This window comes from Notechis scutatus, chromosome 8 (assembly GCF_049901735.1).
Source record: "Notechis scutatus isolate UNSWTSFEM ecotype Mainland chromosome 8, rNotScu1.2, whole genome shotgun sequence".
In the NCBI taxonomy this organism is placed as follows: domain Eukaryota; kingdom Metazoa; phylum Chordata; class Lepidosauria; order Squamata; family Elapidae; genus Notechis; species Notechis scutatus.
The window spans coordinates 11,168,654-11,240,742 of record NC_142016.1 but is presented as its reverse complement, the minus strand read 5'-3'; the positions used below and the strand labels follow the sequence as shown (position 1 = coordinate 11,240,742).

At 42.2% G+C, this 72,089-nt stretch overlaps 1 protein-coding gene across 1 annotated transcript; it reads left to right on the top strand.

Moving 5' to 3' along the window:
• The first annotated feature begins 35,769 nt into the window (after window positions 1–35,769).
• CRYBG2 (crystallin beta-gamma domain containing 2) lies at window positions 35,770–71,702 on the top strand. The gene is made up of 19 exons (XM_026676012.2): window positions 35,770–38,422; window positions 42,032–42,076; window positions 42,205–42,323; window positions 45,884–46,040; window positions 47,841–47,980; window positions 49,480–49,606; window positions 52,958–52,993; window positions 54,806–54,942; window positions 55,815–55,941; window positions 58,817–58,959; window positions 60,532–60,658; window positions 61,142–61,174; window positions 61,888–62,000; window positions 63,117–63,246; window positions 64,167–64,306; window positions 65,353–65,476; window positions 66,223–66,381; window positions 67,266–67,425; window positions 70,980–71,702. The coding sequence occupies exons 1-19, from the start codon at window positions 35,795–35,797 to the stop codon at window positions 71,066–71,068; spliced, it is 4,734 nt and encodes a 1,577-aa protein (XP_026531797.2). The 5' UTR covers window positions 35,770–35,794; the 3' UTR covers window positions 71,069–71,702.
• The last annotated feature ends 387 nt before the right edge of the window (window positions 71,703–72,089 follow it).

Genomic DNA, 72,089 nt, shown 5'->3' with positions numbered 1-72,089 from the left:
AAATACCCTTCTGGGTTCAGCTCCAAGTGGGGGAAAAGACACTGGATTCATGGAAGTTGCTTGCAAAGAAGGTTTATTGACGAACAGGATCACATGCCTTAGAGATCCTGGGCGAAGCAAAGGGAAGAGATGCTGGGAGTCCCTGGGTTTTATGCCCTCTGTTGGGATTTGAACTTCCTGAGGCACAGGAAGAGTACCCTGATTGGTTGTCAGACTCCCATGGGGCGATGCTGGGGTACCTTGGTTGAATCCTGCCGGGTGATGTAATCTTCCCAGGTGTCATGTGGTGAGATGGGTAGAGGGCTAATCCTATCATGTCCTGAGGGCCAGGTCTTAATCCCATCACCCTGGACCTGAAGGGAGGAGGGGCAGGGAGCTGCTCTTTGTCCTTAAAACATGTTTCTCCTTTTCTCATCCAAGGAAATATAATATTCTACCTTTTTAAATATTTCCTAGAATATTTCATTCTTCTTGGAGAGGGGTGGATGCTGACCTTCTACACCAGCTTAGGGGAGAATCACCTGAGCCAAGTGAAGTCTACCTCAGAGCTCAGCGGAGGGGCATGTGCAGGAGGAAATTGGCCCTGGGAAGGGCTGAGGAAACATTCCTGTGTAAAACGTGGGAGAGGCAGCGACACTCGGGGCAGATCACATGAGCTCGGTCTATAAATATGTGTCTGTGTCGTATCTGACTCAACACTCCCCGAGGAAGGTGGGTCCTCCCGAGAGAAGACTTGGCAAGGATTTTTAGATAGTGAGCCGGTCCTCCTGCTTTGCATACAGCCTGTTGCACGTTCAATTTTCTGCATCCTCTGGAAAGAACTTTGTTTCCTAGACAGTTTGGATCAGCCTTTTTAGATCGGAGATAATCGGTGCTCTACAGTGGTGGGATTCAAAAATTTTTTACTATCAGTTCTGTGGGCGTGGCTTGGTGGGCGTGGCAGGAGAAGGATACTGCAAAATCCCCATTCCTTCCCCACCCCCTTAACCTGCTTTCCAGCTCCGTTCTCCTGTGCAGGGCAACCAAAGAAGACCCAGCCGATCAGCTGGGACTCGGGAGGCAGAGAAGAAATGGGGGCGGGGGCAGTCAGAGGTGGTTTTCCAAACTACGCAAAATTTCCGCTACCGGTTCTCCAGAACTGGTCAGAACTTGCTGAACACCACCTCTGATGCTCTAGCAAAGTAGGGGGAACTTGGGGTCCTCCAATAGATTATATTGTAGCCCATAACTGCTTGGCTACAGTGCCTCCAGAAAAACTGGGGTCCATGCCAACAAGGCCTCCGTGGCTTCTGATTATGGCAAGTGAAGTCCGACATACTTTTGAAAGGAACTAGGCTACAGACGGTTGGCTCCAGGCAGCTTCCCACGGTTATTTTACACCACATACTTTATCCAACGAGATCTGCCACACATATTATTGGCTGTCCAAACCAAGGGACAGTTCCTTGCTCCCAACGTCATCTTTACCTAGCTTCTCTTTTCCAATTTTTCTGTCCCTTTTTCCCCCTGCAAATCTTTTTCACTTGTATTTCTGAGATTATGTAATATTTTGAGCGATAAACTAAACTGATTATTTGGGTTCACCCAACACAGTCATGCACAAAATGGGTAAAATCAGATTAAATGTATATTAAATGTATGCCTATATTCTTAGTCATCCAGGTCATGACCTGATGACTGAGAATCTCCATAGACCAGGGGTGGGCAAACTTTTTGGCTCGGGGGGGTGGGCTTCATTGACTTTTAAAATTTGACAGACGGGCCTCCACCTGGTGTCGAAATGCCTGTCATTACAAGTCAAAATCAAATGAATGCAATTATTCAATCATTCACATCAAACCTTAATTCTGTACCAATCTTCGGCGGGCCGGATTAAAAAGTCCAACGGGCCGGATGTGGCCCGAAGGCCGTAGTTTGCCCACCCCTGCCATAGACATTTAGCTATGCAGGACAAGAACAGGTTAAATGTAGCATGTGTGAATGTTTGTTAAGTATTCTGGTTTGTAAGTATTCTGGTTAAGTGTGTTGAATTAGGTACAGCCTCAGTTTCCACAAATTTCTTTGGGCTGCTTTATTTTCCAAACTTTAATCTTCTATGCTTCTCTTGAAGGTATCTGAAATATTTATGACCTTTTATCCTCCATCCATATTTCTTCTTCATTTTTAAATTCTCTGGTCTATTCCACTGCTCTGTGGGATTCTGAACTTTTCAACCAGAGGTAGCAGAAACTCTCTTCCAAATGTCACTCAATTCCACGTCATCCTTGACTTATGACCATAAATGAACCCAAAATTATGGTCGAGTTGACAATAGTAGTTGTACAGTGGATCACCACATGACCTTGCCATCTGATTTTATGGTTTTTTTTTGTAGTGGTCATTAAGTGAATCCATTTTTACCAATGGGTGATTTTGCCAGAAATTGGAAGCAAATGCAGGAAACTGGCAAAAACCACTGAAAATCAGGGTGGTCGTAAGTCGAAGCACCATGTAACCAGACCTGATTTTTCAATCATTTGTATAGCGGTCGTTAAACAAACCTCAGGGTCATAAATCTGAATCCACTCTCCCAAATGGGTGGTTGTTTTTTTTTGCCAAAAACTGGCCAAAAAATACACCATAAATTGTGGTCACATGAAGATGGGATGACTCAACTATTTTATTTTATTTGTTTGTCAAACATGTACAAGATAACAAGTATAGGTATGAATATAAACATGAACAAAGGAAGTAAATACATATAAATGTATAAAACTAGTTGCAAATGTAGTATTTCAATGCACTTTCAATACAGTCAAGTTTACATAATATTTAAAAATATTAGCATCCTATTATTTAAATAAATGAAGTATTGAAAATAAGAAAGAAGTAAATAATTGACACCATGTTACCTGGGAGGACTCAACCTCCATTCCAGACCTTCCAGTCCTGCCATCACTTTCTCTTCCCCAATCCAGGAAAACAAAAAAAAACAAAAAAGGAACAGAGAAATGCAGGAGTGAGCTAACGAGAGAGAGTCTCATTTAGCTCCTTCTTAATAGACAGATTTCCTGCTGGATTTTCTCCTCTCTGCCCTCTGCCAGCTGTCTGACTGACACCCAAAGTGGCCCTGCAATGCATTGACATGCCCCACGAGCAAAATCCCACCTGCTTTTTCTGCAGTGGGCAAGAGGTATCCCCCAGCACGATGGTATGGCCAAGGGCTCATAATCCAGTCCTTGCCATGTTTGGGAGGCAGCTGGCTCACCTGGGGGCAGAGGCAGGAATGTGTGGCAGCTGAACTCCCCAAAAGGTGTGTATGGAATTGGAACAAGAGGATGCTTATTATTCAGTGGTTTCCTGCTACCTCAGCAGCTCCTCTGCACCGAGCTGTTTTTCAGTCACTGGAGTTGGCCCTGAGGGTAGGCATGGCTGCTATCCAGGCATGCTTCTTCTCCTGCAGGAGAAACCACCCCCTTCCTGGCCTGGCAAAGGGGCCAAGGAGGTTTATATAAAAGGAAGCAGAATCAAATTAGGGCTGCTATACATAACGATAAATTCAGCTGCACAATAGCAGGCCTGCCCCAGGAACATTTTTATGTAATTGGAGTTTTTAGGGCCATAGAACTTGAATTCCTGACAACTCTGGCTTCAGCGTTAAGGCCCAGAAGCTAAGCTGTCAGTCCTCATGATTGGAATGTAACTTAAATAGGAAGGCAGCCAGAGTGTTTACAAGAGGTGGGGTTCCTGGGCCCAGGATAGGAGCTTGACCTTGACCTCTTTTTTTTTTTTTGCCTTCCCAAATTTTCTATGCCCACTCAACCCATTTTATAATTCGTTTATGGTTTAATTAAAATCCATTGTTGTTTCATTACAAGATGGGCGGCAAATAAATTCAACAAACAAACAAATAAAATAAAAACTGGGCCAGTTTACAAACTAGTGTAAAAATACAGCAACAACCTATAAAATCATTTTTAGGTCTGAGAAGCCACTCATGAAATTTTATGTCCAAATTTTAGGGAGGAAGAGAATGCCAAGTGGATGGGTGCTTGTAGGGGTGTGTATGCTTGAGTAAGGAGAAGTAGTTGTTTGAGAACTGCCAGGTTTAGCTTACCTTGTTGGGTAAACCTAGAAAATTATAGATTGTGAAAGAAACTTTGATTCAAATTTCAACCAATCCTGGCTTAGTGTGGTCTGTGTAGCCACATAACTCATCTCATCTGTCTTAACAATTTGCTTGTTCATACATACTTATCTCAGTGGCCCACTGAAAGTAGCTTATCACATGTATTAAATAACCCTATGAGGCCAAGGGATATTAGTGACCTACGAATTTCATTGCTGGGTACAGTGGTGTGCTGATAAATGTACAGGTAATCCTCACTTAGTGATGGCAGTTGGGACTGGCAACCTGATCCTGAAGTGAAGCAGCCACTAAATGAAATTGTGACTCTGCTTATAAGCTTAATTCAGCTTTTCTTTGCTTAACAGATCCGTGAAGCTCATAAATGTGACAATTGGTCACAGAGTTATTTTTTAAGCATTGTTGTAACTGCAAATGGTCACTAAACAAGGCAATTGTAAAGGAGGGCTACCTGTATAATATATGGCTCCACTGCTGCATGAGCCACCAAACAGCTTAGCTCTGCTCTCAACCATCCTGCAAAACCCCTGAACATTTCACAACTGGCTCTCACAAGCTGGTACGAATCTGTTCTAGAACACCCTTGGATGGGTAAGATGCTGTCCAGGTCCCCTCAAACTATTTTCCTGTTACTCAGCTCCTCTAGTCGCACCTGCCACAATTTCCCAGAAGGACGTGACACACAGAAAAAAGGCTAGGGCTTCAAGTACATGGCTGTGACTACCAGTCAACCCTTCAAGCAGAGCAGAATAGGAAACTAAAGTCATGCTAGCCAATATTATTTTTAGTGTAAAGTTATAGTGACAGAATCTTGCAAGTTGAAAAAGCTTCTCTTTCCCCCATCCCAAACGTATCTTTGTGAGACCTAGGGAGGGCCTTGTCCAGTGGTGGGATTCAAATATTTTTACCACCGGTTCAGTGGGCGTGGCTTGGTGGACGCGCTTTGCGCGCCTGCACACACTTTGCTTGCGTGCACCAAATGCGCACTTTGCACGGGCACAGAGGTGTTCTAACTCACCTCTTGCAGGCCTGCATTATCCCAATTGCTTCAGCAGCTGCTGTGCACCACTCTTCTGTGCCGCGCAAAGCAGCTGCGCTTCAAATTCAGAGGATAAAGGGCAGGGATGGGATTCAAATTTTTTAACAACCGGTTCTGTGGGCGTGGCTTAATTGGTGGGCGTGGTTTGGTGGTCCTGTGACTGGGTGGAGGTGGCTTGGTGGTCATGTTATTAGTTGAGCGTGGCCAACTCAATATCATTCACATCGAGGCACGCATCTCCTCGCCTGGCCTCTCATTACTGTAGGGATGCTGCAACAGTTGTAAGTGTGAAAAACGGTCATAAGTCACTTTTTTCAATGGTCACTCCACACAAGCAAAGTATAAGCAAAGGAAGGGGAAAAAACTCCAGAGACTTTCCTGAGGCAGGAAGTCTAGTCCTGCCAAGAATGTAATAAGGGTCAATGGAGAGGCAGTTTCTGTAAGCAACACCAGAATGTTTCCTTCCTGCCTTCCTTACAGGATTAGGCCAGTAATTTCTTCTAACAACCGGTTCTCCAAACTGCTTAGAATGTTAACAACCGGTTCTAGCGAACAGGTGCGAACTGGTAGAATCCCATCCCTGATAAAGGGGAGTATGGGAGCCCGGCAGAGATGGTATTCAGCAGGTACTGACCAGTTCTGGAGAACCGGCAAATACCGCCTCTGACTGGAGATTTTGCGGTATTCTTCCCCTGCCACGCCTACCAAGCCACGCCCACAGAACCGGTAGTAAAAAAAATTGCATCCCACCACTGGAGCCTGGGCAGGCGGGTGGGCCCAACAGCAGAGTGGCACAAGAACCGGTTTGGTCTCCGCTGCTCATTGCTGCTACTGGCTGGGCAGAACCGGGCCAAACTGGTAGAATACCACCACTGGTCTTGTCTGAGACGCTAGTTGGGTTACACTTCTATCCCAGACTCAGATTTATCTGACAATTGTATTGGTTGTGGCTTTTCCTCCTGTACCTCAAGGTTATTCCTTCTTCCCACTAAATCTCCATCTGGCCTGTAAGATCCTACTCCCCTGGCCCTAGAAACAGGCCTTGGAAGCGTTCGAATGGCACTTCCCTTCTCAACATTCTCCTTTCCATTCTACAGACCCGCTTGCTTAGCTCCTCGGAGCCCAGTCTCTGGAAGAACAGCCTCTTCAAGAAGTTCAGAACTTTTTCTTGGCACAAGCGCAGCAGCTGTCTTGAGCTCTCCAATTGTGCTGATAATAGAGCATGTGATCCTTGGTCTTTGGGGCGTCTTCAGAGGCCGGCTGTTGGCAGCTGTGTGGATATGAAGAGTAGACCCGACGTCTGCCCTCAACCCCAAGAGCCTGAGAAGGAGAAATTCCCATCTCAATCAAGTGAAATGGATTCTGTATGGTCAGACTTTGTCCTATCCACATCCTTAGACACTCTGCATTGCTGGGTAGATAAGTCCTTCTCCATCAGCCATTCTTCTCTGGACTGTACAAAAGAATCCAAAATAGAAGAAGAAGAAGACCTGGGGGAAACTCCCAAGTCCCCCTCTGATTCGGTTGAAAATATATTAGAAGAGCATTTAACTTCAGAAACTTCCCTGCTTTCTATTGTGAGGAATTCGGAAAACCTGAGCGACCACATTGGGCCTAGAAAGTTTGGACATTTGGGCAAAGGAACAAGACTTAAGAGTGTTATGGCAAGGCCACACCTCCAGTGGTCTCCAGGAGTAGCGGAAGATGCAAAAGCCGCCCCAACCAAGAATCCTTCAATAATTCAATACGAGATTATGATCACAATGACTAAGTCAGAAGAAGAAGACGTGGAAGCCAAACCCACAGCCGGCTGCGGTGAGCAAAGCTCGCCTTGCCACTCATCTGGGAAGGCAGCACTTTCTCTGGGGGTTGCTGAATTAGAGAAAACAGAGGGACAACGTCACCAGAAACCAGCCAGACCGGCTTCTCGGTTGTCAGCGTGCAAGGAATTCCAAGACTTCAACAGGTTGCATGAGGTGGAAACCTGTCAGGTGTGCAGTTTGATAGCAACTCCTGCCACGGAGAGCCCTGCAGTTCCGCGGGGACTGGAGAGCAGCCCAAGGGAAGGAGCGCAGCGGAACGGAGCCGATCCCGGGCATTCGCAGAATGGCACCTCGGTGGAAGGGAAAGGCAATATAGCATTGGAGACCTCGGCCAATAGGTACGTGGGGAACAGGGCTGGGAAGCCAGGCATCACAGCAGGTGTGTTCTCCGAACCAGCCCTGAACTGAGGCATGTCTCAGCAAAGAAAAAGAGAAAGCTGGAGGGTCATTTTTCTCCTCCTCAATCCACTAAACCTTGGGAGGTCCCGGATGGCTGTTGAGATAGTTTATCCCACAACTGCTCAGGTGGGGGCATTTTAACTCTTAACCTGCCAGCCATCGTTGGTTGGGCACTGAAGGAAGCAGTTGTCGGAGAAAAGAAAAGATGGAGAAGGGAGGGGTGAACAGCTTTGGGGGCAAAGTTCCAGCTGGTCCAGGGTTCAGGAGTTGTGCAGAATGGAGAGAGAGAGAGAGAGAGAGAGAGAGACAGACAGATAGACAGACAGACAGACACACACACATACACACACACACACACACACACACAGGGACAGAGACGGAGGGAGGGAGGGAGAGGGAGAGGGAGAGACAGACAGACAGAGAGACAGAGAAACAAAGTAAGGAATCAAGATCCTCCCCAATTCTCATCCTATTTGCTGCAGTCGTTGTGACATGGTTTTTGTGAGGAAAGTCTGGGATCGATTGGAAGGGGATTATGGAAACTGTACTTCAGCATCACCGGAGGTGTTAGGGGATAGACAGCTGGCCAGCATCGTTGCCAGTTATTTCAATGGCTGAATAGCTGAAGGAAGAGGAAGGAATGCCATTGAACCAGTGGCTTTTTCTCTATAAAAAGTCTGAACCCAGCTTCCTTCCATAAAGCTGAGTGGCAAAGGAAGTCCCATCGAGTCTGGAGAAGATTATTCCTTTGCAAGATTGCACAGGATTATAATTAGTGGGTCTGCAAATGACAGATGCATTTCCTCATTTTTCCAGAGCCTTTGGATATTGCAAAGGGCTGGGAAAGAAACCAATGACTTGGGCTGTTGATGAGGACTGGGTTTTTTTTTATTCAGCAATCGCCTGACCTTCCTGAGTTGGGACCCACTTATGCATTGCTCAAAAAAAAGGAGAAAAGGGAACAGCAGTTTGCAAGATGGTTGCACAAGCTAATTTATAGGTAGAGATGTACATTTGGAAATAAGGACTATAATTTATATAGAAATTAAAGGTATTTCAACCTACTGGAGAAAGACTTTGGCCAGGTGACAATTCCTGCCTGCAGTTGTGGATAGGTGATTTCAAAACCCGTCTGCATCTATCTCCCCCCTTCTTTAAGATGGATGCAGGATGGGCAGTACTTTAAAATTTATTAGCTGTTTGGGAGCCTGAAAAGGCCATCTTGTGAGTGATGCTAAGCTGCCTTTTAAAACAGAACTAATTATTGAACAATGTTGGTCTTTTGCTTAAGTGGGTTTCTAATTCTCTATGTGTGTACTATGTGTGAAACTTTTATATGTGGGAGGTTTCCTATTGTTAACCACCTTGAGCTTGGAAGTGGGTGGCACATAAATAATAAGTAGACTCCCATAAATAAGGAACACCTTCAAATAGGTGTCTTTTGTAGAGCAAGACACATGACTCCTTATTTCCTCTTCAAAAGACATCTGTAAATAGCAGTAGTTAGTGGGCAAAAATACATCATTGAAGACTGGGTTCCAAATATTAACAAATATTGAATCACTTCTATTGGACTGAGTAGAACTTGCTTCTGAGTGAATGTAGATTGAATTGCGTTATGATCAGATAAAAGGTGAGTGCTTTATCAGCTGATGTACCTTCAGATAGATCCAGCATAGACATCTAGCTCTGTAATAAGACAGATCCATATTATGTCCTGTTTCGTTGTACTCTTGATCTTCTTGTTCACATTACTGGGGTTACTCTATAAAGCACAGAGGAAAGAGGGATGTATGATGCATGCTTATTTTAGGAGGGCACGTGTTGTAGCATAGGATCATTGCCAAAAGAAGTTGAATGCTTCTTTCTCAGCAACTCCTAAAGGAGAATTCCACAGCTTTTGCATTTGTTGGTGGGAATACATCCTTAGGTGAATTCTAGTTTAAAAGTTCAAAAATATTGGCTGCTATGGTGATCAACAATGGAGCTGTAGGATTAAAAGTTTGCCTTGGGATGTTGTCTTGGGAGAAAGAGAATAAACAAAAAACAAACAAAGTTAAATATGAATGTAGTTTTGAATAGAGCTTTATTATTTTTAGAGCTAAAGCATCTGTGTGAACTGAAGGTTCATTTGTCTACTCATTCTCAAAGGTAGCAGTTAAAGGATAGAATCCTGCTTAGGCGACAATAGCAGATAGAGTCACATCCTCTGTCCACTATTGGCCAGACAGCGTTAAAGAAAGAGGATTTGGGAGAAGGAAGCCCGTGTCATTCCTGTGGTCTATTTCTTCTGCCTTCTGGCCATTTCTTCCTTTGCTGGAATGGAGATCCGAAGCTTCATTCTGAGTGAAGGTCATGAGAGCCAGTAATGGCAGACAAGTAGCAGATCCCCAATATTTGTTTGTTGTCATGTGTTTCATCCTTGGGAAAGATTCAAGGTTTGGGATGCGAATCTGGAGCTTGCAAGCACCAGTAGGGGCAAGCCGGCTCTTAATGGGAGAGAGAGCAGGGGAGGCAAAGTTGGGATGGAGGAGCATTGGGGAGCAGGAAGGGCCTTTCTTGGGCCCCCTAGGCCAGATAGAATGCTCTAGAAGAGCTATATTGATCCTTGTGTTGTAGGCTTTCATGTTAGAATTATGGTGTAAATAAGGACATGGGTGGGTGTGTTATAGTGGCTGCCACTTCTATAACTTTCTCTTTCAAAAACCAGCCATCAAATTAGTGTCTCCTTTGAAAAGTAATGTGAGAATGCCTGACAAGCCCAAATAGCTGGTCAAGAACAAGGAGGCAACAACAACCTAGAGTCCAGTAAGATGGCTTTAATGCTACTATTAGTGGTAAACGCAGAATCTTGGAAAATGCAAGAAGAATGTATTAGTGAGTGAATTTAGGTGGAGTCTCTTGGAATGTTTTGAATACTTTCTACCCAGTTTTGTTGTCACCTGAAGTGCGTTGCTATTTATGAGATATGCTACCAATGGGCACTCTTGTCTCTTGTTTGTTTACGTCTAATGCACTTTCCATTGCTGCCATAGTTTTACCATACTGTCTCCCAGGGCCTTTTGGTATCATTCCATCAATATCCTGCAAAGATATGGTTGGCGGGCAGTGAAGGATTGGCTGGTAGTGCTGAAAACAGTAAAAGTGTTCTCCTTTAGAATACCAGAAACCCTTTCCCCTTGGAAGTTGCCTAAAACTTCTATGCCCAACTCTAGTTGGTCCATATCAGTATTAAAGGCACTGGACTAAATAAAGATGGCAGCAGATTCATGTCTCTCACCAACACTTTTCACTTCACAATGCTGGCCTATAAAATAATGCTAGGTTGCACTTTGTTCGCAACTTTGGGAAAACTAGCTGAAATTCCAAATGTTTCTCTCCTTAATTGGTTATCAAGATGTTACTGTTAGTCATAAAGCTAATTAAACAGTCCACACATTTAAAGAGATGAAGCTATGATAATTCCACTTTAGTGTCTGCAGAAGCGAACTTCTAGGCAAACCACCTCAGGAGAATAGAAAACAAAGGCACATTATGCATTTTTAAGAACTAAAAACTTCAGCCAGTGCCAATATAACCTGAACATTCCTTTCCTTGGATATTTAGTGCAAATATACCTAACCCCAAACATAAATGAATCAAAATGGTCTGAGAATTGAGCATGAGTGTTCAGTTGTGTCAAATGAGTTTCTTATTATTTGTCATTTATTGGGAACCTAAGCGTTTAGATAACCTTGCTGCTCTCTTGTGTTTGCCATAATGTATTTATTGATTTGGACAGAATAAAGATTGGTGCTATTCAGTAGCTGGACTGAGTAGGAATATCTAATCCTTAAGGTTGTCCTTCTAAGGTTAGGACACACTTTTAAAAAGAAATCCAGGATTCCTCTTAGCTTTCAGAAATACTTTGGATTTCGGTCCTATTTATAGAGCACCATTCCTGTTTTAAAAAGATTTTAAAAGATTGTTAGAAGCTTCCCTTTCTTTGCAGGGAAATAATAGTCAGTCCTTCCTCTGAAGCTCTTCATTTGAAGAACTATTATGTATAGATCCAATTAAGTGTTTCTCTTTTACATGAAGTTCAATTTAGTAGAGCTCTTGGGGTACATTGCTAGCAAAAAAACCAACAACACCCAAGAATGGTTGCTGGAATTGGCTATGATTAGTTTAATGAAAAGAAAGACTAGGGGTGACATATATCTCAGGGGCTGCCACAAATATCTCAGGGGCTGCCACAAAGAAGGAGTCAAGCTATTCTCCAAAGCACCTAAAGGCAGGACAAGAAGAATGGATGGAAACTAACCAAGGAGAGAAGCAACTTAGAATTAAGGAGAAATTCCCCGACAGTTAGAACAATTAATCAGTGGAACAACTTGCCTCCAGAAGTTGTGGGTACTTCAACACTGGGAGTTTTTAGGAAGGGATTGCACAACCATTTGTCTGAAATGGCTTAGGGTTTCCTGCCTGAGCAAGGGGGTTGGACTAGACGATCTCCAAGATCCCTTCCAATTCTGTTATTCAGTGTGACAAGGGGCTTAGCCATATAATCTTCCCACAACAGGTACTTTCACAAGTCTCAAGGTTGCTCACTTCTGGAATAAGGAGACTTAAGATCTGTATGTTTTTTGGATTTTGAAGCATCTTAGGATGGATGCCTGGATAAAAACTTCAACTTTTCATTATTTTAACATGGTTTTCGTATGCTACAATAATGGCTATGCTACTTTGCATAAGGTGAAGAACTTTTAGTATTTCAGTTGCGATTGCTTTGCCACTGTGTTAATATTTTGAATTTTTAAGTACCCATAGTATATATTTTATTTTCTTATGTTTCTTTTTTTGTATAGATAAAATTTTTATTTGGGTTTTCACAAAACATAATACAAGTAAAATTTTCTTTTTTTGAGAATAGCAGGGTCCCGGGTTATCACTTCTCCATACAGACACAAATTCAATTTCATATTCATCTTTGTGTTCTATTCCATATCTTATTACTATGTTAACCTTTTCTCAATAATTTTTCCCTTCCCTTAGTTTTCTCAATCTTACTTTTAATTATTAAGTTTCAATACCTTTCTAGCCATCATATTTATACTTTTGTCTGTCCTGTTTCAATTTCATATTTTCTTTCTCATTAAACAAAATTTTCCCCTGTAGTTACTAAATGGAGTATGACACCTTTGCATCTTTTAATTTTTATCCATTCAACTCTTATTTGAACTTCAATTTATGCCTTTACAATTATACCATTCAATGTAGCACATAACTTCCAGTCGAATTCTGCTTGGTACATTTTTAAAATACGCACTAAGTTGTTAAAGAGAAAAAATATATATAACAATAATAAATAAAATACTTATTCTATTCCAATTCAACTCTATCATTAATGTTAGTTATAATCTTATGTTTCTTATTGGTTCCAGAGAAATAACCATTCAGTCTGTGGTAGCCCAACTGAATATAATACTTCAAGATAATAAACCTGTATGGTGCAAGATTATTTTGACACTCTGTTATCTTTAGAATCAGAATAGAGCTGGTAGGGACCTTGGAGGTCTTCTAGTCCAGCCCCCTGCGTAAGCAGGAGATCCTATACCATTTCAGACAAGTGACTGTCTAGTCTTTAAAACCTCCGGTGATGAAACACCCACAGTTTCTGAAGGAAGCTGTTCCACTGGTTAATTGTCCTCACTATTATCAATTCCAGGTTGCTTCTCTCCTTGATTAGTTTCCATCCATTGTTTCTTGTCCTGCCCTCTGGTGCTTTGGAAAATAAATTGACCCCCTCTTCTTTGTGGCAGCCCCTGAGATATTGGAACACTGCTATCATGTCCCCCCTATTATTTTATATAATATGTCTAGAGAAAAGTGTTGACAATTTTAACATATATTCTGTTTATTGCATACAGATTCCCAAGTATTTCATTTTAGTAACACCTCTAAATAATAGATCCAGGTTTAGTGTTTCTAATGCAAAATGGAAGTTCATGTTGATTTCACATATTCCCATGGTCCACATATTGTGTGCATATCATAAAGATCCCAGATAATATCTAAAAGCTGATGACCGTCCTCACCACTCACCTCAATCATTTTAGGTCGTAGAGGAAATCAACATGCTCTGTCCTACTTGTTGAGTAGAATTCCTTCCTGTGTTGTAGTTCATTTATTAGTTTATATGAATATATATTAGTCTGCTTTCAGCCAGACAGCCTCCAACAGCATACAAAAAATCAATAAGAGTCCACTGGAGTTGGGCGACCAATACATTTAAACCAAGCATGGCAACTTTAAGACTTGTGGACTTCATCTCCCAGAATTCCCCAGTCAGCATGGGAGCTGAAGCCCACAAATCTTAAAGTTGCCAAGTCTGGAGACCTCTGGTTTAAATAAATAATAAGCTGTTCCTATTCTAATTTAACGTAGCTTTTCTGAATGTGATGGTCTTGAAATATGTACATTGCACTATAATTATCAGACTTTTATCCTTATAGAAATATCCATCGGTCTTGTTTCCTGTGGGATCCCTTAATTGGCTTTTTCCTTCTTAAATACCTGGTCACAGAGATGTCTTTCTTTTTCTCCTTCCCTTTCTTCTGCTCACACCCAGCCCTGTGAAATATACGTGCTTGTTCTGGCACATACAGTATATTGTAGCCTTTGTTTATGTAAAATCAGTACATTATCATGGGCTTTGCTGCATGGCACAGTAGGGCATTTTAATATTGCTGGAAAGCAACAAGGAAAACAGATACTAGAGAATATTACAGGACTTCATTAAAAGGTGGCTGGTTTATGAAGCACATTCCTCTCTAAGAGCTTTTGCTCAAGCAGTGACTTTCAAGTGATGTTGTAGAGAGTCCCTCAAAAGTTTGCCCAGGTTGCTCCCTGATGAGAAGATCAATGAACAGCCCAAAGGCTTCCTGAAGGGTGAGTTGCCTGTTTCTGTCGCTCTTTTCCAGCATCCACAAGAGGATGTTGATTCAGCATATTCTAATTCCCTCTCCCACTTTATGTAGGACTCTGATGATGCACAATCTGAATCAGACACTCCCAGTGGGTGGTGGAAATGATGGGTGTGGTAATTTAACATATTCAGGGCTTAACATGTATCAGATATGTCTGCTGAAACATCTACCAGAGTCCCCTAAGCATGTTAGGCGTCATGAAAATCTTAAAGGATTCTTGGGTTAGGAAGCTAAAACAAGACTGTTTTTCACGAATGAAGGCAAATATATGTGTCCCTGGATAATGTTGCGGGATCTAATCTGGGTCAGTCACCTGGACCAGAGCAGAAGTGGTATATTCAGCAAGTTCTGACCAGTTCTGGAGAATTGGTAGCTGAAATTTTGAGTAATTCGGAGAACCGACAAATACCGCCTCTGACTGGCCCCGCCCCCATCCCTTCTCTGCCTCCCATTGAGACCCAGCTGATTGGCTGGGTCTCCTTTGGTTGCCCTGCACAGGAGAACGGAGCTGCAAAGCAGGTTAGTGGGGTGGGGAGGGAATGGAGATTTTACAGTATTCTTCCCCTGCCACGCCCACCAAGCCGCCCACCAAGCCATGTCACACCCACCAAGCCATGCCCACAGAACCAGTTGTAAAAAGTTTTGAATCCCATCATTGGACCAGAGGTTTAGTCTTATGAGTTTTTGGATTCATGCTGGAGCTCAACCTGAAGGAACTTCTCTCTAGCAGAGTGTGTTAGAGAGACGTTCTTACGAAGATGGGCTCCAACATGAGTTCAAAAGCTCAGAAGACTAAATAAACCTCTGGTCCTGGTGACAAACCCAGATTGGATCCTATAAAATTGTTTTTGTCTTTCTTCCAGAAAAAAACAACAGGCTAGAGAAATTATTGACTTCCCCAAGTCACAACTAAATCCATTAGAGACCACACATAATAATGATTCTATCCCTGTGGTGATATTCAACTGATCCCTAAAGATACAATTTCTCAAAGGCCATTTCCTCACTAGAAATGTACAGCATCTTCATAGCATCATCTGGCAATAAAGTGACACAAAGCTCATCCTTATTACTGTTATTTACACACAACAAAGTCGGAATAACTCTAGTAAACACCATAAGTTATTACCGGAAGTAGACACAGCCTAAAAGACTCTGATAGATTATTACACTTAATCCCCAATGTTTACATTTGTCATTTTGAGGGGTGCTTCTTGTGCTCTCTCTGAGCTTGGTTGTTTTCCAACAGACATTTCATTATCAAAACATCACCAGTTTGAGTAATGAAATGTCTGCAAGAAAACCACCCAGCTCAGAGACCACCAAGGACCCCTCATTTCAACCCTAAACTACAAATATTCTTCTTTTTTGGTATATGTCATTTTCTTTCCCTTCCCCATTTTATATTAGCAGCCATGTTTTGATGAAGGGAAATGCACCGATCTGCTCCACAATTGCACAGCCAATGCAGTCCTAAGGTATAACAGGGCAATTGGTTAGTTGCCAAAAATCATATAGAATTTTTGGCATAGACCAGAAGTCTCTTGGTCAATTACAGTTTCTTTGTCCATGATTGGCATTCACTCAATGGATGTTAAACTTTACTCGTGATGATTTGTTTTTTCCAATATCTCCCTTTTAGGTTGCTAACTCAAAAGTAGTCAGATGGTGACTGCAGACTTAGATAAGAAATGTTTTTGTAAGATTTGACTGGGCAGGTAGAAAAATGGTTTTAAAACACTGCTTTTCCGTCTATCTCCATAATGGGTTTAAATGGGTGTAACCACTTAAATCCCAAACAGTCTAGATTTGATACCTCTGCTTTTAACATGTTTATTCCCTCCCCCTTCCCCCAGAAATTAACCTCCTTAGCAGCAGATGTGCTAAAGGCCTCTGGTTATTTCTGTAATAAACAACATTTTGTGACAATGCTGCCTTCCTTTCCCTCAGGCTTTAGACGGTAATTTAGGTGACATTTTCATTCAATAACTAAGTCAGAAAGAAAGTCAGATTAAAAAAACAATAATCAGGACAAACAGTCCTATATTTTATGATTTACTGGATATTGCTTTGATCCAGTAACAAGGTGCTGAACTGCCTGTAATTTAGCATTTCTTACTTATAGCTAAAAGACCCTCCCCCCAAAAAAAACCTTCAAACCTATCAAACCGATATGATGCACAGCCAAACCACCTATATCTCAGGGAGGCCATCAAAATATGATGTTATCTGTTTTTATAGACTCAAGAACAGCAACCTTGAATGGGAACTCTGGGAGTAGTAATCCTCAAACACTACAGATTGGAGAAGTATACTGCCTGTTCTATAAACACAAGGGATAAACCAAATCTTTGAGTTCCTCCTACTTCTTCCATCCTTCTGTTGTTTGTATACTGCCTGTTCTATAAACACAAGGGATAAACCAAATCTTTTGAGTTCCTCCTACTTCTTCCATCCTTCTGTTGTTTGTATACTGCCTGTTCTATAAACACAAGGGATAAACCAAATCTTTTGAGTTCCTCCTACTTCTTCCATCCTTCTGTTGTTTGATTTTGAAAGTGTCATAAATACATGTTGCTGTGCAGCATTAAAGGAGTTCCAGAAACAAAAGGTGTAAACCTCAGGTGTAAGCACTCATACTTGATCTACCTATTAGCAAGGTTAGCATAGCTAGAAGGAAAATTACTTAATGTTTACAGGAAGAAAGCTTGGACATTGATTAGGAAATTTACTGTTTCAATCTCAAGGGCATGTTTGTTTGTTTGTTTCGACTGAGAGTCCTTGCATCCACTAACAGGGCTATGTCCAAGACAGAGGAATGTTGTTTCCCTGTCATTGTTAAAAAGCCAGGGACCAAGGATCCATTTTGATCTGAGGAGGGCTTTACCTTATTGTGAATTGAAAACGGCCAGTTGGATAAAGGAGGGAGACAGCAAGCACAAACTTTTCATGCCCAAGATTTCTGGATAAAGTAATGAGAACTGTGGTTTTAATTAAAAGAACAAATACATTCAGTAGGCCTCAGGGTAAGTAGCACACCTGGTTGTATTGTACATCTTAACAAGAAAAATGAAAAGAAAAAAGCCAGTGAGGTGTGTAGTGGTTACTCTTTGAATCCTAAAACCCAGTCTTGGACTAGTCCCTGTTTTTTCAGTTTCACCTTCTTTACATAAAACCAGAGGTGGGGAGACCTGAATGTACTGTTTGAGCTTCTGGAAGAAAAGATAGGGTAGATGTTAAATGAATGGGTGCCTGATCCTTCTAACCGGAGTAATTGTAATAATTTAACCCTGACAAGCAAAAGAAATAAAAATCTGTGCAAAGAATGTCTTTATTCTCTGAATTTTGCATACACTTTTTTTTTTTCAGAAAGATGAATTTAATCCAAAATGTGTTGGCTATAGAATAAAAACACGTTTTTCTTTCCTTTCCCCACACATGCTGTCCAGTTTGAACACTTCTAAAGACCTACAATTTTCTAAGATAATGGAAGAGTAAAGAAGGTACAGTCTAATAATCACAGTACAAAATGAAAAGGGAAAAGGGAGATTAGAGGATAGGAAGCCTTAGAGCAGCTGCTACCTGGTGACTTCCTGGTGTCTATAGAGACTGTGCGGTGGAGTGATGGTCTCTTTGGAAGAAAAAGCAGGCAGATATCTGTGTGTTTTGGCAGTTTCCCATCTATCCAATCACATGCCAGTTCTTCCTGCAGGTAGGATCAGTCAATCATTTCAGCTAGCGTCCCAAATGCTTCTTCCACACTGTCCAGTTGAGGATCCAAGATTGAGTTTTGACAAAACCTCTGAGACCAAACTGGAGGACTTATCATACGCCTATAGGTACTCCTATAGGAGCATCTTTGCATTCACATGATTTCTACTTGCACCCTTCCCAGCCAGCTTCCAACAAGCAGTCAATTAGGAAACTGGATTCGCTTAACAACTCTTGATTCACTTAACAACTGGGGGTGTCATAAAATAAGGATCGGTCATGTGATCACTGGCATAATGATCACATCACTTAGCAACCAAAATTCTGATCCCAATTGTGGCTATAAGTTGAAGTCCACCTGTGCAGCCTTTTTCCTTTTCAAGCCACTTAAGAAGAAATACCTTATTTTAAAATCAGTTGTTATGACTCCTTTTCCTGTTTCAGTACGGTTGCCATTAATAATTAGCCTCTTTTGTTGTTGTTGTTGTTGTTGTATCCAAAAGATTAATGGATTAAGCATGCATTTTAAAGGCAGTATAGGACTTAATTGCAAGGGTGGAATCCAAAGCTCCAGCTGCTGTTTTGTTCTGATGGAGAAAAATGTTATGTGAACATAGCAATTATTTTAGTAACCTGGATTTAGTGTTTCGTGCTAATCTAGCTACTGTGTGACAACCTTCTCCAACCTGGTGTTGTCTTTTATTTTTTGTTAATAACTTCTGGGAGTTATGGAACTGCGTTCAGGATGAACCTGGGAGAGATTATGGGGTGTCTGGGAAAGGAATGGAAAAGGCTTCCATGGGTGGGTCAGCTTACCTCATCAATAATAATTCTGCCAAGGTTGAAGCAAGACACTTTTCAATTTGCTCAGAGACTCTGCCTTAATTAACGCCCTATAAATGAGTCTAGGACAGGGGTGCCAAACTCAAGGCCCAGGGGGCTGGATCCGGACTGCGGGGTACTTAGATCTGGCCTGCAGGGCCACCCTGGAAACAGCGAAGGACTGGCCTGCAGTGCCTCAACCGGTGAAAACAGAGCTTGGGAAGGCCTCATGAGGCCCATCCAAGCTCCATTTTTGGCTGTGACGGCCTCCTGCAGCCCTCTGCCAGCGAAAACAGAGCTCGGGAGGGCCACGCATAGCCCTCCCAAGCTCTGTTTTCGCTGGCAGAGTAGTCGGACCACTACAGGTGCCCCCGGCATGAGTGACATTGAGCTGGCCATGCCCACCCTGTCGTCATCCACCTGTCCCCCTGAGGTTAAACACAACCCTGATACAGTCCTCAATGAAACCGAGTTTGACGTTCCTGGTCTAGGAGAGGTTGCTTACCGTTTCCAAAATTCTGTATTTACCCCAGAGATAAATTAAAGAGGCATTAAAGGCATTAAAGACACTTTCCTGAAATGTATGTACGTCTCATCTCCTTAGACTTGCCCAGGCATGAGGCATGGCAGATGCTGGTGATATTGAAGATGATCATACCTCCTTTTTTTTTTTTTTTTTTGAGCTAGGCAGCTCAAAATATCTGCGTTCATTGGGCTTTAGGTTGGCAGGACACACAAACATGTGCCCTCTTTGAACTAATGCTTTATGTAATGTGGATGAGGCCATAAATTTGAAATTATAAATGGTGAATTAAGCAGAATAAAGGAAACGGACAAGGAATGCATACGCCCATCATTCTTTCATTAACTTAGCTTTAACATTGGATTATTGAAACTCTGGAGGGATCATTGGCCTAATCTCTTGTGTTTATTTTTGTAGCACTACTGTTCATGAGAAAATCAGTTTGATTTTGTTGTTAAAAGCTCTGGGCTAGAAAGCAGAATATGGTGAGCTTTAGCTCTGCTTTAAGCATGAAACCACTTGGTGATTTGAGGCTAGTCACTGTCCTAGAAAAAAGACAACTCACCCCTTTGAAAAGTATTGCCAAGAAAACTGCATGGGCTTGTCTAGGCAGCCAGGCGTCAAGATGGACTCAATGGCACAAATCACCATTGGAGTCACTACAGAATGACAAGAACTTAATAATAGATGGGCAACCCTTTAAGTAGCTTAGGGGCTATATTTAAAAATAAATAATGCATTTGGCAGCTTTGTGGTACAATGATCACACATGAAAGGGGTTTTTAGGGATACTAGGCCAATCTGGTGCTTTATACTTTTTTTTTTTTTTGCAGCTGGAGCTACAGGAACTGTTCTTGAACATTAATGGGAAATTTAGATAGCACCTTCCCATCATTTTAAGTCCGTCTTCTCCGATCTTCTATCTTCTAGATGTTAAGAAGGTCAACTCCCATAATTCCTACTTAATGCTAAGTCTGTTGGCTAATAATTATGGGAATTAAACTCAAATGTAGCTTGGAGAACAGAGGGATGGGTAAGAAGTGTGTAAATCAGTCTTTAGATTTTGTTTTCAGATGTTTGGATATTAATTCCCCCAATTTTTCTTGTTGATGATTCTGGGAATTAAATCCCATATATCCAGATTTGGGAAGGCTGTTATACAGTAGTGAGTAAACTAAAGTGTTTAGTGGGCAGCTGCCTTGCCCTCCTTCAATAACTGTTCAAATTAGGAGGTTGCCTTATACCACATCAAACTATTTGATCAGCAAGCTTAGCACTTTCTTCTCTGGTTCTACTGGAAGTGCCACTTTAGTGTATCTGGATGGGAGAGGAGAATCACAGATCCCTGCTACTATCAGATCTGTTTTGATCTGAATATAGAGCAGTTGTGTCTTTTTCCGTGCAAGGTATGTTCTATTGAGTGATGGTTCCTCCCTTAAGAAAAACTGGTGAAAGGATGCAATCTAGCCATTTAACTCCTGTTAAATTCAGTGGCTAGGTTTGCATAGCACTTTAAGCTATGATTTAACCATGTTTTATTGAATAAGCTATACTTGGTTGCATTTGCACTATACAATAGCAATAGCACATAGACTTGTATACTGCTTCACACTGCTTTACAGACCTCTCTAAGTGATTTACAGGGTCAGCCTATTTGCCCCCAACAATCTAGGCCCTCATTTTACCGACCTCGGAAGGACGGAAGGCTGAGTCAACCTTGAGACTGGAGAGATTTGAACTGCCAAACTGCAGGCAGCCGACAGGCAGCAGAAGGAGCCAGCAGTGCTGCATTCACAATTGTTGGGTTCTGACACAATAAGTCAGAACCCAACAAAACACCCTGTACCTTAGTATGATGTGTGAACCAGAAGCTAGAATTGCCATGTTATTTCACTGCTCTTACTATTGTGGGTGCTTTTGACCAGGTTCTGATGAACAAAAAATGATTAATTAAACTTGGGAACGGTTATTTTGTCCTATTTCTATCACATCAACAGTGACTCCCTCAGCTGTTTTCATGATTTCAAATGCCATAAGTTGAGAGCCGCAAGAAAAACAAAGCCTCTTCTATTAGTTATTCTCCGTCAATGGAATTACGTTTCTGGAGACATTCACTTGGCATTAGTGTTACAGATACATTTTCAGTATTTATATAACTTTTTATTTTGCTCTTGGCTTTATTAATTTAGGGTGCTGTTTCCATCATGTTCCACTAGGTTTATCTCTTGTTTAAAACTTATACTATTTTTATTCGTTTTATTCTGCGCATGGTATTTTTATTTATTTGCACTCCCTCCACATACTAGTAGTCTGAAAATGCAGTCAATCCATCATCTCCTTCTGTCTTCTACAGCACGGGTCTCCAACAGGGGTGGGATTCTACCAGTTCGCACCTATTCGCTAGAACCGGTTGTTAACATTCTAAGCAGTTCAGAGAACCGGTTGTTAGAAGAAATTACCTGTAAGGAAGGCAGGAAGGAAACATTCTGGTGTTGCTGACAGAAACTACCTCTCCGTTAACCCTTATTACATTCTTGGCAGGAATAGACTTCCTGTCTCAGGAACTTCTCTGGAGTTTTTTCCCCCTCCTTTGCTGGTACTTTGCTTGTGTGGAGTGACCATTCAAAGTTACAATGGCACTGAAAAAAGTGACTTATGATCATTTTTCACACTTATGACTGTTGCAGGATCCCCACAGTCATGAGAGGCCAGGCGGGGAGATGCGTGCCTCAATGTGAGTGATATTGAGTTGGCCACACCCAGCCAATAGCATGACCACCAAGCCACGCGCACCACCTAACCCACGCCCACAGAACCGGTTGTTAAAAAAAATTGAATCCTACCCCTAGTCTCCAACCTTGGCAACTTTAAGACTTGTGGACTTCAACTCCCAGAGTTCCTCAGCCAGCTTTGCTGAGGAATTCTGGGAGTTGAAGTCCACAAGTCTCAAAGTTGCCAAGGTTGGAGATCCCTGTTCTACAGTACAAACAATTGATGCCACAAATGGTCTTTTTTGTTGCAATTGTGATGGTGCAGTGGTTAGACTGCAGTATTACAGGAAGACTCTGCCCACAGTCAGGAGTTTGATCCTGAACCGGTTCGAGGTTGACTCAGTCTTCCATCCTTCTGAGATTGGTAAAAAGAGACTCCAGATTGTCGGGGGCAATATACTGACGCTTAAATCGCTGAGAGCACGAATATCAAACTTGATCACATCATGTGATGTATTGCCTTTGGTGGAGCCAGGTTGGGCATAGGCTGCGCTTGATGTATCTGGCCCATGGGCTGCCAGTTTAACAGGCTTGGCTTAGAGGGTGATGTAAAGCACTGTGGAGTGATATATAAGTCTAAGTACTATTGCTATTGTAATTCTTGTACTCAAGCTTCCTCCATAGGGCATAAGAGCAGGACCAGTGGAAAAAAAGCGGTAAACTTGGGTCTTTTCAGAATGAAAGAAGCATCTTCTCATATAGAAAGTCAGTGTTGTCTAGTGGTTAAGGCACCAGGCTAGAAAGTAGGAGACCATAAATTCAAGTCCTGTCTTAGGCATGAAAACCTGCTGGGTGACCTTGAGCCAGACACTTGCTCACAGCCCAACCCACCTCACATGGTTGTTGTTGTGGGCATAATAGGAGGAGGAATAGTATGGGATATATTCACCACCTTGAGTTATTTGTAAAAATAATGCACATCAGATACAAACAAACAAACAAATAGATGCTTCCTCCTGATTTTAGCGTGTCCAATACAGAGACTGCTGCTGTGTTGAATCTCATAGTCTCATGATTGCTTCTGCTAAACCACAATTTTAACATCAGTTGTGATTTTATTTTATTTCTCACCTTCATGCTGTGAACAAGATACTTATCGGAAATACTCCCACATATTTTAAACGTAAGTATAAAATGATGGATCCTGGATGGTATTATTATTTTTAAAACATCTTGTAATTTTCCAAGATGACTTGATTGAGAATTCTTGTTGCGGCTCCTATAAAAAGGTGTGTGATAGCTTACATACTGGATAAAATTCGGCAGCCCTGTTTAAATGATATCTTTGACTCGGCTATTGGAGGGCGGATTGTATGTGTGCTGTGTAAATATTAATCCAGAAAATTGTTCCAAACAATTAGCCCAAATGTAGTTAATCTTAGCCTACAACAGCCCCAGGGCCATTCAGGCTAAAGTAATTTCCCTGAATCAGCTGTATTGTCTTAAAACTTACTGGAGTGAGGGGTATCTGGTTTACACATCTTTAGCAACAAGACAGTGTGTTTCCACAAAAGTCCTTGACTTACAACTTTCTTTTAGTGACCATTCAAAGTTACAACGGCACTGAACCATTTTTTCACACTTACAACCATTGCAGGATCTCCATAGTCACATGATCAAAATTCAGACACTTGGCAACTGACTCATATTTATGACGGTTGCATGTCCCCAGGTCATGTGATCCCCTTTTGCGACTTTCTGAGAAGCAAAGTCAATGGGGAAGCCAGATTCACTTAACGACCATGTTACTAACTTAACAACTGAAGTGATTCACTTAACAGCTGTGGCAAGAAAGGTCTTAAAATGCGGCAAAACTCAATAACCGTCTCATTTAACAACAGAAATTTGGGGCTCAGTTGTGGTCAAAAATCAAGGATTTTTGCAGCATTTACAGTGCAGTGATTTTGGTCTTCTTATTTGTTATTCTTATCCAAGGCAAGCAGGTTTGAAATACCTTCATTCCAGGGAATTTAATAACATATTTTCAAGCGAAAACAGAAAAAATATCATCCTCTGTTCACCCGTCCTTTGAGAAAAAGAGATTGGGGGCTGCAGATGTATTATTAGTAGTGTCTCAGTCATATTTTCCTAATGCTAAAGTTGTGATCCCTTAAGAAGCATTCTTGTGCTGAGAGAAATTTTGTGGAATTTTCCCCCTCCTGATTATATAAGCTGCGTACACATTTTTCTAGCAGCAAATCACAAGTACGTTGACAATAATGGAGAGCACCCATTATAGTGAACAGTGGTGGGATTCAATTTTTTTTTACTACTGGTTCTGTGGCTGTGGCTTGGTGGGCATGGCAGGGGAAGGATACTGCAAAATCCCCATTCCCTCCCCACCCCACTAACCTGCTTTCCAGCTCCGTTCTCCTGTGCAGGGCAACCAAAGGAGACCCAGCCGATCAGCTGGGACTCGGGAGGTGGAGAATAGATGGGGTTGGCGGGGCCAATCAGAGGAGGGATTGGCCGGTTCTCTGAACGACTCAAAATTTCCGCTACCGGTTCTCCAGAACTGGTCAGAACCTGCTGAATATCACCTCTGCATGTGTTCTACGAAGCATCACATATAATAGCATTCATAGTTAGTTCATGGTTGGAAAATAAAATGAATTCAGAGATTAAAAAAAAAAAAGATTGGTAAAAACTAGTCATTACAACATGAATAAATCTCTTAAAATCTGTTTCTCTCCATTTCCTATTTCTCTGATATTAATTTCAATTCCCCATGTTTGGGGAGGGGACTGAACAATTATTTTTAACCACCATTAGTCCCAGAAAACTATATCAACTGACCAGAATTTGAATAACTATGCTTTTTTAAAAATAAATCATTTACAGCCTATTCAAGCTTAAGGCAGGGTGTCAATTGTTTAGACGGATAACTCAGATTCTCAGCCAGCAAAGCTGGCTTAAGATGGCTACACAGTCCCACCTTTGGGCCGGTTCCGACATCAGCCCCGCGGCGAACGATCTTTTATTCCGTGCGCCGGGCGTCAGCCAGCTTCAGCTGGCTGAGAGATCTTTATGAAACACTGGGAGTTGAAAAGTCACAGAAGCGCAAAAAAAGATGGCTTAAACCAGTAAGGGTTGCCAAGGTCCGGGACACCCCTGCTCTAAGGGATAAAGTTTCCTGAAAATGAATTAGCCTTCTGTCTGATTCTGCTAATGTATATTCCATCTGCAAGTGCTTATGCTAAACAGCAGGTGGTAGTAGTAAGGCACTCTTGATAAGAAAGCCACTGAGAAGAATCAACCCTTTCTAATGCCTAAATGGGCAGGAAATTCCAGAGATGTAGAATAGAATAGACTAGGGCAGGAGCAGACAACTATGGCTTCTTTATGACCTGTAGACTTCAACTCCCAGAATTCCTGAGCCAGCATGCCTTGCTTAGGAATACTGGGAGTTGAAGTCCACAGGTTGTAAAGTTGTCATTGTTTGCCCATCTCTGGATTAGGGAATCATGAAACCTGAATAGCTTGTAGGATTCAATGGCCAGATTTAGCATAGGGTAATTTAAGCAGAGATGAACAACTGGCTGCTGAAAGGCCATATGTGGGGTTAAACCTCAGGGTAAGGACCCCAGGCCCTTCCCTGAATGAAATTCAAAACATTGATGCTGCCATTTTTATTCAGCCCTATCAACTCTGCTGTTTTTAAGTGGAAAACCTTACAAAGCCCTCACAAAACCCTCAAAACATTTTAAAAACTTACTAACATTTAAAAACCAAGTTAGAGAAAACATGCAAAGTATGGCTTGTGGAATTCCTTCCAACCTTTTGACCAGCAGAGGTTGCAGGAGGAGGTATATGCATTGTATTTCTGTATAAAAAGCTGAGTGTTGAGTGTCTCTGTGTGTATGTGTGTTTTCTTCTGCTTCCCCTTCGTTTTACAGATGTACCTTGGTGTGAGTGGGAAGCCAGGGCAGGCTGCATGCGCTCAGCTCACATCACCACAAGGAGGCTGGGAATAAATTGTTTCCATAAGGGAAGTATTGGGATCCAACATGGATGAAATAGGTTGTAACCTTGAAAGCCTAGGTCTTGTTGTACAGGTTTAAGAAAAAAGGTTCAGTTCTTTTTTAGAAGTAGAGAGGAAGTGGCTCCTTTGGTGGAGGCTGGAGAGATGTGGAATGCTGCCACCCAGCATCTCATACACAGCCATAAGGTTGACTCATCCTGGAAATTAACAATGCTTCCTGCTAAGTAGGTCAAGACATCTTAAACTGAATGGTGTAACCTGCTTCTTGGATGCTAGAAATGAAGGGCTGTGTCAATCTGGCTCAGCTGGATTTTAAGAAAGTCATTCAACCGTTCTGGATGAAACTACAGCAAGCGCTCTGTGGCTTTGGTTGTTGCCTTTGTTTTGGTTTTTTGGTTTTTTTGTTTGTTTTACTTGGCAGGTTCTGAAGCAGGTGAATTTCCTGCTAGGAGAAATGTGTGTTTGTCAGAATTCAGAGTGCAGACCAGCAATAATAATAGCACTTAGACCGGGGATCTTCAAACTTGACACTTTTAAGACTTGTGGACTTCAACTCCCAGAATTCCTCCTCCGGTCATCTTAGTTCAGGGATTCTGGGAGTTGAAGTCCACAAGTCTTAAACTTGCCAAGTTTGAAGACCCTTGACTTAGACTTGTATCACACTGCTTTACAGCCCTTTCTAAGTGGTTTACAGAGTCAGCATCCTGACCACAACAATCTGGGTCCTCATTTTACCAACCTTGGAAGGATGGAAGGCTGAGTCAACCTTGAGTGGCTCAGAGTCAAACTCCTGGAGTGAGTAGTAAGCTATCCTACACTACTGCATTTTAACCACTGTGCCACCACAGTGGTCTAGGATCTCCTGTAGATGGGAATTTGGACATTAGGACAGTGTTTCTCAACTTTGGCAACTCTAACATGTGTGGACTTCAACTCCCAGAATTCCCCAGCCAGCATGCCGGCATGCCAGAACACTGCATGAGAGATTTCCCTAAGAAACCCTGCTTGTGTGCTACCAGCAAAAGAGGAATTGCATTGAAAATCCAGACCCTCCTCTTTATGTGAAATAGAACAAAAGAAAATAGAAATAGAACAGTTGCATTATTGCTGAGGTGGAGAAATAGAGGCCCTTCAGGTCTTGCTAAACATTTGATAGCAATCTTGATTTTCAGGCTGGTCATTTCAGGACTTGGTTTACACAACATAATAAATCTATTGAATATGTATGGGATACACAAGGTTGGGTAAACACTATTTAGCATGTTTTCATCCTGCTTTGCAGCAAAGTTTCCATTTTTATAAAGCTAATGCTAGCTCGGGGATTCTGGGAGTTGAAGTCCACAGATCGTAAAGAGCCCATAGTCGCCAACTCCTCAGAGGATTCGATCATCTATGGAGAGCAAATGTAAAATGCATACTTGATGGCAGCCATTTTCAGCATGGAGTATTCTGCGTACTTGATGAGATTTCGAAGTCCACGAAAGCATTCTTTATTTTTGTAAATGCCCCAATGGGTAAACTCACAAACATGGTTCTCTTTGTATTGTTTTCTCAAAAGTGCTTTTTCAAAAGGCAACTGGACTTTGTTTTTCCTTGAAGATGTTTCGCTTCTCATCCAAGAGGCCTCTTCAGTTCTTTTTATTATTTGTTAAGGAAGTATGAACATTTAGCTCTATTCAATCAAAAATAAAGCTGGAAGTTGCTGTAAACAAGGATATCTTCAGGAGGGTAAAATAAAAGGTCAAAATGGTATTAATGACAATAGATGCTCTCTGCCCTTTTTGAGTATCTTGGATTTTTTTGAACCTGCCCCTGCCTAGATGCCTCTGCTTCTATTGATGACCTGGGGCATGGCACAAAGGTAACACAGTCAAATAAGCAAGAAATGTCCCTTTAATACCTCCAACTTTGCCCCCAATGTCCAGGTTACTTTTAGCTGGAGAAAAAACTCTCCCAAGAGCAGTCTTTAAGTGGAGGAAACTCAGTTTGAAACAAAGTACATACAAACTGTAAATAAAAATCCACACAAACCACACTGCAGCAATTAACTGGACAGGGCAGGATAAGGAATTGCAGACTTGAAAACCCAACAAAACACACACAATTGGGAAGACACCAGGAAGCCAGATAAGCCTCGACGATACCAGATAATTCACAATTTGCTCCCAACAACTTTGCTGTGCGCAGCATCCCTTTTTAAACACTGTGTTCCCAGCTGCAGCTAATGAAGGGAATCAGGGCCCTTTCCTCCCCCATAAGCCACGCAACTCACATTGCTCCCTTCTCTGTTCCTCCCTGCGTGCCCTAGGGTGGGCCTGGGTAAACCGCACCAAACTCAAATCAAATAAATAAATAAAATAAATAAATAAATAAATAAATTCCCTCTACCTCTCCTCTGCTCTGCCCAGCCAGCCTTTGCCCTTCCCCAGTTTCTTCCCCAGCCAACGGAGCCACACTCCCACTCCCTGTCAGCTGCTTGGCCTCCCCCTCTGATTCCAACAGAGGCATGACATTCTAAATGATTTGTAATCTGTATGACAGAGACCCAGTTTGTTAGAACAACAAAAATATGTTGGCAATGTCAATTTTCTAGGGGGAGCTCCTTGAGCTATAGAGAGAAAGAGATTAGACTGATCTCTTCTCTGTTGTAATTTAGCTAGGGAACAACCTACAACCTACTTCATGGAGTTATTTATGACATTTCCTGTTCTTTTATTTTATTCCATTCTGTCATGCTCTGGTTTTATTATGCTGAACTTTTTAAATGTCTTTTTTAAATGAACAGATTTATCAGCTTCTTTCTCATCGTTTGTTTTTATATAGTCATGGTTAGGTCATTCACAGGGCTTATGTAAGTTAAATAGAAAGCAATTCATTATGTTATTATTAGATGTATAAAAGGCAAAGGCAAAGGCAAATGTTTCCTTGTCCATTTGTGTCCGACTAAGGCGCAGTGCTCCTCTCTGTTTCTTGGCCAAGGGAGCCAGGGTTGTCCCAAAGACGTTTTCCATGGTCGTCTGGCCAGCATGACTATACGCCGAGGCTCACGGAAAACTATTATCTTCCCTCTGAAATGGTACCTATTTATCTACTCGAATTTGCATGCTTTCGAAGTGCTAGATGGGCAGGAGCTGGGGCAAGGCACAAGGGCTCACCCCATTGCACGGTGCTCAGATCTCGAACCCAGTCTGTCACTCTACAGCCTGGGTTCTTTTTGATTTATACCCTGTCTTTATTCCATATATATCGCGAGGCGGCATGCATCATGCCCCCTTCTCCTATTTTTCTCCACAACAATATCCCTGTGAGGTGAGTTGGATAGAAATCTCTTAGCAATCTGAGCCAATGAGAAGCATTTTGAAATTACTGACCTACCTCTCAATCCCTTTTTGTGTTTTATGGGGTGACTATTTAGTGAGGAAAATGTACTCTGCATGTATTCAGATGCCTTCTTTTTCCCCTTCTTGCTTTCTATAGTCTTGTGAAAAATATAAGAAATGAGTTCGATACTTATTTCAGATGTTTCCTTCTAATTTAGAAAAACTGTCTGGTTTTTAAGCTTTGCTTCTAATCTGAGCTCTTGAAGAAAAAGTGGACTATAAAATAAACAAATACATATATTGTGTAGATTGACAGAGTAGGCACTATTCTCTCTCACTTTTGCTGTGTTGTACCCCAAATTATCTTCCATGGCTATTTCTTTATTGGTTTCTGATAGAGGATAATATTTGTAGCTCGGTTCCTACTGTAGCACTGATGATGTTATTTAATTTGGATAATGAAACATCTGCAAGAAAACAACCAAGCTCCGGGGGCATCGAGGACCCCTTATTGGTTTTTGTTTTGTAACTTGTTTTCCAAATTGGGATCTTTTTGTTTTTACCACTATGTCTTTGTAAGCAGTACGTCATGATTTTTGCAGCTGAGAACAGCTTGGATAGGAAAATGACTCATAAGGAGGTTTTTTTCTTCTAAAGACAAAATGGAATTCCAGTGGTGACAATTCAGATGACCCACGCCATGCCACAATGAGCAAAGTAGGCAAAACAAAATGTGTTTGTCTACAAGGTTGTTTACAATCAAACATTAACAAGTGTTAATGTGCATTGCTTTAATTGAGCTAAGCTTTACTCAGTTTCTTTATGCTTAAAACATGGACATCTCAACCTCGGACCAGTTTAGCAAACTATCCAGCGATTTCATGGCCCTTCAGTCTGGCACCTTCTAGATCAGGGGTGTCAAACTCTGTTTCCTTGAGGGCTGTATCAGGGTTGTGTTTGACTTGGGTGGGCCGGGGGGATGGGCGTGGCTAGGTGGGCATGGCCAGCTTGATGTCACTCGTGTTGGGGGTGCCTGTGGTGGCCCGAGCTCTCTGCCAGTGAAAACAGGCTCCCAGCTCCGTTTCGGCTGCGACAGCCTCCTTCAACCCTCTGCCAGTGAAAACAAGAGTTGGGAGTGCTGCTTGTGGCACTCACGAGCTCCATTTTCAGCTGTGATGGTCTCCTGCAACCCTCTGCCAGCGAAAACAGAGCTCGGGAGAGCCACACGCAGCCCTCCCTAGCTCCGTTTTTTTCTGGCAGAAGTACTGTGGGCTGGTCCTTCACTGTTTCCAGGGCAGCTCCGTGGGCCAGATCTAAGTACTCTGTGGGCCTGATTTGGCCCCTGGGCCTTGAGTTTGACACCCCTGTTCTAGATGTCTTAGGACTTTGAAATGATAGGTATCATTCTGGGAGGTGGTGGTGGTGAGACCTTTCTATCTATCTATCTATCTATCTATCTATCTATCTATCTATCTATCTATCTATCTATCTATCATCTAGCTATCTAGCTATCTAGCTATCTATCAGATTTAGAAGCTGCCCATTTTGCCCACAGAGTGATGTTTTACAGGTAAAACAAAACGATATAAAAGCTGAATTATTTTATCCCAGAAGTTGGTCCTAACTGTCGTTGATTCTTCTTTAAAAAAAAACTATATCCAATTGGATTGACCCTGACTCAAGAGCAACACAAAAGCTTTGAGCCCTGCCCAGGTGTTTTCTTTATATTTCCCCATCAGTTAAATATAAATATGGGGAGATGTTTTATTTACATATAAACGTGATAAGAAAGTGCTTTCTATATTCTATTTACTTCATTTGTTCCCCACCTTTATTATTTTTACAAATAACTCAAGGCGGGGAACATATCCAAAACACCTTCCTCCACTTATTTTCCCCACAACAACAACCTTGTGAGGTGGGTTGGGCTGAGAGAGAGTGACTGGCCCAAAGGCATTCAACTGGGTTCCATGGTTAAGGCAGGACTTGAACTTAGGGTCTCCTAGCGATTGACCTAAAGTCACCAAGCTGGGATTAGAACTCACTGTCTCCTGGTTTCTAACCTGATGCCTTAACCACTAGTCCAAACTGACCCCTCTGTTCCAGAAATGGCAACTTTCACAATGTTAAAGACTTATAGACTTCAACTCCCAGAATTCCTTAGCCACTCATCATGGTATCCAACCTACAGTATGCTGGCTGAGGAATTCTGGGAGTTGAAGTCCATAAGTCTTAAAGTCGCCAAGGTTGAGGATCCCTGCTCTGTTCTATTCTCTGTTCTAACTCTATTTTTATTCTATTCTTTGTTCTAATTCTGTTGTATTTTTATGCTATTCTCTGTCTAATTATTCTTCAATTGCTATCTCTGTACTATCAATATGATTATTAATATGATATAATATGATAACTTTATTATTGTAAGCCAGCCGGAGTCACTGAAAGTGGCTGGACAGCCATATACATTTTCTTAAATAAATAAATACTATTACAATTACTATGCTATCATTATGCAATTACTATTTATTTTATTTATTTACTTAATTTCTATGGCTATCCATCTCAACCAAATGGTTTCGGATGGCTTACAATTACACTATTAATATAACAATGTTTATACTGTACTATATGCTATTAATATTCAATAACTATACTTTATCACTCTACTACAATTACCTATAATACGTACTATGCTCTATATTATTACTTATATGCATCATAGTTTCGTTCTTAAGCCCAGTCTATCTTAAGTGCCCTCTTGCTGAAATTTCTTCTCCTTTTTTTCTGACCAGCGTGTAAATCTCTTGCACCTTTTCATTTTTACACTGGGCTTTGTCTTCCTGGGTAGTCCTCAACTTACAGCCACAGTTGAACCCCAAATTTATGTTGTTAAGTGAGAAATTTGCTAAGTGAGTTTTGACACATTTTACAAATTTTTTGGCCACGTTTATTAAGTGAATCACTGCAATTGTTGAGTTAGAAACATGGTCGCTAAGTGAATCTGGCTTCCCCATTGACTTCCCCATTGTCAGAAGGTGGCAAAAAGGGATCCCATGACCCCCCTGGGACACCGCAACCATCATAAACATGAATCAGTTGCCAGGCATCCTACTTTTATGCACCTGACCAGGGGGATGCTGCAATGGTCGTAAGTGTGAAAAACAGCCACAAGTCCTTTTTTTTTAGTGCCGTTGTAACTTTGAATGGTCACTAAAACAACTGTCATAAGTCAAGGACTGCCTGTACTTCTTTTCCTCTCTTTCAGACTGTTCACCTTCTTTTATTTAAATGCTGTACAGGTAGTCCTTGACTTACAACCACAATTGAGCCCAAAATTTCCATGGCTAAGCAAGACAGTTTTTAATTTAGTTTAGTTTTCTTTATTGTCATTGCACCTCGTACAACGAAATCAAACACCATCTTCAGTGCGCATCATGACCATGAAAATAAACACAAACACATATCCTTCACACTCCACACATTGAATTGAAAACCCCTGATATCGCATTAATATTGCACTATACAGTAGAATTCAAAAGAGCTACTGCCCTGGGATAGAAGCTGTTTTTCAGCCTATTTGTCCTTGTTTTTATTGTCCTGTACCATCTGCCAGATGGTAATAGTTCAAAAAAAAAAAAGGGTGCCCAGGATGAGATGGATCTTTGAGGATGTTTTGAACTTTCTTAAGGCAGCAGGAGCTCTAAAGCTCTTCCAAAGAGGGGAGAGGGCAACCCATGATCCTCTGGGCAATGACGTTCATCCTCTGGATTATTTATATATTTGTAAATAAATAAATAAAATTTATTTACAAAATTAATATTATATATATATATTTGTAAATAAATAAAAATTATTTACAAAATTAATATTATTTATATATTTGTAAATAAATAAATAAAAATATTTGCAAAACTCAAGTGAGTTTTGCCCTGTTTTGCGACCTTTCTTGCCACAGTTGCTAAGTGAATCACTGCAGGGGTCAAGTTACTAACATGGTTGTTAAGTGAATCTGGCTTTCCCCTATTAAGTTTGCTTGTCACAAGGTCACAAAAGGGGATCACAAATGACCCCGGAATCACCGCAACCATCATAAATTACACGCTGCATGCCAAGCGGGCGAATTTTGATCACGTGACTACGGGGATGCTTGCAACGGTCATAAGTGTGAAAAACGGTCATAAGTCATTTTTTTAAGTACCGTTGTAACTTTGAACGGTCACTAAACAAGCTATTATAAGTCGAGGATTATCTGTTCTTTTAAGAACCTGGGGCAAAAGCGAGCAAATCCACATTAAAGCAGAAACTGACTTTTCAGGTGTATCTCTGGGCTTCTGGACCAGTTGTGATCCAGTCACTTCAAAATCACAGAGAACAGGAAGACACCCTGACTACAGGTAGTCCTCGATTTACAACAGTTCAATGGCACTGAAAAAAGTGACTTATGACCATTTTTCACACTTATGACCATTGCAGCACCCCCATGGTGATTTACATTCAGATACTTGACAATTGATTCACATTTATGACGGTTGCAGTGTCCCAGGGTCACTCAATCTCCTTTTGTGTGTGAAGCTCCCACCACTTCTGAAAGCAACTTCTGTTCCATTGGTTGATTGTTCTCACCATCAGAAAATTTCTCCTTATTTCCAGGTTGAATCTCTCTCCTTGTTTCAGTTTCCATCCATTATTCCTTGTCTGGCCTTTGGGTGCTTGACCCCTTCCTGTCTGTCCCTCCTCCTCTCTTGTTAATTCAGCCTATTTTGTTTTTTTCCTGACCCTTCCACACAAGGCATTAGATTTGTTGTTTTTTTTAGAAGAGACCCAGAAGCATCTTTGGTAAAGATAACTTTTAAAGCTGCCCCCTTATTTTGCAGTGTCCCTTCTTTGGTGTTGCTGCTGCTGTTGTGTTTAAGTAAAAGTTCCAGGAAATCAGAGGGAGGGAGGAAAGTGCCAGGCTCCAAGGAAAATGACAGTTAAATAACAGATAATCAGAGTTGGAAGGGACCTTGTAGGTCATCTAGTCCAACCCCCCGCCCATGCAGGAGACCCTACCATTTCTGACAAATGGCAGTCCAATCTCTTCTTGAAAGTCTGAAGTGATGGTGCTCCCACAACTTCCGAGGGCAAGCTGTTCCATTGGTTGATTGTTCTCACTGTCAGAAAGTTTCTCCTTATTTCTAGGTTGAATCTCTCCTTGTTCAGTTTCCATCCATTATTCCTTGTCTGGCCTTCAGGTGTTTTAGAAAATAGCTTGACCCCTTCCCTCCTCTCTGTGGCAGCCCCTCAAATATTGGAAGACGGCTCTCATGTCTCCCCTGGTCCTTCTCTTCCCTAGACTAGCCAAGCCCAGTTCCTGCAACCGTTCTTCGTATGTTTTAGCCTCTAGTCCCCTAATCACCCTGGTTGCTTTTGCCTGGCCTAAGCTTTTGCTTTCCTTGTCTCCCATCCTATCCCATCCCTCCCCACTCCAGCAAAACCGGAGAAGCCTCTCAGGAAGGCAACGATAACCAACTTCAGCCTCAAAGTGGGGCTGCCCCTGAAAGAGACCTGCCTTGTCCTAATTCCAGCATGGAGAAAGTTGCCAGCAATGCACGTTCCCATCAAAGCAAGCCGGGAGGTCCTGCCTCGAGCCCTTTGCCACGATGGAAGAAAAACCCTCCTGACTCTGTCAAGAAGACGCCCTTTGGCAAAGTGTCGGCAGCCTCCCGAAGCGGCGAGAGAGAAGGTGCCAGAGCCAGCAGCCCCTCTAAAGTGTCCAAGCTGCTTGAGGCCTGGGAGAAAGGACTTGTGGGGATGGAAACCACTAGCCCGGCTCCTGCCACTGAAACCAGGCCCTCCCGTTCTCCCGTACCTGCCAGGCGCTTAGCCTCACCCCCGGAGGGTGCCCACGTTTTTCACCCCACCAATTTCAGGAATTCTTTACCATCCGACGTGTCCTCGATGAATGCCAAGCAATACCTTTCTCCAGCAAATGCCAAGCGGTCTTTTTCTCCAACGGGGAAAAAGAAACCCACTTTCTTGGAGGACGCCAAGCGCTCCTGTTCTCCTGACCGTCGGCTTCCTTCTGGGCCAACAGCAGAAAACCGGAGATCCCGGTCTCCGGCAGAGAAGAGGAAGCCTCTGCCCCCAGCAGCAAAACCGCAGTTCCCTCCCCCACTCAAGGCCAAGCCAACACAGGTGCCCCGCTCACATTCTCCAGTAAGGAGGAAAGACACCCCTTCCGGAACAGAGAACCTCCTCCTTCTCGTCCCCAGATGGTACCCAGCACTCGTCCTCTATGGCAGGAAACAGGTCCTCCTATTCTGTGGCAGAGATGCGGCGTTTGTACTCCAAAGGAAGCACCACCGTGGACACCAGGCGGCCATTGGCCATAGCAGCGAGGAGGAGCAAGTCTCCCTCATCAAATGCCAGGAGCTCACCTTCCCCAGAAGTTCCCAAGTGTTCCTCCCCCTCCTTGGACCTCAAGTCTCCACCCCTTCCTCCGGACAATGGATGGTTTTCCTCCTCCGCAGATGCCAGGTGCCTTTCCCCGGCAGAGATCAACTCCTTGCCTCCTCCACCGGATGCCCTACTCTTGGCCCCCCCAGTAGACAACGGTCCCTCCTCATCCGCAGCAGAGGCCGGGGTCTCCCCTTCCCCAGTGGACTCCAGAAGCTTCTCTCCCATAGCAGTGGAGGGGCGTCCCTGCTCTCCCGGCCCACAGAGAAATTTTACTGCTCATGGGCCTGTCTTTGCTCAAGTTTATTCCCGACTTCCCAAGCCGAAGTGCCTGGTGGAGGAAGAAACACAAGATGGCGTCAGCACCAGAGTTGCTGAATCACCTGGAGACACACACTCTCCTGCTGCTCTCCACAATCCTGGCGACGCCGGATTCCAGAAAGAGAGACAGGCCACCAACACTAACGGTCCGCAGGAGCAGAATCTGGGCCTTCCTCATGACGGCTTGAACGGAACTGTCTCCCAGAAGGAAGGCCATACGCTAAAAGGGGATGGTTCCAAGCTGGACGCTGGATCCCTGAAGGAAACCAACTTCCCTGGGGCTTTTGCACTTCAATCCTTAAGGGAAAGTTCTCCCAACAACAGCAGTTCCATTTCGTTCTCTAGATCCCCAGGGAGAAACTACACATCCTCTGCCTCGGGCCCTGCGTTTTCTGAGGAGCCTTGTGTGTTCAAGCCAGTCCCTCAGGTACTGTGTTCCACCACTGTAGCCAAATCCCATGCCCAGTGGTACAGCCCCAAGGGGAACAACACGGTTGTTTTTAGAGCCCAACAGCAAGTCATTGTGCCTCAGTCCGGATGCTCCACCGTCTACCAAGTTGGGCGAGAGGTTGCTATGTCTGCCCCTGAATCAGGAAACACCAGCCAGAGCCAGCAAGATAAACCCTTTACTCCTGGCTCCAACACCAGCACGGCGTTGGAAGAAACCTGGTCACCCTGGGCCGATCTCCCCAACAGCAAGTCCCCACGGAGAGTCCACTCCTACTTCCCCGCATCTCGCATCTTCTCCACACCAGAGCCACAGCCTGAGAATGGCATGACTCACTCTCAAAATGCCAATGTGGGGGATGCCCAGAGGCCAAGGTGTGTGCCGACACCGAGCCCTGATCGCACATCAAACGGAGAGGCTGATCTAGCCGGGGAGGGAGCAGTCGTTCCATTCAGCGCAGCCCAGAGAGACGGCAGCCTGCCCCGCAATTCTGCCTCCCAGAAGCACAGCAGCAACCTGTTCTCTGGAAGCAGGTCCGAACAGGAGCCAGGCATGCCCACTGCAGGAAGCCTAATAACAAACAGGTCAAATGAAGACAGCAGCTGGCTAGGCGTGGGAAAAGCCAGCCTATCTGCCAAGAGGAGAAATAAATGCTCCTCGGACACCGCGGAGGAAATTGGAATCTCTGCTGCATCTCAGCCAACTTCTCCAGGGGGTCCTAAAGCCAGAACGCAGGATGATGAACTGAAGGAAGAAAAGCAGGTGTGGGGCAAGAGCCCCCTGATATTTGCACTGGAACAAGAGAGTTCCCCTGGTGGGAGCCTCTCTTCCTTCTCATGGCCCGACCCCCCAAGTGACTTAATAAGAAGCTTCAGCCAGACAGGAGAAACAGAATCCGAGGAAGCAGGAGAAATGGAGCATTTTGTAGACACCCTCCGCAACATGGACCCGGCTGAACTCCGGAAGCCTCCAAAAAGCCTCTCCAGGAGTTCGCGCCCTTCTACCCTGACCAAGCACACCATCCTTCCACCTATCGACGAGAACCACGTTGCTCCCAAGTCAAAGGTTTCTTTCCCAACACCATTAAGCCAGCTGTTTTCTCTCACCAAGAAAAACCCGGAGGAAGGAACAGGATCCAAGGGGGAGGAGCCAGGACTGGCAGAAGAAGACACGGAGGAGATCGAGAATCCTTATCTCACTAATGAAGAGAAAGCACGGGATAGCAGCGTAGCCAGGAGATCTTCCTCTTGGGAAAGCCAGCAGTACAAGACCGAGGAAGACTTGGGGCCTTTCCTTGGAAAATTTCAGCAAAGCCAGGAAGATATCAAGGCCAGTGTTATTGACCCCAGGGCTGTTGTGAATCGTCAGCCCAACTTGATGAAAACCAATGTTCTTGCAGGGATGTCTCTTTTGTCCAACTTCGTAGACAGAAAGGTTGTGGAAGACAAGCCGTATTCTCGCTTGGACAACAGCTTCCTTTACAGCAAGTTCATTTCTCCAGAAAGGGCTGAAGCCAAGAGCCTCACCAAAAGGAAAGAAATGAGCCCAGTTATCCAGAAAAACAGCAGCCAGGCGGCTCCAAATGCACACCAGCAAGATGCAGGTCATAAGGGGTCACCACTAACTACGCCCCACGCTAGGCATCACTCCCGAGCGCTGGACACAGATGGTGGCTCCAAGCAGGTTATTCTTCTGTCAAAGGAAGCAGAAACCTTGACACAATCAGAAATTCAGGTGAGTGAATTGTTGCTGAAATCCAGATCAAGTTGACTTTAAACGTAACTGTTCTCAAGCTTGTGCCTGCACAATGTCTTGGGCTTTCACTTGCATTATTATCCTGTGTACTTTGGGGATTATGGGAGTTGAACTCTAGGGCATCTGGAGAGCCCTGGGTTAAGGAAACCTAAAATGAGACTATTCTGTTTGGTCTTTGCCGATGACAACTGTAATATGGTGTTTTGCCAAGTGCATGTGATCAGATGCCCAGGCGATAGGTTCTTTTGGATCTAGGGACTATAAGCACACCACTAAATAAAAAGGTTTTTTTTTTAAAGCTTTATTGTTAGCTCATGCAAAGAGATTTAAAAGCATAAGATAAAAAGCATACATTCCCAAGCAAGATGACACCTAAATTGCTCACAAGCTGCCAGGAGTTCTTTAATAACTACAGCAAAGATACCCCAAGGATGGACAGTTTCCACAGTTATCTAGTGTTAGGTTCTGCGCAGAAGGACTGGATGGCACATGACTTTAGGGTGGGAATGGAAAGTCTTGAGACTTTTACAATAAGAAAAGCTTGCAGCTGTGTGAAAATTCCTCCCTCCCCCCCCTTTCTCCTTTATTCAAAAAAACAAGAGTAAAAAGCAGGTTAGCTCAGAATGAGTTCTAAACTTCTAGACTTTTTCTTAATATGAAGGAAAAATCAAAATAATGTCACCAAATCCCTTGGAAAAATAACACCAGTGGTCCAAAATGCCACTACCTGTGGATCTCTTCTTGCCACTTTGTATGTTCAAGAGCTGGGCTGTTTGAACTCTCTCCGAGGTCTGCAATGTGAAAAAGAACATTGTACCCCTTTGCACCCCAATGAGTTTTTTCGTCTCCGGCTTCAGCCAGTTGCGGAACTGGTGGCACAGTTCAAAAGGATAGTTACAGGACCAAACCCACCACTTTGCTCCATTGCCCAGCGCTTATAAGAAGCCACTTGAATGCTGTTGCCTGAACAAAGCTCCTTGTTGACGATCTTTCAATGGGACGGCTACAGAGTCAGCGATGCTCATTAAAGGAATAGAAAAGTGGTCGTTTCAGACAGGAGCAGAGATAAGAGTAAGTGTAGATGAAAACACTGCAATATTCCATTGTAGAGAGCTGAACCCTCACCTTGAACCACAATTATTGTGAGATCTTGGGCGGGGTGGGGTGTGGGTTGGACTAGATCAGGGGTCTCCAACTTTGGCAATTTTAAGCCTGGCGGACTTCGACTCCCAGAATTCCCCAGCCAGCACAGCTAGTTTAGGGCTCTCCAACCTGGGCAACAGATACAGATTAACAGAGTTGGAAGGGAGTCGAAGCTGGCTGGGGAATTCTGGGAGTTGAAGTCCACCAGGCTTAAAGTTGCCAAGGTTGGAGAGCCCTGGACTAGATGACCGACAAGGTCCCTTCCAACTCTGTTAATCTGTATCTGTAAACATGTCCAATCCTCACCTCCTTTTTTCCCCTTTATGTTTAAACAATAATTTTCTGTGGCGAAGAGAACAAGAGGAACAAGAGACCGAGATGGTTCTGATATGTAAGGCTTTATTTTGGGGCATTGCCACCTGACAGTTTCACAACAGCCTCCTTTATGGAGCACAGGTTCCGACTCGTTTTCCTGGATACATATTCCCATTCCCCCCATTGCTTTTATGCCAGGTCCTTTGAGCAATCTGGATTTCCATGCCAGGGCTGGGTGCACGGTGTATCCAGAGCTGCGGTGGTGCTTCCAGAGCAAGAGGGATGCTCCTTGTGCAAGCAAGAATGCATTAAGTCAGGGAATTTTCTATGGGCATTGCAAAACTGACTTCAGTCGATTGTGACACCGACGAAATGAGTTCTTTGATCAGATTGGCTTGCAAAATCAATTTCTGTAGAACATGATTCTGGGGCCAAGGAGAGGATGGGGAATAATAGAATAACAGAAGAGTTGGAAGGGACTTTGGATTGGACCATCTTCTCCCTTGGCTTTTGAAACCATAATTGCCAGAGTCGGTTTAATCTCAGGGTTCCCAAGCAGAGGTGGTATTCAGCAGGTTCTGGAGAACCGGTAGTGGAAATTTTGAGTAGTTTGGAGAACCGGCAAATCCCACCTCTGACTGGCTCCGCCCCCCCATCTATTCTCTGCCTCCCATTGAGTCCCAGCTGATCGGCTGGGTCTTCTTTGGTTGCTCTGCACAGGAGAAGGGAGCTGGAAAGCAGGTTAGTGGGACAGGGAGGGAAATTTGGAGTAGTTCGAAGAACAGGCAAATCCCACCTCTGACTGGAGATTTTGCAGTATTCTTCCCCTGCCACGCCCACCAAGCCACGCCCACAGAACCAATAGTAAACAAATTTGAATCCCACCACTGTAAAGTAATATACCCATAGCAAACAGAACTCCGAGGCAGGTAGGTTCCTCAAAGAATAGTTTTATTGGATATATCATATTGGCACGGGCTGGTGAAAACCGACTCTGAAGGTTCCCGCGGTTTTCACCTAATTAAAATTGAAAGTTTTCCCCCCTTTTCCCAAACAATCAGTCACATGGTCCAATCAAAGAGCATTCTGGTTGCTTGGGCAACATCCCTCCTCCTTTCTTCAGCCACCTGTGGGAACGTCGTTGGTTCACAAGGGAAACTATTTTAGTTTTGGCTACCAAACCCCAGCTATCGCTATTCCTCCCACCCTAACCCTCATCTCCCTTGTGGCAACCCTGGAGCCTCAAAATGGCCTCCGTCAGGCCAGCTCCAGAGTTGACAATAATATTATATTTTAGATGTACAGAAATAACCCAACAATGCTCCAGACCTGTGTGGTGTTGGAGGAGAGGAATATTTGGATGCAATGCAAGAGACACATGTGGTGCAGGTAGTCCTCGACTTACAACAGTTCATTTAGTGTTAGTTACAGCGACAATGAAAAATGTGACTTACGACCGTTTTTCACAGTTACAATCTTTGCAGCATCCCTATGATCATGTGATCAAAATTCAGATGCTGGGCCACTGGTTCATATTTATGACCTTTGCTGTGTCTCCGGATCATGTGATTCCCTTTTGTGCCCTTTTGACAAGCCAAATCAATGGGGAAGCCAGATTCACTTGATAACCAGGTTACTAACTTATCAACTGCCATGATTCACTTAACAACTATGGCAAGAAAGGTCATTAAATAGGGCAAAACTCACTTACCAAATGTCTCGCTCAACAACAGACATTTTGGGCTCCATTATGATTGTAAGTCAAGGACTACCTGTAATTAAGGTGCCAATCTTAGTCCTTTTTCAACCATGGAAACTCCCCGAGGTTAATCCGTCTCTCCCAGCCCAACCCCCTGTATAAGGTGGTGGTTGTGCGGGGAGAGAGACCCACAGTGGGGCACCTGGAGCTCCTGAAGGAATGGTTGGTTATAAAACTAACAAGCTGAATAATATACGATTGATCTCCCCAAATGCATAATCTTTATTTATTCGACAGCTGCAAAGAATCTTCCTTCAATGTACATTTCAGACACAGAAACGTTTTGAAAAATTTCCACCCTGGCCACTTTTTACCTGAGCAAGTGCTGCCCTGTGATCTTCAGTAATTTCCCATTTATTTTTCAATTTCAGGGAGAGGAACATACTCCTCTGAAGATCAACAAGCGCCCCAGCAAGGTAGGAGGGTGAAAAGGAAGGGTGACTTCCCAGCACCTGGCAAAGAGATTATACATTGGTAGACACAAAGTTAAGATGGCCGCTTTTCCTCCCCACCTCCCCATTTCCTGTTTCTTGCTTTACTGCAGATCATTTTATACCCTGAGGGAGGCTTTGGAGGGCAGAAAAGAGAAATCTGGAATGATGTCCCGGACGCCACTTCTTGGGAACTTGGAAACATTGTCTACCTTCAGGTGATCCGAGGAAGGTAAGCAATGCTTTGGCTGGCTTGGGATAAGCATAGTGGGGGAAATGGCCAGGAAATGAAACCAGCGAGAAAATATTCAAAAGCTTCAGAGTGTGGTGGTTGAAACTTTGAAACCCTGTTGTAAATGACTCTGGGGAGGTCTGTCATAACTTTGAATGGTCCTAAAGCAGCCAGTCTATCAGGCTTGCTAGATTCTGTTCCCTCCCCCGCCCCTTTCTCTTTCTCACTGTCTCTTTCCCTCTCTTTTGCTTCTCTATCTGGAAGTTTTAAGGAAGAGATTGGATAACCATTTGTCTGAAATGGTATAGAGGTCCCTGCTTGAGCAGGGGGTTGGACTAGAAGACCTCCAAGGTCCCTTCCAACTCTGTTATTCTATTCTATTCTGTTCTATTCTATTCTATTCCATTCCATTCCACTCCACTCCACTCCATTTCACTCCACTCCACTCCACTCCACTCCATTCCATATTTTCTATTCTATTCTATTTTATTCCATTCCATTCCACTCCACTCCATTCCATTCCATATTTTCTATTCTATTCTATTCTATTCTATTCTATTCTATTCTATTCTATTCCATTCCATTCCATTCCATTCCATTCCATTCCATTCCATTCCATTCCATTCCATTCTATTCTATTCTATTCTATTCTATTCTAATCTATTCCACTCAACTCCACTCCATTCCATATTTTCTATTCTATTCTATTCTATTCTATTCTATTCTATTCCACTCAACTCCACCATTCCATATTTTCTATTCTATTCTATTCTATTCTATTCTATTCTATTCTATTCTATTCTATTCTATTCTATTCTATTCTATTCTATTCTATTCTATTCTATTCTATTCCATTCCATTCCATTCCATTCCATTCCATATTTTCTATTCTATTCTATTTTATTCCATTCCATTCCACTCCACTCCACTCCATTCCATTCCATATTTTCTTTTCTATTCTACTCTATTCTATTCTATTCCACTCAACTCTACTCCGTTCCATTCCATATTTTCTATTCTATTCTATTCTATTCTATTCTATTCTATTCTATTCTATTCTATTCTATTCTATTCCATTCCATTCCATTCCATTCCATTCCATTCCATTCCATTCCATTCCATTCTATTCTATTCTATTCCATTCCATTCTGTGTCTTTTGTTTCTCTCCCATTTTCTCCCCTCTCTCTTTCTCCTAACTCTCTCTCCTCTCCCTCATTTCTGTTCCTCTCTCTTTCTCATTCCTCTCTCTCTCAGTCTCTGCCCACAAGCACACACTCTTTCTTTTAAAAAGAAAAGTTAAACACTAATATAAACCAATCTATAAAATACAGGAAAAAGAGGAAAAAGAAAGCAAGAGAAAACAAAAAGTGCAATAAAAGTTAAAAATAGAAAAAGTGGCTTCGGATCTTCCCCATAGCAATTACAAGCACAGTTGTACTCTCTGTGGGCTGCCACAGAGAGGAGGAAGGGGTCAAGCTATTTTCTAAAGTGCCTGTAGGCCAGACAAGGAATAATGGATGGAAACTGAACAAGGAGAGATTCTGTCAGTCCGAGCTCCATTCAAAATCCAAGAAAGAAATACTTCAACTCCATAAATTAGAGTAAAGAAACTTTTACTGAATTTTAAAGTGGTAGCTACAGGTAGAATTCTGAATCTAAGAAATTAGGCGCGCAGATCACATATACAAAGGGGTGAAATTGATCCCACCCCCCAAAGTCCAAGATCTTCCTCCAATTAAAAGTTCTGAATGTGATCATGTGGCCATCTGCAGGTGGTGATGAGGCTTCTGTCCGTTGACCTTGACATATTTTGATAAAAATTAGCAGTTGCGCAGTAGAAAGACAGTTGAGCAAGGAAACAGAAACTTAAGAAGAAGAATTTTATACTCCCCCTCCTCCTTCTCATTTACAGCATAGGAATGTAACACCTCCAGCTTTCTTCCCTTCCAATCCGCCCCCCCGCTCCCCCCCGTTGCTAATGACAGCCGACAGATGCAGAGCAGTGAGAAAGATGCAGAGCAGTAGAAGAGATCTTGAAGGCTGACATTTTCAACCTGGAAATAAGGAGAAAATTTCTGACAGTGAGAACAATAAACCAAGGGAACAGAAGTTGCCTTCGGAAGTTGTGGGAGCATCATCACTTGAGACTTTCAAGAAGAGATTGGACTGCCATCTGTCAGAAATGGTGTAGGGTCTCCTGCTTGGGCAGGGGGTTGGACTAGATGACCTACAAGGTCCCTTCCAACTCTGATTATCTGTTATCTGTCTGTTAATATATCTAAAGTTACTTCATGATCCATTTTTTTCTGTCATCTAACTTGTCTAATTATCAAAAATACAAATCGCAAGTTCATTTTTTGTTCATTATTATCCAAAAAAGTCAATAAACACAGGTAATATTTTCTCTCTGCTGCAATCAAAGTAGTTAGTGTATCCATCTTAGAGAGATCTGTCAATTCCACCAACATTCCTCCAGAGTGGAAAGTGTTGAATTTTTTTTTTACTACTATATCCTATCTCAATAGTCTTAGTCTTTCTATAGAGTCAATTTCCCTTAAAGGACTGGTCTCTCCTTCTTAAATACCAGCTACTGGGAGGGAACAGCACAGTAAAAGAGAGTAGTCTCCCTTATATATTGTGCATGAGCTGTCCAGATAAATTGGGCTAATTAAGTATTTTTCCAATGAGCATAATAGCTGCTCTTTGAAGTAAATGGTCTTTGCAATCATACCCGAAGTTTAATTATTGGATGAACGCTGACACTGTTTTTCTACCACTGTTCTAATGCATAAAACTGTGTCTATCTGAATTGTGGAGCTATGGAGAAGGGCAAATAGCAGGAGGATGGGAGAGTCTCCCAAAATTTTTGCTCCCCTCCATTTTTTGTGGTTGAAGCAAAATGTTTTGTAAGATATTTTTGATACATATCTGTATGCTTGTTCAGTACAGCAGAGAGGCATTTCTCATTGAAGGAGCACGAGGAATGTGGGTGGGTACCCAGGTAACTCCATCAATATCACACATCAACCAATCCAACTCTAGAATTCAAGTTGAAGACTTGGCTCTAATGCAGGAGTCCCCAACCACCGGGCCCCGGACCGGTACCGGTCCATGGAACATTTTCTACCGGGCTGCCAGTTTGCTGGGCGCCGCCATCTTGTTTTGATGAGAAAGTGCTTCCGGTGAGCTTTTCCGGTTGGAAAGCGGCGTTTGGGTCCTGAAGGAATCCTCGCACCTTAGTTTCATCGAAGAGGGGGGGGGGCGTGGCTTCGAACAAAACGAAGGCGCAAGGATTCTTTCAGCACCCAAGGCAAGGCGAGCCGAGCGACCGTCCCGAAGCCCATCGACAAAGGTACAAAGGAGGAGTTGAAGGTGGCGGGGAGAAGCGGGGGATGGCTGGCTGGCCGGTCGCTCGGCTCGCCTTGCCATGCGTGCTGATGCCGGTACCGGGCCGCGGATCATTTTGTGATGCCGGTACCAGGCCATGGCACAAAAAAGGTTGGGGGCCACTGCTCTAATGGACACTCAACAAATGATATTCCTTTCTGGTTCTCTCCAGCTGGTTGATGTATGAAAAGCCGCGATTCCATGGGAGGAAGTGTGTGCTGGCCGAAGGGAACGTGGAAATCAGTAACCCCTGGAGCATGTATTGCAAGGAAGAGTCAGAAAGAGAGAATGTCCCATTCCGAATTGGTTCTCTCAAACGGGTTGTGCAGGTAAAAGGGACTGAGTTCCATTCAAGTATCTTTCTTTTTTCAGGGAGTTGGTTGGTCATGCAGGTGAATGTCGATGTTGGAACAGTGAGAGTATAGAAAGCTGCTGTTGTGGCCTGTCAGCTACAGGACCCTCCAGCAGCCAAATCATAGGAGGAGGCAAGGGGTGGGATTCAATTTTTTTAACAACCGGTTCTGTGGGTGTGGCTTGCTGATCATGTGACTGGGCGGGCGTGGCCAATTCGACATCACTCACATCAAGGGGCGCTTCTCCTTGCCTGGCCTCTCAGGACAGTGGGGGTGCTGCAACGTTCGTAAGTGTGAAAAATGGTCATAAGTTACTTTTTTCAGTGCCATTGTAACTTTGAATGGTCACTAGTTTTAGACCAAAACTCAGAAAGAGTATGTAAACTCACGTTTGAATGTCAATCTTTCTAGCTAGCCAAGAAGCCTTGCTGAATGTCACTCATCTTGGTTCCTTGTCATTAAAAGCTTCTTTCTGGCAACTCTGCTTCATTATTCAATTATTTCTTCAAAGTGCTAACTCCAACAGGGGAGTATTTCTCCCAACAGCAGTGTAAAAAGCTTAAAACAACCCTTCCCCTTTAAGAAAGTACCAGCAAAGAGAAAAAAAAACCTCCTTTGGAGACAGTAAGTCTAGGCATACTGCCAAGATTGCAAGAAGGATGGAAAAAAACAAAAGGAGATTTCTTCCAACAACCGGTTCTCCAAACTGCTTAGAAAGTTAACAACCGGTTCTAGCAAATAGGTGAGAACCTGTAGAATCCCACCCCTGGAGGAGACGCATGGGAGTCAGGGTCAGCACCAAGGCACTGATGCTGACCCTGAGAACTCCAAGGGGGAAGAGGGAATGGAGCTGGGAGAGAGAGAGAGAGAGAGAGAGAGAGAGAGAGAGAGAGAGAGAGAGAGAGGGAGGTGGCTGATGAGGAAGAGGAGGAACAGCTGGGTCCAGTGCCTGTGTGTGGAAGCAGAGGAGAGGAGAGCAGTGGAAATCCTTGGGCTGATCCTTGGGAAGGAAGAGCCACTGCTGCTAGTGAAGCCACACCCTAGATCTGGTAATAAAAGGCAGGGGGCGGAGATGAATAGATGTGGCAGATAACTATTCATCTTCTGGCCAGATAGATTTGTTAACCTGCGTTGAGAGAGAAACGTTTTGCCAGTGCTGCTGGTGCTCCTAATAAAGGCCTCTTCACTTCAGAGGTTTTTTTTTTTGTGTTTGGAGAGCTGGGTCAGAACAGCTGCCTTTTGCTGGATCAAAATTGTCTCCTGTCTGAAACTTGAGTTGCCATGATTTGCAGCTGAGCCTCATTCTTCAAAGCAGGAAGAGCAACTGAAGGCAGTGAAAAGCAAGATATAAACCTATGTGGTTCAGTTGCAGAGTGGAGAAATCACCTTTGCATATGATGAAAAGCAGGTGACTCACTATCTGTGGCGGGTGAGGAGGACATTGGTGGGCAAAAGTGCCACCAGGAACACCATTATTTCCATACCATTGTGGCATTGTCTCTTTTGGGTGAAAGAATATTATAAACATAAAATAACCAAATTATAACCCTAAGTGACAAGCTTCAATTTTTCAGTGCAAAGCACTTGACCATATTTTGAATGAATTGGTTTTGATGCATCATGTCTGCCTTGATCTGTTAGGCTCCTCTTGAAAATTATTTTCTGAAAAACAAAAGTTTAACCTACAGCTGAAATATGTAACCGTTGCTAAATGCTAGGAAGTAACAATTATGGAAATCAACTCTTTCTTCATTAACAAGCTAAACTTCTTTGCAGGATTTCAGACTCCCTGAGATCACTTTTTTTGAAGAGGAAAATGGCGAAGGGAAGAAACAGAGGTTCACCGATTCTGCAGAAGATTTACGAACATGTGGCCAACCCTTGAAGGCAGCATCTATCATTGTACACTCTGGCCTGTAAGGCACTTTTTTTTTCCCTCTCCTGTTTTGGGTACCTACCCACCTTATAAGAGGTGACCTTGAGCTAAAGTGCTTGACTTCTTTTTATAGAGACTAAAATAGAAAGATCTGAAGAAGGACCATTAGCTCCTTCTCTAATGGAAAGCTTATTGGTTACAAGCAACAGTTCCACACAGCAGAACTTTGATGTGTGGCTAATTTTACACAGTGTGTGGTGACCCGGGGCGTGACACAAAGGCAACACAGTCTGATAATCAGTAGGAGTCCCTTTATTAGCTCCAACTTTGCCCCCAATGTCCTGGTTACCTTCTGGCTGGAGAAAAACTCTCCCAGGAACAGCCTTTGGCTGCAGAGAATCAGGTCCAAAACGTGGTCAACAAAAACTGTAACTATAAGTCCAAACAAGGCAAAATGAGGTAATTAGTCCGGCAGGGCAGGAGAAGGAATTCCAGATGTGAAGGCATGGCAATAACTCAACACAATTGGGAGGATGCCAGGAACGCCGCATTCAGCATGCATCTCTTTTAAACTCTCTTACCAGATATGGCTAATGAAGGGAATCAGGGCCCTTTCCTCCCCCGTAAGCCACGCAACCCATGTTGCTCTCTTCTCCATTCCTCCCTGCGTGCCCTAGGATGAAGAAGGGATGGGCCTAAGTCTTCCTCTGAACTCCCTGTCCCTTGTTCTACCTCTTTCCTGCTCTGCCCAGCCAGACTTTGCCCTTCCCCAGTTCCCTCCACAGCCAACAGAGCTGTGCCCGCTCCCTGTCAGCTATTCGTCTTCCTCCTCAGATTCAGACTCCGACAGGGGCATGACACTGTGGATGGTTAACAGATCCCACTGCCAATGTCAGTGATGGGTCATGTTGGGATACTGTGACCACAACAAATGCTGGAGGAAATTGATGACTGATGCCAACCCAGACAATCATTTAAGAGCTCAACATGGTCTGTCCATCTGGGTGTTCATTTCCATCCAGTCTCCTCAGATCTGATTGGAAATGAACAAGATGTGCAAAGAGACAGCAGTACTTTTATAGAGCCCCTGTTCATTTCAGTTTGGAAATTCAAGTGTTTATTTATTTGAGGCATTTAAGGGCAAGCTCTGCAGGCCACTTCTGAACTTGCGTGGAAAACCCAGTGTACTGTTGAAATTTATATACAAAGTAATCAGTAATTCTTCTTGTTCATATTTTTCTTTTTCCTTTGCACACAATATAGAATTGTGTACATATTTTGCTCTGAACTGTGTATTTTATAGACATTTTACTTATTTTGTGAATTGGGGTAGATTGTGAAATTTGAAAATAAGTGAAAACCAACCAATCATTGCCATCTAATTCATGTATTAGTCTGGAAAACACAAACTGGGCTAGTTGGCTTAAAGCATTGATCAAACAGTCTCCCAGACGATCTCTTGGTATTACATTTCTGTTCAGTAGATATGTTATCATTATTTGTTTTGCCAGTTCTTTTACAGATCTCTCTATTCCACAGGTGGCTGGTTTATTCAAAACCGTTCTTTGATGATGACCCATATGTCTTAGAACCTGGTGGGTATCCCAATTTGCAAGCCTGGGGTGCAAAGGACTCCTCCATTTGCTCCATGCATCCAATTAAACTAGTAAGTATCCTCTAGAAAAATAGTGATGATATTTAGCTTATATATTGTCCCACGATGCTTTACAGCAGTTTTTGGGTGGTTTACAATGTCAGCATATTGCTCTCAACAATCTGGGTCCTCATTTTACCGACCTTGGAAGGATGGAAGGCTGAGTCAACCTCGAGCTGGTCAGAATTGAACTCTAGGCTGTGGGCAGAGTTTGCCTGCAATACTGCATTCTAACCACTGTGCCAGCAAAGTTTCCTTCCTTCCTTCCTTCCTTCCTTCCTTCCTTCCTTCCTTCCTTCCTTCCTTCCTTCCTTCCTTCCTTCCTTCTATCTATCTATCTATCATCTATCTATCTGTCTGTCTGTCTGTCTGTCTGTCTGTCTGTCTGTCTATCTATCTATCTATCTATCTATCTATCTATCTATCTATCTATCTATCTATTCATGTTATTAACAGCATCTGACCAAGCAAGTTAACATTACACAGTTTCATTAGTCAGATTTCAAGTTAGGAAAAGGCACTACAGATTCTTGGAAACCAAATGCACATGTACACTCTACCCCTAATGTTCTAATTCATTAAGACAAGGTCTCAATTGGTTGTTTATTCCTTTTTTTTTACTGATTCCTTAATGGATGGGCTAAGACAGAGGTGGGATTCAAATTTTTAACAACCTGTTCTGTGGGCGTGGCTTAGGTGGTGGGCATGGCTTGGTGGTCATGTGACTGGGTGGACATGGCTTGGACATGTTATTGGCTGGGCGTGGCCAACTCAATATCACTCACATCGAGGCACGCATCTCCTCACCTGGCCTCTCATGACTGTGGGGATGCTGCAACAGTCATAAGTGTGAAAAATGGTCATAAGTCACTTTTTTCAATGCCATTGTAGCTTTGAATGTTCACTCCACACAAACAAAGTACTAGCAAAGAAGGGGAAAAAATCTCCAGAGAAGTTCCAGAGACAGGAAGTCCAGTCCTGCCAAGAATGTAATAAGAGTTAATGGAGAGGCAGAGTCTGTAAGCAACACCAGAATGTTTCCTTCCTGCCTTCCTTACAGGATTAGGCCAGTAATTTCTTCTAACAACTGAACTGCTTAGAATGTTAACAACTGGTTTGGCATTTTTGCTTACTGGAGAATTTGGGGGGTTGAAGTCCATCATCTTAAATTTTCTAAGGTTGAGAAACCTTGCTTTAGAGTGTTTATTAACCTTAGCCACGTAAAGGCGTATGGACTTCAACTCCCAGAAGTCCATACATCTTAAAATGGCGAAGGTTGGGAGACACTGCTCTAAAGCTTCATAGTCTTAAAAAGGGGATTTATTGAATTGCAATTTGAGACCAATTGCAGGTAAGCCAGAAATAAAATCATGTGAGTTAGCTGAGAAACTACCTACTCATCCTTGATGATCCCATCGATATGGGAGCAACACAAATACCATGTATGGAAATCCTGAATATGTTAAAGACGTAGGCAATGTGCATTGCAAAATTTATTTTACAGATTGTCTATTTGGTTCTTAGCCTGATAGGGCAGGTTTAAATAGTACAGGTACAGCATTTTTTTTTATAAAAAAAATGTTGGGCCACTTTCATCAAATGTACTCAACTGGTATTTTACTTGTGCAAGTCAGCTGAATAACAGGTTTGTTTCTTGAACCACACATGTTTTTAATTTGTTTAAGGAAAGTGTAGTGCCTCATACAAATTAATGCATGCATGTTTGTACGTTTCTTCATTTACTTAATCATTGCTTACTTAGTTTATTGAAGCAGGTGAGACGTGTAACTAGATGTTACGCTGTGGAATGCAAGTTTGCGGTTCTTTATTCCACTCCCTTTCTTAATTTTCTCTTTTCCACACACCCATTAGTACATTCAGTCCCAATTGGGCTGTTCTAGGAATATCTCCCTTTATATTCTTTATTTTTAGGGAGTTGTTATACTTTGGCCAACATTGCAGTGTCCTGAAGTCACTGGCAGTCCCATGCTGTGGCATAAATGCAGTTTCGACTAACTCAGCAACCTCCTCCCCTTCTGATTGATTCGGAAATCAGTAAGGTGACTTAGGCAACCCAATTCTTTTCTTAAAAAGGGAACCAGTATGGAACTGTTGGAATAGCAGCACCGTAAAACCATCAAGAGCCATGCAGAGCATTGAAGCTGTTAAAGGAGCAAATGCATTTAAACATTTGTTTGCACATTCTTCAAAGAGATATAACTGTTATCAAAGGGCTTTGGAGGAAAAAGAAAGCATTTTGTTACCAGTACAGGTAGTCCTCAATTTATGACCACAGTTGAGCCCAACTTTTATGTTGCTAAGTGAGAAATTTGTCAAGTGAGTTTTGCCCCATTTTACAACTTTTCTTGTCAGAGTTGTTAAGTGAATCATTATAGTTGATAAGTTAGCAACCTGGTTGTTAAGTGAATCTGGTTTCCCCATTGACTTTATTTGTCAAAAGGTCATAAAAGGGAATCAATCCCATGACCCAGGAACACTGAAACCATCATTAATGTGAGTCAGTTGTCAAGCATCCAAATCACGTGACCATGGTGATGTTGCGGCATTCTTAAGTGAGAAAAACAGTCATAAGTCAATTTTTTCAGCACCATTGTAACTTTGAACATTCACTAAGTGAACTGTTGTAAGTTGAGGACTACCTGTGATAGTTTCTTCCACATTTTTTAAAAAATTACAAGTCCTTTTGTCTTGATTGAGGGGAAATGTATCAATTTTGTTCAATTCTTACCCAATACTTACCTTTCAGGGGTAGGAGTGTGGGGAAAAAAATTAAGATGGCAATAGTAAGGGAATGAAGTCCTGTCTTTTTTAGTGATATATGTTAAAATGGACCAAGCTTTGATCATGTGGTTACAGTTGCCATTTTGACTTTTTTGACCTCCATGCACTCCCTTGCTTTTGCCTCTCTGAACTAGGTGAATTAAGCAGCTGCTACAATTTCCAGCACAGATACTTTCAGCCAGAATATAACTTAAAAAAAACAAACCATATCACAGTCCAAGTTCGGTGCTATAAATATGCTTGACTTTTTTCATTTGTAAAAGAACTAAGGAATCAAAACTTTCTGCTTGTGCCAGTGAATTGATCAGGCTGTTTCTTTCCTACTTATGAACTTTTTAAATGTTAAGTGTATGCTATTTGTGAGGAAGTTTGAAATTTTTAATCAGTTCTTATTTTAAAATTCAAAGCAAGACAATTTTAAATGGATGATAATCTAATGTCAGGAAGAATTCTTATGCAAAAGAAAATGTGTCAAAAATCTAGATAATGATGAGCTAAAAGGGAAACCATAATTGATAAATCCATTTGTAGAATGTTCTCTTTTGTTTATTCTCATTTCAGAGTTCTCCAGTTGTTGAAACTCCTGCAGAGCCCAAGGTAATGGGATCATGGCCAAGTCTGATTGTTGGATAGAAACTCATCCTTGCAAAAAGTAGAGATAGAGAATTTGAGTTTGCTGCAAAATTGCATTTTTTAGAAGAATATATGCACACACGCACACACGCACAAACACACACAAACCCCTGTGTATGCATATTATATCTATTATAGTTTGGATGTCAGAATCATTCTACCTTTGTATGCACAATAAAATAAGAATACAAAATAGGCCAATCTGTACATTTTGTAGAAACCTATAGAATAGGCTTTATTTTATGGTGCTTGCAATTTACATATTTCTAAAGATTTTGTTTTAGAAATCTCCGGAAATGGTTTTGAAATTTCGGCTACAGTTAGATTAATCCATTAATATGCTGAATGGGACCTATAACACATAATGCACCTCCTTCATACTATCTTTAAAAGTCTGCCTTCATCTATCTCACTCCCCTTCTTTCAAACTCTTGCATCTTCTCATAAACAGTCAACTACATTATAATCTGTAAACACACCTCATGTAAACAGAGAAAATGAAGTGATAGTATAGATATATAGAAGTCTCTATAGATTCTATAGTTATTGTGACATTAAGTCCAGGGGATTGAATCTGCTTAGAAAGGATTAAGATCAAATTTGCTGATTAAATTGGCTTCTGAAATCAATAGAAAGTCGAACAACTTGGCAAGCAGGATGTTTCTGCTTTCCACAAGGGGTTGGTGTCAGGAAAAAACAGCCTTCTTTTTTTAGACAAAAAAAGTACCCAATGTACCGAAGTGGAAGAAAATACTTTACTTTTGCGTTTGTTTCAACCAAGGGGGAAGCCACATAAGAACCACAACAAATGAGCTATTTCTATCTCTAGTAAAACTACAGCGAAACAATCTTGCAAGTTTGAAAGTACAATTCTCCCCCCACCAGTCTCCTTTACAGCCCAAGAAACTAGGGAGGGTCTCTTCTGAACCCCTTAATCCTCCAACTCTCTAGCTGTGAGTGACATTGCCTTTTAGCTGACTGTTGACACCATCTCTTTGCCCAGTCTCCCAAGGTCTTTCTCACCTATCACTACACTATATTCATAGATAGAAAATTGGGCATAAAAAGATAAGCATGTTATCTTAGATGAAAGGAAGATAAAAAGTGTCAAACAGAGTCACTTATTAGAGTTGGGCAGCTATAGAAATAGACCGAACAATCAAATAAAAACTTGTTATGGTGTCGACAGTAAGGTAAACCTTACTCACAGTTTACGGCTAATTGGTTAGACCAGATGACCTCCCAGGTTCTTCTAAATTCTGTATACAGATAATCCTCGACTTATGACTGAAATGGAGCTCAACCAAGATTTATGTTGCTAAAGCAAGGCAACGGATTAAGTGAGTTGTGCTCCATTGTATGACCTTTCTGCCACATTTGTTAAGCAAATTAATGCAATTGTTAAGTGAATTGTGTGGTTGTTAAGAGAATCTGGCTCACCTCATTGACTTTGGTTGTTGGAAGCTGGCTGGAAAGCTTGTAATTCATGATCACATGACCCCAGAACAGTGCAAGTATCACAAATGCATATGGCCAGTTGCCAAGTGCCTGAATTTTGATCACATGACCATATGGTTACTGCAATGGGGGGTCACAAGTGTGAAAAACAGTCATAAGTCACTCAAGGTCTATCTGTAATTGTGATTACAGATGGGAATCTCAGCATTTATTCATTCTTCCATCCCAATATTTTTTTTTAATTCTTAAAACCAGTATTAAAAATGTGTAAGCCAAGTAAATGTTCATCCCATTCCCTATCATTATTTTTTCTCCCAGGCTCTAATTTTTGAGAGGCCACATTTTCAGGGCCATAGCTGGGAAGTAAACCGAGATATTTACAGCTTAAGGAAGCCAGAAAACAACCAGGATTCCGTGATGTCCACCGCTGGTTCTCTGAAAATCATAGGAGGCTGGTGAGCAATTTTGGTTGACACAATTTCCCCCATTTGTATTATGTTCCTTCTCCTATAGCAATTCTGGGAAGCAAAAACATTGATTTCTTCCAAAAAAAGCATACAGTTTCTTAGCTAGGCAAAGGCGAGCCATCCTGGGCTTTAAAAATATATTTTTGCTGATTGTTATTACTATTGTTTGTTTTATTACTGTTTGTTATTGCATCATATTATATTTTATTATATTTTTATTACAATATACATCTGTACATCACTGGGGGATCCATCCAGAACCATGAAATAAATAAATCAAAGAAAAAAATGATGCAAAAATATTGTATCAGTAACTGGACGAATAAATTACAAAAGTTGTACAATTAGCACTCAAGAATATCATTGATGAAAAATAATCATAAAAATACATCGTTATCTTTAACAAGGAAAAGGATTTTAGAGAAAAAGATAAATACAAAAATAATATTTTCACTACAGGAACCATATTGTCTGTTGTTATATAGGCTGATTTTTGGAAAGGAAAGAAAGAAATGTCCCAAAGGCACTTTTCCAAAAAGGCAACTGGACTTTTGGGGTTTGTTTTTTTTCCTTGAAAACATTTTGCTTCTCATCCAAGAAGCTTCTTCAGTTCTGACTGAATGGTCAGTCGCCATTCAATCAGAATTGAAGAAGCTTCTTGGATGAGAAGCAAAATGTTTTCAAGGAACAAAACCCAAGAAAGTCCAATTGCCTTTGGGAAAAGCAACTTTGAGATGACCATGACCTGGATGATTGAGAATCTCCATAGACATGAGAGAAAGGAAGTAGTTTTATAAACAGGAATCGGAGTAGTTTCCCTCTTTCCCGCTCTTTTATTGTTCGTCTATTGTCATCTCCAGCTGGGTTGGCTATGAGAAAGAAGGTTTTCGTGGCCATCAGTACCTACTGGAAGAAGGAGAGTACTGCGACTGGACAGATTGGGCTGGCTATAATGAAGAGCTGTTGTCGCTGAGGCTGATCCGGACAGTAAGACTGCCCATTGGCTCACTGAATTAAAAATGAGATATCTATGGTGCTTTGGTTCTGCAGTATCACCTAAGATCACACCTAGAGTACTGCATCCAGTTTTGGTCACCACACTATAAAAAAAAGATGCTGAGACTCTAGAAAAAGTACAGAGAAGAACAACCAGGATGATTAGGGCAGTGGTCCCCAACCTTTTTTGTACCAGGGACCAGTTTCACGCAGAAACACTTTTTCAAGGACCGGGGGGGGGGGGGGGGGGGAAGGAGTCCGAGTTTGGTGGTTTGCTTGCAGACGTTTCATTACCTGACTAGGTAACATCTGATGTTGTTACCTAGTTGGGTAATAAAAAGTCTGCCAGCAAACCACCAAGTTCAGGGAGCGCCAATGCGTCCTCATTGCAACCCTGAACGACAGATATTCTCTTCTATTGAGACATTTAAAACGGAGGGTTTCAGCTGCAGATTCAGGAACTGCGCCGGGCTGAGGAGCGCCTTCAAAACTGAGCGCTGGGCGGTGGCGGCCCACGGCTGTCTCCGCGGCTCAGGACAAGTCCCTGCAGGACGGCTGAGAAGCCCCGCCTCTCGGCCCTGCCTCCCTCAGCCTCATCCCTCAGGTGTCTGTCTCGTTCCTCTCTCAGTCGCTCTCTCGCTCCTCCACCAGCCCAGGAAGAAACTGCTTCAAAGAAGCCGGCAGGGTGGCTTTTCCTGTCAGCTCCTCCGAGCGCCCGTTCACCCCCCACCACCGTCCGTTCTGCCTGCCTGCCTTTGTTTCTGGTTGTTTCGAGCAGCTTCGGCTGAGAATAATAACTATTCGCCTCTTTTCTCAGCGAAGCTGCTCCGAAACCACCAGAAACGAAGGCAGGCAGGCAGAACGGAGCACTGGATTGAACCGCGGGCGGCGGGGTGGGGGTGAACGGGCGCTTCGGAGGAGCTGCGCCGACAGGAAGCCACCCTGCCGGCTTCTTTGAAGCAGTTTCTTCCTGGGCTGGTGGAGGAGCGAGAGAGCGACTGAGAGAGGAATGAGGCGGGAGGAAACCGAAGCCACTGAGCCAGAGAGTAGGACAGGCTTTGGTTGCTTCCTCCCTCCCCTTCTTTCATTTGTGTCCTTGATCCCTGATCCCAGCAGCATTCACCGAAGGCGAAGAAAGCCGCCATTTTTATTTTATTTTTTATTTTTATTTTTATTTTCTTTGCGGCCCGGTACAAAATGATCCACGGACCGGTACCAGTCCGCGGCCCGGTGGTTGGGGACCCCTGGATTAGGGGACTGAAGGCTAAAATATACGAAGAATGGTTGCAGGAACCGGGCATGGCTAGTCTAATGAAGAGAAGGACCAGGGGAGACATGATCAGTGTTCCAATATTTGAGGGGCTGCCATAGAGAAGAGGGGGGTAAAACTATTTTCCAAAACACCCAAAGGCCAGAGAAGGAATAACAGATGGAAACTGAACAAGCAGAGATTCAACCTGGAAATAAGGATAAATTTTCTGACAGTGAGAACACTCAACCAGTGGAACAGAAGTTGCCTTTGGAAGTTGTGGGAGCTTCATCACTGGAGGTTTACAAGAAGAGATTGGACTGCCATCTGTCAGAAATGGTGTAGGGTCTCCTGCTTGGGTGGGGTGGGGGGGTTTGGACTAGACAACCTACAAGGTCCCTTCCTGTCTGTTAATCTGTAAGAAAATGTTTAATCTTTAGAATAATGTTTCTCAACAAAAACTACTTTAGAATGTATGGACCTCAACTTTCAACTCCCTGAATTCCTGCTGGCAGGGGAATATTGGGAGTGGACATCCATAGATCTTAAAGTTGCTAAGGTTGAGGAACATGGCTTTAGAGGAGGGATTCCTAAAGTTTTCACTATCACACTTCTAGTGTAATTTTAATGTACACAACTTCCCTAAAAATCTAAATATCACAACAAACACAAACAATGAGAACAATACAATGAGAACAGTATAATGAGACCAGTGGTGGGGATAGTGGTGGGGTATCCATGAAAAAAAGTGGAATATTCAAAAGGTGGCAACCACACAAGTAAAGGTGATTTAGACTTTCTTAAATTTAAATTTTATTAGTTTATCCAAGTATAAAATACAAAGAAAAAAAAACAGATGTGAAAAACTAAGAAAAGGGGAGGAGGGAAAAAAAAAGAGATATAGTATAAAGGAAGAAAAGAAAAGAAACAGGCACCGATTGCTACTCTCTTTAGCACACTAGAAGATCACAACATTACAACCACAACTTTTTGCTGTACAAACCATTTTTATAACAAAAAGTCTATCTAGTTTTCAAAAACAAAATCAAACTTTCAATTTTTTTCCCGTTGCAATCAAAATCTGGACGCAATTTCAAAATAAAGACAAGGTTAGATATATTCTCTTCTTTGGATAAAATAATCAATTTAATCATCTCTGCTTCTCTTTGCTGTGGGGAATAATATCTCATTCAGGTGACTTAGACTTAATAAAGACATAAAAAACAAACAAGCATCTTTGTGCCTCATCTACCATCGTGTTACTCACTTGAAAGTAGTATTTTGAGAAAGGAGGATTTATTGTAACAATGTACACGTAGTCCTTGAGTTACAACTGCAATGGAGCCCAAAATTCCCAGTACTAAGACTGGTGTTAAATGAGTTTTCCCCCATTTTACGACCTTTCTTGCCCTAGTTAAGTGAATCACTGCAGTTGTTAAGTTAGTAGCCTGTTGTTAAGTAAATCTGACTTCCCCATTGATTTTGTCTGTCAGAAGGTTGCAAAAGGCGATCACGTGACCCTGGGATAACTTGAGGGCTATTCAGAGGGCTATTCTAGGTGATTCTATCAAGAATGTGGGTAAATGCTATCATATATTTTTTTTCATCCCTGGGCAGGACTTTGTGGACCCAGCCATTGTACTATTTGAAGCCATGGATTTTGAAGATGGCCCCAGTGTTGAGCTGAGTGAGGCCCTGCCAGATGTTGAGCTGGCCAGCTACGGGATCATAACACAGTCCATCCACGTCCTGAATGGAGTGTGAGTATTTGCTGAGGAAATGTAGAGAGTAAGGAAGACGACCTTGATGGAAATAGGCAAAGTCTGTTACCTGGGCAAAAGGGACAGAAGATTTCTTTCAGTTCTGGGGAAAGTAGAAGATATTCAGAAGTGGATGATACAGAGCCCTCCTTGGAGTACACTCGTTCCTCATTTAATAATCAAGTACTGTTCCAGCGATCAGGTTGTTAAGTGAAATGGTTACCAAGTGAACACATGACTGGGAGAAAGAGGGAGAGAGAAATGCAGCAAAGAGCATTAGCTACTGCTGTATCAAGGAGAGAAACTTAGAAATAAGAAGAAATGTCTTGACACTGAGAACAATTCACCATTGGAACTTTTTGCCTTCAGAAGTTGTGTAGACTTTAAAGAAGAAACTGGACAGCTACTTGTCTGAAATTCTACAGGGCAGGGGGTGTCAAACTCAATTTCATTAAGGGCTGCAGCAGGACTGTGGCTGACCTCGGGTGCGTGTGTGTGGGGGTGGTGGTGACTGGGTGGGTGTGGCCAACTGGGTAGGTGTAGCCAGTTTGATGCCACTCCCCAAACAGCTGGCATATTTCCTCTTTGCATTGGGTAGACTGGGCCAAAGTGCCACAGGCTGGCCCCTTATATTTTCTAGGACGGCCCCATGGGCCAGATCCAACCACATTGCTGGCCATATCCGGCCTGCAGGCCTTGTGTTTGACACTCCTGCTATAGGGTCTCCTCCTTGAGCAGGTTGGACTGGAAGACCTCCAAGGTCCCTCCCAACTCTGTTATTCTGTAAGGCAGGGGTCTCCAACCTTGGCAACTTTAAGACTTATGGACTTCAATTCCCAGAGTCCACAAGTCTTAAAGTTGCCAAGGTTGGAGACCCCTGCTGTAAAGTCTCATATTGCTCCACCAGCATTACTCCATGCATCTTCCAGATGTACAAGTAGTCCTTGATTTACAACCAACAATTGAGCAAAGAATTTATGCTGCTAATTGAGAAATTTGTCAAGTGAGTTTTGACTCATTTTACAATTTTTCTTGCCACAGTTGTTAAGCGAATAACATGGTTGTTAAGTGAATCTGGCTTTCCCATTGACTTTGCTCATCAGAAGGTCACAAAAAGTGATCACATGACCCCAGAACATTACAACCATCATAAATATGAACCATTGGTAAAGCATCTGAATGTAAATCACATGACCATGGAGATGTTGCAATGCTCATAAGTGTGAAAAATGAATCACTTTTTTCAGTGGTGGTGTAACTTTGAACGATCCCTAAATGATTGTAGGACTACCTGTATTGGGATATCAACTTTCTAAATTCTCAACCAGCAATGTTAGCTTTCAAACTTCCTCCTGTCCCAAGTTTGGCCAGGCTGGTTACAATACTAAATCCTGTCATCTCAGCATTCCTGGGACTAAGGGCCTCTTGAAGCACTCATGTTTTTAGATCTCAACTGTAACAGCTTTTGAAGGATAACAGAGGGGTAGAACTGATACCTCACCAGAACACTATTTTGGGATTAGTACATGAATATGGAGCTGGGGATAATTTTATTTCCTTTGCTGTGACCAGGTGGGTAGCCTATGAAGGCAAGAATTTCAGTGGGGAACAATACATTTTGGAGAAAGGAGTATATCGCAACTGTGAAGACTGGGGAGCAAACAGTTGCCAGATTTCCTCTGTGCAACCTGTCCTACAGGTAAGGGTCCAGACGCCTGCCTTCACTTATGTTCAGATATGATGTCCCGCAACCCACACTCCAAATCCTCAAGCAACAATTTTCTTTGGGTCCTTCTGCATTTGCACATAGTTGTCCTGGGGATTTGAAGTAGGAACTCCATTCCATTAAAAAAGGAGACGCCTCAAAGTTTTGCCTTGTTATGCTCACGTATCTTCTTCAGAGATTAACAACAAAGCAATGAGCAGTGTGTTAAATCTGGCTGAACATAATGTTTTTCAGAGAACTTTTTTAAGCCCAAAACTGAAAAGAGGTTGCAATGCATTGGCCATTTTCCCATTTCAGATCTCACTCATGTAGGAGTGAATTCTGTAGCATAGTTACACTTCTTTTCTGTTTTGTGCTAGTCAGATCACCCCATCAGTAATTAACTGTACATTTCTTGAACCTGGTCTAAATACTGTGTCATAATTCACTTTTATTTCCCACTTCTCTCTCTACCAGGCTGGGGAACACAGCCTGTTCTTCATTTCTAAGGTGAGCAGCTGGCACTGACAAGCAAAACATGAAGGTAGTTTTTATGTCACATTACGCTATTCAAGCTAGACGGTTTGGTCCATTAAATCAGAGGTGGGCAAACCCAAAGGCTTTACATGGTACTTCTGGAGCCTTTACTAAACTGGATTGCTTCCCTCTCCTATCCCAATAATAAATAAAGGCTGTATTTAATATAGCTTTCCTGAAATTTCATAACCTTTACTGTGCTTCTTCTGATAGCATTATTGCCATGATTCCTAGGTTCCTTGCAGGAAATTAGCTAAATAAAAAAAAAAAAATGCAGCATACCTCCCCTCCCAGATTTAAAAAAATGTTGCTTTCTCTTGTAGTAACTGGATGATCAGGTTATTTATATTTTATAGATGCTGTATTTTCAGAGAAGCAGGATCAATAATCATATTCTTATTGTAATACATTAGGTTCACCTATAAAATAATTATCATCCTTCGAATGTCTCCCTGCAGCCCTGTGAGCAATGTTTCAGTGTTTCTCAACCTTGGCAACTTTAAGATGGGTGGACTTCAACCCCCAGAATTCCCCAGCCAGCATGGGGAAGGCAAAACCATTTCCTTTCCTTATGGAATTACGAAAACCATCATTTTAAAAAATAAGATGATTACAACTACGAGACAGTTATTCCAAGCCACTTCAGTCTCTCTCTTGTTCACATTTAGAATTTTTTGACTCCCCAGATCCAACTCTTCCCAGAGCCTGATTTCTCGGGGAACTCCATGACTTTTAAGGAGGACCAAGCAACTCTTCCAGAGAACTTCATCCCCCATTCCTGTAGGGTCAATGGAGGCAGGTAAGGATCTGTCATCAGCAGGGCCTCCTTCATTCATTCTCATCTTCTCCTTGCCATTCTGCCAGTATTTCCTGCTCTGGATCCCAAAGGAATGGTACTTGGTTCCCTTCCATTTAGGGAAAAGGAAGCAGGGCCCAGAGATTTCTACACGAGGGAATTGAAGCAGTTGTCTCTCTCTCTCTCTTTTTGTAATAATCTTTTTATTTTATTTTATACGAACAGTCCATCTTCCATTTAAACAGTGTGACATCTGGGTACAAATATCTTGTGCAATAACAATAACAATTAATACATATTCATATGAGTACTCTATATTTACTTTATACTACTATGCATAATATATCTAATTATTATAACAATCCCCTTCTTAATATATTTAATTCTTATTCACATGTTTTCTCTTTTTCGCTAGTCTTCCTTAATTTCTAATTTCCATTTCTATTCTCCAGCCATTGATAAAATAGTTCCCATATCACATAATATTCAGTTTGTTCCTTTTCTTTAATTGCAAGGGTTAGTCTATTCATTTCTGCACAGGAGCACTTCTCAAAAGGAAAGAAGTCTATCCAAAGTACAGTTCAGAGAGTGAAGTGACTGAATGGCTTGATAACTTTTCATCTGAAGCAGCAATGTCAAAGTAGTTAAAATGTAATTCTGAGTCATTTTGTGGGATTTCCCCAGGCAGTCCTGTCAACTGAGCCATTGACGTCAATGGGGGGGACGGGGGGGAGGGGGGGGGACAACAGAGGAATTTTTTTTACCATAGTATACTTGTAGCAAGGAAAAGTGGATGAGGGCAGTGAAGTCAACATTTTTCTTTTGAGCCTCTAAGAGGAATCCCTGTGCCTTCTTTGGGATTATATTATATATATATAATTATAAAAAGTGTATTGTCTTTTTCTAAGAACAACATTTCCATTTCCATTTTCCAATCTTTCTAGCCATTTTTCCCAGGTGAGTGTGTTTCCAGTAAGATGCTGGTTTGCCCCTCAGACGGTGTTATGGTAAATTTTAAAGGGAGATCGGGTTTCCATGAACTCATAATTGTTTTGTTGATGAGCTTTTGGTCCCTGCCTCTAAAGTCACACAGGTCAAATTCAAATTGTCTCTTCCTAGCTGGATTCTTTATGATGGCCACCAGTTTGATGGTGAGCAGCACATCCTTTCAGAAGGCGAGTATCCAACACTGAGCTCCATGGGTTGTGCCTTCACCCCAGCTATCTGCTCTCTGAAGAAGATCCCTATTGTAAGTAAAGATGACCATCCTTCTAAGCCTTTACCTGGAGTTCTTATTACTCAGTTGCTGCAGAGAAAAATACATTGTCAAGTTTGACTCAAGAGGGTCTTTTTCTTCTTGATTGTCCAATTTTGGGAAGTATAAGTTCAGGATGGGAAGAAGAAGTTACACTTTCACGTTAGGAACAATTAAGAAACTGCTTGTTACAAGATATGGAAATGATTGGTCAGCTAGTCAAAATGTCTGCAGTAATTTGATTTGAGCCGTGAGGGCAATCTCTTGGTGTTGGGGGCATCAAGAAGAGCATTGTTCCTGCCCATGGGCTTCTGACAGTGCTGTTAGGTCACTGTGGAAAGGAAAGTACCAGGCTAGGTGGATTGATGGTCTTAATGCTCTCCTTATGTTCCTTCATGCAATAATTTTGCACGTTGTATTTCTTTTACACTCCTTGTGTTGTGCCTCTCAGAAGCATTGGATTACAATTTACATCATCCTCAGCCAACTTGATTATAGGCTGTATATACCAATGACAATGGGAATTGTGATACAACTTTCTTCTGAAGAACACCTCATGGGAAAGCTGCCTTATACTGTCCATCATCACTCAGCTTTTTCCCATTTTTCCAAGCAGAGACCTCGATATCAACCCAGAAAAAGGAAATCTGTACTCCTTGGCATAATTTATACCTGTTATGGTCATCTGCATGGACATCTTTTCCAAAATCAATTTCATCCTTTAAACTCTTTAAATTCTTTAAACCGGAGTAGCAACCACTCACAGAATTTGAATTCTTTACTGAATTCAGAATGGCATGTCAACCTCTCACCGAAAAGCTTTTCAAGCATACTTTGAGCCCACATTTTATTGTTTCACCAAATAACCCTACCTTTCTTTCATCTTTTTCTTTACTTGTCTTGGTTTTTTACAGTTCTTCTCTGAGCCTTCCATCTTTCTGCATGGATTGGAGTGTTTCGAAGGGAAAGAGATTGAGTTGAATAGTGAAGTACGCAGTTTGAAAGCTGAAGGGTTCAATAATCACGTGCTCTCTGTTCGAGTAAAGGGTGGGATGTAAGTAAAGAAAAAAATAAATAAGGAGGTGGACTGTTGGTTCATTTCACCTTGCATTGAGTTTGTCTCCTTCCAGACCACACGTTCAGCCCAGCTTCTCATGAAGTTGGCTCAAAATGTTTATCCGAACATTGAATCCATTTTCAATAGTGTTTATACATTATTGTTCAAATTGTTTCCTCCTTGTGTAATTGTATCAGCCATTTTCACCATTGAGCAATGCTTTTTATATGCATATCCTTCTAATATATGTCTTCAGGTGCATATTTTGCATTTGTTCTTATTTGATTATTCTGGCTTTGGTTATTCTGGCTTTGGTTACATGTGCCTCTGAAGGATTCTGGGTTTGTGCCTTCAAGTCAGCATTGACTCTTGGCAACTGCCTGGAATGGTCCCTCCAGTTTTCTTGCAAGATTTTTTTGGAAGTGGATTGCCATTACTCCTTCCTAGGGCTGAGAGGGAGGGACTGGTTTAAGGTCACCCAACTGGATTTATGCCTAAAGTAGGGCTAGACTAGTTGGTGCCTTAACCACTACATCAAACTGGCTCTCACTGACTGAAGGACTGGATGGTTTGAAAGCCAACACATCTCAAGAGAACATTAATTGAGGGCCATTGCTATAATATTATCATTTTTCAAGGCAGTACACATTTCTCCTTGAGACTGATTGTGTACGGAATAAATGTATAGGGTCCTTGGTGCTCTTTGAGCTTGATTGTTTTGTTGCAGATGTTTCATTACCTAATTAGGTAACATCATCAGTGTTGTGTAGTAATCACCATTATCTCCATAGTTTGGTAATGAAAAGTTAGGGGTAGTAACCCTACTACTTACTTGGGTAGTAAAACATCTGCAAGAAAACAACCAAGTTCAGAGAGCACCAAGGACCTCACAGTTCAACCCTGAGCTGCAAATATTCTCTTCTCTTGGTACAATTAACGTATCCTGGGCTTCTTTGGATAAAAAATATTTGATGACTGATACTGATCAATGGGCTTTTTGTTAATGCTTTTCCTCCTATGGTTGGTTTCATGCCAATTCACAGCTGGGTGCTGTGCGAACACAGTGACTTCCGAGGCCGTCAGTGGGTTTTGGAATGCATAGAGATCACCAACTGGCCGACATACAGTGGAGTTCAACATATTGGCTCCCTGTATCCCATCAAGCAGGTGAGACTCACAGTTTTCTGATCATCTGGGATGGATGGGTAAACGTGGGAGGAACTGAATGAATAATGTGACCGATCAGACTCAACTCTTTGGCACTTGGGTAGGGTGAGGGATGCTAGAAGGAAATAAAGCAAACAGATAGGAGATTTCTATGTATGTTATAACTAAGAAATACATTATACATATTGCTTCTTCATCTAAGAAAGGATTGCAAGTCTGCATTAGGAATAATATCTCAAGAGTATAAGCTCTTTTGGAAAGAAAATGTTTGTAAAACAGTGGTCTCTCTTCTCCTGAAAAGGAAGAAGGAAGGTTTTCTCTATATATATATCAGGGGTCTCCAACCTTAGCAACTTTAAGACTTGTGGATTTCAACTCCCAGAAAGCAAAGCTGGCTGAGGAATTCTGGGAGTTGAAGTCCACAAGTCTTAAAGTTGCCAAGGTTGGAGACCCCTGCTCTATATGGTGCATTTCTTCTTGGGGCCAAGAGTTAGGCTAGCTAGAGGACTTTTGGGGCATCTTTCAATTCTATGACCAATATAGTTCTTTGCAACCAGAATTTTCTGCCTGTGTTTTTGTTGCTCTGTGTTCCTGTAACTGTAACATCTAAGTAAGCATTCCCAATCTTGGTTACCGATTCTGTAGAGATATTATTCCACAGTACAGGACTTGTTTACAAGTGCAGACAATTCAAACTAATTCACAGTGTGCCATTTTTACCTTGTTCTCTCCTCCCCTTTTTGCAGAGAAGGGTCTATTTCCGAATAAAAAATCAAGAGTTGAAGTCCTTCCTGTCTGTGCCTGATGATGTTGAAGACATGAAAGCTGGACGAGTTCTGGTTTCGGAGATTAGTGACCAGAACAGCTGCATCTGGTACTATGAAGAGGGACTTATAAAGAACCATGTAAGGACCTTCATCCACCTGGATAGAGATAGAGATTGAGGCAATCAAGAATGTATCAATCTGGTTCTAGACATATCCAAACATTTATACCAGGTCCAAGGAACTTGTCTCCCTGTAGGACAAATAGTGTAGAAACAAACAAGATGAGTAATATCCTAGATGTGGGACTTGCAACATTAAGAATTCCAACCGTTTCTCCATTTGATCTCTTCATTAGATTTCCATCCCACTTGCTCAGATCGTCCTCCACCCCTGGAGTGAATAAAACAATTCAACTTGTCCATCTATATTGGCTACTTCAGTTTCTCCAAGATTCTGTTTTTTCTAAATAATCAATATGTAGTAACCCATGATCCTGTACTATCCTGTAGCAGAATGCAAGTTCTCTATCTTTTAAAATGTTTGTAGTGGCATTTGGGCCATCACTAAGATCACATTGTTGCCTCCAAAGACAGGCAAGATTGTCCATTCATCCATAGAAATGTCAGGAAAGAGGTTTTGGAGGCCAAAAGTGTCCAAAAGCCAACATTGTTAACCAGATATTTCTGGTCCCCAAAATTCAGTTGCTTCTTATCCTGGACTTAATAAGTGGTCATCATGATTAGCAACCATTGATGGAGGTGTATCATCCAAGAGTTGAAAGTCTTGCACAAGCCAATAATGTCTACCTTTGTTGGAGGATATAATCCCTTTAGTCTCAGCCAACTAATCCAATAGCTGTTATTCCTGGTGATTATCGAGATTGTCCTCCAATGTATCTAGACCAGATCAGGTTGAGGAAAGATCTCATAATTAATGCTACTTGAAGACGAAGATAAAAAGTACTAATAATGCTGCTTTTTACCAGAATTGGTAAAAATGCTTAACCTGTTCTTGGTTTTCAGATTGCACCCAATATGAGTCTCCAGGTGATTGGTGCAGCTGCAAAGGGCACCAAAGTGGTGTTATGGTCTGAGAGTCGAATGCCTCGGCAGACATGGAGAATTGATTCATCTGGGAGAATATGCAGCCAGATGTTTGAAGATAAAGTTGTGGATGTGAAAGGTAAGAGAATAGGGAGTGATAATTCTGACTTAGCTCCAAAGAACAATTTCAGAAGACAGGATTTAGGAGAGACTAAACAACCTGTGCTGCATCGGGCCATTGTTGTAAAGATATTTGCTTACCAGATTCCTCAATGTCTTCAACAATGACAGAGCTTCTAATATACTGCCTTCCGTGGAAAAATTGGAATATATATACTGAGAGACATGTCTGCCTTAAAAATAGCCAGGGGTGGGATTCTACCGGTTCGAAACCGGTTTGGGTGAACCGGATGTTAAGGTTACATTTGGTCCGCCAAACCGATATTTCAACTGACCGGCTGGCCCCGCCTACCCTGCCCCTCCCCTCCCTTCCAGGAGTCTCCACCCAATGGGAGGGGGAAAAACGGGCCTTCCGGAAATCTGGAAACAGACCTGTTTCCAGCTTCCGGAGGGCCTCCAGAGCCCCCGGGAGGCCATTTTCACCTTCCCAGAGGCCCGGGGGAGGCTTCCAGACCCTTGGGATGGCGAAAAACGCCCCTTCCGGAAGTACCGGAAGTCGTGAAACGGGCCTGTTTCCAGCTTCCGATGTGCCTCCAGAGCCCGGGGGAGGCTGTTTTCAGCTTCCCAGAGGCCTGGGGGAAACCTCTGGACCCTTGGGAAGGAGAAAGTCCACGGGAAACCAGAAACAGGAAGTTCCGGTAGGCCACACCCACCATGGCCACACCCACCCAGCAACTGGGCAGCAAACTGGTTGCTGGGATTTTTTGAATTCCACCCCTGAAAATAGCCCATGTTGAACTGCATAGCACAGTCAAACATCAGAACAGGAAACGTTTAATGATATTTTGTATAATGTCATAGACTGCTTTATGGTAACGTTTATGTCACAAAATGCTTTATAAAATTTGCCAAATTAGGGGAGTCATGGGGTCCTAGATTTTGGACACATTCTGTAAATTAGACCATTTGAGGTACTTTGGTTCAGAAGGTTTTGTCCCATTTTGCCCAGTTAAAGGTTATAGGAATCAGAATTTTAGTAGCATATAAGTTTATTCTGGCAGGAGATATCAAAGCATAGCCTGATCAGTCTGCATTCATTAGAATTTCCTCCATTCCCAGGACCTAAAAATAATTTCTATTTATTGTATTACATAATGGTGAATGCATGTTTAAAATGCCTACTGTATATGTGCTCTTATTAATTTAGTAATATATAAACATGCAGATATTGTAATGAGTAATATAAGACTTGATATTGCATATGTTTAAAATGCCTATCTGTATTATTTCATAGTAATGTTTAAATACATTCCTAATATATATTACAACAATATACAGTAGTGCTTGATACCATGTGTTTCTTGTAGGCATTATTTCATAGTAATTTATAGATATGTAGGACAACATATTATATATTACAACTATATTTAATAGTTGATATTGTTTAAATTGCTTGTATGCATTATGGTGAAATATGTACCGTGTTTCTCATATAATAAGGCCAGGTCTTTTTTTTTTTTGAGCCCTGAAAAAATGGCTAGGCCGTCTTTTCGGGGGTGACTTAATTCCCCCCCCCCCCTTGCATCTTTGGGTGGGTGGGCGGCGACGGCTTGGATGTTGACCTTGGCGCTGGTGGGGCACTTTGTATCGGGGTCAATGCAGGCAGCACCATATCCAGGTGTGCAACAAAAGTACTTCCTAATGGCAAGCCCCCCCCACCATTCCCCCCCATTTCGCATGTTTTAATATAGGCCTTAATTTGGGGGGAGGGGCTTAATTTCATTTCATGCCTATAAAACATGCTGGGACTTCCTATTGGGGGAGGCCGTATTGTTGGAGAAACAGGGTAATATATTATGTATGATATGACATTATCTCATGATAACATATATAATTACACAAATAGCTAATACAGCAACATAACATTTCATATTGTAAGAGTCTTTAAAATGCATGGATACGCTATGTGAAACAGAATACATTATAATAATATAGTTCTTCTGCTTAAAATGTATATATAGTTAATGCTAAAAAGCATGCTGGAATTGTTCTCATGCATTTAAAATGCTTATCTGTGTTTTCATAGTAATATTTCATATACTATAATATGTAATATAGCTAATTGCAGTAATATAGCACATGATCTGCATTATCTTCTAATGATGTAGAAATATATAAATAGTGTGTAATATTAACTTAATATGGGCCTTTAATTTGCAAAGTCTTTCAAATGCCTTAGAGGCATTTTCTCACAGCAAATCCTCCTGATAGCTATATCTCTTAGCTGGTGGCTGCTTTCCTTCTTTGAGAAACAATGTGCCATCAACCACATTGAAAAACACAATGGAGCCAGGGCCCAAAAATCCATTGAACTTAATTTAAAATTAATGTTCATGAACATTAAAATTGAATGTCTTAATACCGTTAAGGGGATTGCTCTCGGTGTCTTTCTGCTTTTCTCCTTCTCTTGCATTAATGTGAGCGTGGGATTCAGGAAAGCCACACACCACAATGCAACAATCCTAGTGAATCGAGGGATTTGTTGTACCTCTCAGGAGGTGAGGTGAATAGGGACCCCGTGCCAAAATCTTAACAAAATTGGTGCATACTTTTTCCCCTCCACAGTGGGGAACCTTAAGAAGGGGTACCTGTCAAGTTGGGTAGTTCAAGTTGGGTAGAGCAAGCAAGCTAAAGAAAAATACAGCAAGAAAAATACAGGGAGTTCTCAACTTACAACGTTTAGTGACCATTCGAAGTTACAACATCACTGAAAAAAGCGACTTAGGACCATTTTGCATGCTTACAACCATTGCAGCATCCCCATGGTCATGGGATAAAAATTCGAATGCTTGGCAACTGGTTCATATTTATGACGGTTGCAATGTCCCGGTGGTCGTGTGACCCCCTTCTGCAACCTTCTGGCAAGGAAAGTCAATGGGGAACAGTGGTGGTATGCTACCGGTTTGAACTAGTTCCGCCTGAACTGGTAGCAAAAAAAAAAACCTATGATCAGCTAAGAGGAGGAAAAAAATCCTCCACAATCAGCTGAGAGGAGAAGGAAGAGAAAAGCGCAGGATCGGCCCTCCTACCCGCCCCCCCCCCCTTGCACTTTCCTCTTCTTTATCCTCTCAGCTGGTTGGCGCTGCAGGTCGACTCAGCTGGTGTGGGGAAAGCTGCGCACCGGCATTAGGCAAAGCACACCCACCAAGCCACGCCCACCAAGCCACACCCACCAAGCCACACCCACCGAACCAGTGGTAAAACCATTTGAATCCCATCACTGAGAGGGAAGCCAGGTTCACTTAACAATCATGTTATTAACTTAACACCTGCAGGGATTCCTTTAACAAGTGTGGCAAGAAAGACCGCAAAAAAGGGTCAAAACTCACTGAACAAATGACTCCACTTAGCAACAGAAATGCTGGGCTCGATTTTGTTTGTAAGTGGAGGACTACCTAGACTGGACCAAGTTGAAATGATCTTGGAAGAAATTGATCTCCCACGTTGTAGTTTATGTACAACTTCCCACTGCTTCTTTCCCACGCGCACTCACCCTTTCCTCCTCTCTTGCAGGAGGCAGAACCTATGACCGGGATCACGCCGTCCTCTGGGAATCCTCTGAAGAGAGACCCACACAGATTTGGGATGTTCAAGTGCTGTGAAGAAGGCAGGAAAGAGACCAGGAGCCACACAGGAGCTTGCCTTGCAAGTCATGTTTGGGTTGGAAAAGATTAACCATGTTTTTGGTCAAGCTAAACCAACTGTCTGAAAAAAGATCTGTTTGATGACACAGATCTGAGACTGACTTCCTCAGTCGGTTTGCACTGGACATTTTCTTCCTTCTATGCTTTTTTTTTTTTTTTTTTTTTAGCTGCCCAGAGTGAGGCTTTCTAAAGTACAGATTATTGCACAATTCGAAGAGGTGAGTTATTCACTATTGACAGGGCTGGGACTCAAATAGGAAGAGCATCCCAGCTGGATTGGATATTTAAAGAGAAATTCAATTAACATAAAAACATATACATATATATATAGGCATGCACAATCATGCTTGTGCCTTTTACTCTTTTTTTTCCTAAGGGAAAGGCCTTCCTACCTTTAAAAAAATCTATTTATGTATCTATGTACCATAAGATGCTTTTGTAAACTTATCTCTCTCTGGTGAATTTGTTTGATTTTCTTATTTCCCACTGAAATAAGCTCCAGGCATTTGATGAGTATGGAAATATACAGGGTTATGAAAAAGGTTAGGCACTTTGTAGCATCTCCCTTAGCAGAAATAAAGGCTTACAAACATTTCCTGTAGCCAGATTAAAATCTTTATCTTGTATAATTTTTTAATAATTATTTATAATTCTTTTCCTATTCTTTCTTGCAGAATTCTTCTTGCTCAGAAATATTTTTTCACTTGATTGCATGCACTGCATATCTGAAATCTTCCCGCAGCATATTAATAATATTAAAATCTGAGGTTACCTGTAAGGACATAAAGTATACAAAACTTGTCCACAAAGAAAAAGTTAGTGATAATTAGCTGAGATCCCAAACATTATCCAAAATTGAATAAAAGGTTCGTTTTGTAGGGAGCTACTGATGATCTATATTTCTTTCTATCATTAAACAGACTCTGGTGGAAGGTTACAGTGAGTTACAGAAATAATTGGGTCTCATCATAGTTTCAGC

What these genes read in the sequence shown, in the direction of transcription:
- CRYBG2 (XM_026676012.2), top strand. Translation starts at nt 35,795, where the DNA reads ATGCGGCGTTTGTACTCCAAAGGAAGCACCACCGTGGACACCAGGCGG. An exon ending in TGACACAATCAGAAATTCAG is followed by an intron (nt 38,423 to 42,031) that starts GTGAGTGAATTG and finishes TTTCAATTTCAG; the next exon opens with GGAGAGGAACATACTCCTCT. An exon ending in GCCTGTTCTTCATTTCTAAG is followed by an intron (nt 61,175 to 61,887) that starts GTGAGCAGCTGG and finishes TTGACTCCCCAG; the next exon opens with ATCCAACTCTTCCCAGAGCC.